Below are 72,089 nucleotides of genomic sequence, written 5' to 3' on the forward strand. Positions count from 1 at the left end.
TGCTATTGGGATATGTCATTATGAAAATATATTTGAATGGTCTATAAACATTTCACAAAGTCTTTGTAAGCTGTTAATCAGATGATTCAGAATTTATTCAGAAACCTAAGACTACACACACACATTATGTTGTAGATACAGACATTTGAAATATATGATGTGATCAAACTGTCAATACTAATACTTTAACAGATTGATTTTGACTAAATGTAATTGTAAATGTTAAAATAGTGATTTTATAAAGTCTAAATATGAATTATAGAACAATATGACAACATGACTATTTTAAACAGCAGGGGGCAGTAAAAAAACACTTATTGGCTTAATATGCCATTATATTCATATCATTTTCACCTTTTTAACTGTTATAGAGGCAAATTTTGTCAGATCTGTCTGAAAATTTTCATGCATGTTCAGAGTGATATTTCACATGTTCTGACTTGTTTTTAAGAAGGTTTGAACATTCATTAAAGAGATATAGGCTTTCGGGGACACTTGGTAAAGGCCACATTTTGAAGTGAACCTATTATAGCAATCCAAATGAAGTAGTTCAACTTTTTCTGACAATTATTGTTCTAGTGCAGCACTTCTCAAAGTCCGGACTCCGGTCCGGATCCGGACCCGGAGGGAATTCAATCCGGACCCGCCTCCATTTCATATTTCAACAGCAGTATTTAAACGCATGTCAAAATCATTTGTTTAGTGTTTTATGTCTTTTTAGAGATGGTCCGAAATTAAAGCGAAGGCGAGATATTTAAAGTTTTCCTCCGTGATTCAGTTGCCATGACATCCAGTGAGTGTACTTTTGACGTAATCGGCCGCGAGCCGCGCAACGCGACACTTCACCGCAGTAAGCGTTTGAATGGGTGTGGAGGATGTCATTATCCAGGAAAATAAAAGTTGACGAAGAAAATAGAGTTTTCAAAGATGATTGAACAGAGAGGTATGCGTTAATTTTGCCCCAATCCAGCACGAAGCCATTCTGTTTGATTTGTAATGAGACAGTTGGAGTTGTGAAGAGTGGAAATGTCAAACGGCATTATGAAACAAAACACGGTCATTTTGAACGGCAATATCCACAAAATACAGAGGTACGGACAGCAAAACTACAACAGCTAGTTTATTTATTTATTTTTATTTACTTTATTTTGTTCTATTCCTTAACCCAGTCCCAGTGGTTCTCAAACTCTTTAGAGATGTACCCCATGAGGCTTTTAACATCCTTCTGCGTACCCCCACTCTTCAGTCACACCTTTTTAAGTAAGGGACAATATTTGCCCCCTTAAATAAAATTTTCCAGTGCATTTTTACCTTTACAAATACCTTTATAAAATAAATAATGCTTTAAATTACCTTATTTTTTCATAAAATGAATGTTGATTTGTTATACATGTTTGTTAAAAACAAGTTTTGTAATTACCAATAGTTCCGGACCTTTGTCATTGATGAAAATTCAGATTTGGACCTTTGAATGTAGACTTTGAGAACCCCTGTTCTAGTGAGTCCAGAGAATTGTATTGCACTAGTTTTTAACATTATGATATGAAAATTATATGATCAGAGATGGAAAAGACCATTTACAGCCAATACAGGCAGTTTACCATAGGAAATATATAGTTTTAAAGCCTTTTAACAGTTATAGCGCCAACTATGGTCCGATCTCCCTGAAATTTTGCATGCTTGTTAATGATGTTATGTCACATAAATTCACCAATTTTTGTGAAGTTCTGGGTTTTTATTTAGGATTTATATGATTTTTAATGTATTTTGCCACGCCCATTTTATAAATTATCCTATTACAGCCATCCAAATGCCAAAGTTCAACTTTTTTTTGATAATTATTGATCTAGAGAGTCCAGAGAATTGTCCTAGACTGGTTTGGTTCCGATCGGGCGAAAAATCAGGGACTAGTTCGCAAAAGTAGGTTTTGGACAAAATTCGACATAGCAGAAAACTTTCCCTACCTACATCCAAATCGGAGATAGCCATTTTGTCCGGCTCGAGCAAAGGATTCCAACGATATAAGACACTTGATCCTGGGACAAACGGTCTAAGAGTTGTGAGCAATTTTGAACTTTTGGTTGCTGTAGCGCCACCTATGGGCCAATCGGGGTCATACTCTGATAGGTTGTCCCCAAATTGAGGCCTACCATCTGGCCAGGTTTCAAGTCTCTAGGCCTTACGGTTTGTCCTGCGCGATGCGTTTTACAAATCCTTACAATTACAATAGGGTTTCAGCATTTCATGCTTGAACCCCTAATAAGAATGAAGGCTTTTTGCCAGTTATTAGGGATGGGACGAAATATCGTTTGACGAAATATCGCGATACAAAACGTGACGAAACGCATCGAGGTCGAAAAAAAATGGATCGCGAAATAAAGATAGATGGCACTGCTGCATGATTTGCGTAGTATATAAATAATTTAGTGTATTATATGTGTGTGTATGTATATGGGGCAGACATACAGTCTATGGTGGCAGGCTGGCAGCACCATCTGCTGATCAAGCAGGGTAAAACTAAAGGCCATTGCACACTGAGTCCGAAATTTTCGTATGCGTTTTTTCGTGTTCGTCAGCCTTAAAATTCGTCACGCACAGAAACCTTGCACACTGAGTCCGATGCGTATTTATTAAACCTTTGCGGAAAAAACGCAAAAAATACAAAAAGATTCGTCAAGCAGTGAGGATGAATTTGTTGCACTCTTTCTTCTTAAAAAGAAAAAAAGAAAGGAAATATTGGGTCCATCCAATCCTGAGATTGCGCCGAGAGGAAGGAGAGTTTCACCTCCTTATCAAGGAGTTGCGAAATTATTCCGAGCGATTCAAAATTTACCTCAGAATGTCAGTGGAACAGTTTGATGCTTTGCTAGCGATACTGGAGCCACATATTAAAAAGAAGACCACCAACTTCCGTGAACCAGTCGATCCTGAACAGGCAGTCTATGGACGGACACGCACACACACACACACATACACACACGCGCGCGCGCGGCCGGCAGAAGCGCTGGGCAGACGTATACAGGTTATATTTTATTCAGTGTCTTTGTAATCCGCATTTTGTTTTTCATACAGTACTGCGAGACGAAGTGTATCAACTTGTCAGACGTCATTCTGGATTTTGTCGTTCGCTTGTACGGTGGCTCTGAATTTTCAAAAAACCTCTCAAAACACTGTCTGTGGATGCGAAAAACGCAGAAAACCGAACCCAATACGAATTATTTTTTTACGGACGAAAATTTCGTAGGTCAGTGTGCAAGCGTGATTGACATAACGTGAGGTCGAATTTTTTTTTAACGTGCGAAAATTTCAAATGCGAATTTCGGACTCAGTGTGCAATGGCCTTAAGACTGTGTGTAAGCTATGCCATGCTGTCATTCCGTACACCACATCCAACACATCAAACATGAACCACCACCTTCAACGTCACCATAATAAGTTGTTGTTATACAGTAATATTTTTTTCTTTTTTGATATCGTATCGTGACGTATCGTATCGTGACCCTGGCATATCGAGGTGCATCGTATCGTGAGTTTAAGTGTATCGTCCCATCCCTACCAGTTATAGCGCCACCTATAGTCCGATCTCCATGAAACTCTGCATGCTTCCTCACCATGTTCTGACACATATGCTCATCAATTTTTGTGAAGTTCTGAGTTTTCTTTGGGATTTATAGGCTTTTGAGTGTATTTTGCCACGCCCCTTTTCTAAATGACCCTGTTACAGCCACCCAAATGCCAAAGTTCAACTTTTTTTTGATAATTATTGATCTAGAGAGTCCAGAGAATTGTCCTAGACTGGTTTGGTTCCGATCGGGCGAAAAACCAGGGACTAGTTGGCAAAAGTAGGTTTTGGACAAAATTCGACATAGCAGAAAATTTTCCCTACCCACATCCAAATCGGAGATAGCCATTTTATCCGCCTTGAGCCAAGGATTCCAACGATATAAGACACTTGATCCTGGGACAAACGGTCTAAGAGTGATGAGCGATTTTGAACTTTTGGTTGCTGTAGCGCCACCTATGGGCCAATCGGGGTCATACTCTGATAGGTTGTCCCCAAATTGAGGCCTACCATCTGGCCAGGTTTCAAGTCTCTAGGCCTTACGGTTTGTCCTGTGCGATGCGTTTTACAAATCCTTACAATTACAATAGGGTTTCAGCATTTCATGCTTGAACCCGTAATAAGAATGAAGGCTTTTTGCCAGTTATAGCGCTACCTATGGTCCGATCTCCATGAAACTCTGCATGCTTCCTCACCATGTTCTGACACATATGCTCATCAATTTTTGTGAAGTTCTGAGTTTTCTTTGGGATTTATAGGCTTTTGAGTGTATTTTGCCATGCCCCTTTTCTAAATGACCCTGTTACAGCCACCCAAATGCCAAAGTTCAACTTTTTTTTGATAATTATTGATCTAGAGAGTCCAGAGAATTGTCCTAGACTGGTTTGGTTCCGATCGGGCGAAAAACCAGGGACTAGTTGGCAAAAGTAGGTTTTGGACAAAATTCGACATAGCAGAAAATTTTCCCTACCCACATCCAAATCGGAGATAGCCATTTTATCCGCCTTGAGCCAAGGATTCCAACGATATAAGACACTTGATCCTGGGACAAACGGTCTAAGAGTGATGAGCGATTTTGAACTTTTGGTTGCTGTAGCGCCACCTATGGGCCAATCGGGGTCATACTCTGATAGGTTGTCCCCAAATTGAGGCCTACCATCTGGCCAGGTTTCAAGTCTCTAGGCCTTACGGTTTGTCCTGCGCGATGCGTTTTACAAATCCTTACAATTACAATAGGGTTTCAGCATTTCATGCTTGAACCCGTAATAAGAATGAAGGCTTTTTGCCAGTTATAGCGCTACCTATGGTCCGATCTCCATGAAACTCTGCATGCTTCCTCACCATGTTCTGACACATATGCTCATCAATTTTTGTGAAGTTCTGAGTTTTCCTTTGGGATTTATAGGCTTTTGAGTGTATTTTGCCACGCCCCTTTTCTAAATGACCCTGTTCCAGCCACCCATTTCATGCTTGAACCCCTAAAAATCCTTACAATTACAATAGGGTTTCAGCACTTCGTGCTTGAACCCCTAAAAATCAGGACAATTACAATAGGGTTTCAGCACTTCGTGCTTGAACCCCTAAAAATCAGGACAATTACAATAGGGTTTCAGCACTTCGTGCTTGAACCCCTAATAATAATAAAAATCAGTACAATTACAATAGGGTTTCAGCACTTCGTGCTTGAACCCCTAATAATAATAATAAAAATCAGTACAATTACAATAGGGTTTCAGCACTTCGTGCTTGAACCCCTAATCAGTACAATTACAATAGGTGTTCAGCACTTCGTGCTTGAACCCCTAAAAATCCTTACAATTACAATAGGGTTTCAGCACTTCGTGCTTGAACCCCTAATAATAATTTTTAATGCGGTGGATAGGCCTATTATATAAACCAACGTCCGTTGCCGCGATTTTTGGAATGACTTATCGCGAGAGAAAAAAAGGACGTTTTAGTCGCATAACATCGGTTAATGGAAACGCCGTCATTTCGCAATAGTTTTTTATCGATATTTAGATAATAGCGCAAAACATTTGCGCAAATCTGTAATGGAAACGCGGCTACTGTGGCCTCAACCCTTCGCCTTCGCTTACTCTGAGCTCGATTGCTATGTCTGAGGTAAACCACGCCCTCCTCATTACCCTACGCAGGAAGAAATGTAGGAAGAAATAAATGAATAAATAAATAAATGTATAAATACATAAATGTATAAATAAATAAATGTAAAAATAAATAAATGTATAAATAAATAAATGTAGAAATGAATAAATAAAAGAATAAATAAATAAATAAATATGGAAAAAAATAAATATATACATAAATAAGGAAATAAATGTATAAATAATTATTTATTTTCGTTTTTTTGCTTTTCTATGTATATTTATTTATATATTTATTTATTTATTTAATTTTTTACATTTATTTGTATATTTATTTATGTATTTATTTATTTTTAATATTGGCAGCTTTGGAATTCCATAATTCCGTGGTGGAATAGTAAATGCAAAAGAAGGTGTTTTCCCTTACCTGGGAGGCGGTGACGAAATCGTCAGCGGGTAGAACGCTGTGCCTCTGCTGGAGCGGATGCGGGAGCGTAAACCGCTCTCCACAACTATGTCTTCAGTGCGGAGCGTGTAAAAGACCCCCAAGCGAGCTGTGTTAAGGACCGTCTGAATCCTGTGGCTGTTTCCCTTTACCATCCAACAGAGTTTCACCATTGCTAAAGGCTACGGCGTGGTTGTATTCGCGGCTGGTTTTTCCCAAACACTCACACAAATTCACCTCTGCACTTTCCACATCCGGGTTATGCGGTCCCAAACTAAGCAGTGAGTAATTTTTTTTTTTTTTTTTTTGCCACAAAACAAAATTGACATTTTTGACATATTTTTGTTATGTTGAGAATCTGATTCTGTACCTGGACGAACGAACTGTTGAATCTGTACGTGGTCTTTGTAAAGAAGATTTGACTGGGAATTTAAAGTGGTTGTATATTTTTTCCTTTTTGTTCTTTTTTTGTGTGAAATGGTATGAAATACAGTCATTTCTAAACTGATTCTGAACTGTCCTTGGTGATTTCTTTTTTTTCCCCCGTGTATGTAGCTGGTGGCATCTAAGCTAACTGGGTTATTGTCCTGAAAATATTGGCAGGGTTACACTAGGGCTGTCGCGGTGAAGGATTTTCCCTTGCGGTAATTATGAGTGGCTCAATAGCGCGATATGCGGTTTTACCGCATTTATTAATTTATTTTGATTTATTTGTTGCTATATAAATAAGTGTTACGATGTGGTCAGCATGCACAAAAACGAGTACATTTTCAGTAACCAATAAACCGAAACTAAACAGCGTATCTGTGCATTGAAAGCCTGTCACTCAGCGCGCAGTTGTTACGGCAACGGACTGTCTTTGAGTGAGTCATAACCATTCATTCAACAACACGTTCAAAAACGATTAATTAAAAGATAGTAATGAAACAAGGTTAATTATTTTTAACTTTGAGCTCCACTTTTCAAGGCTCAGCTGACCAGCAATGCGTTGCATAGGTAACGCTGAAGCTTCACTTAATAGAGACAAATGGCATTGATTCAATGCGTGACTCACTGAGTTTTGTTTCCCGCGACCGCGAGTTCCTCGCGCTGTGGATGCCGACCAGCGCTGTCGCTGACGCCTTTATTTTAAACGTTAAGAGGATGACAGGACAAATATTTAACTTTCCTTGGACACGGCAACCTTTTCGCGGATATGACTTGACCTTAAAGACAGACGCAGGTAATCGCACGCGCTCAGTCGATCTCTCTCATTCACTGTCTGTTTAGGCTTAAGTGCAAATCCACGAAGCCTCTGTACTACACCATGATAAAACCATGATCACCACGTCTTATTATCATTATTAACTTATTTAACATTCAATACACATGCACGAAGTTCAAAACAAGAAGGGTATAGCCTTATGAAAAAAGAAAACACGTGAATATCGCGGTTGCTGCGGTAACTTGAATTCCTCTACGGTTGGCTTGTCAGTAGCGCGGTACTGCGATATTGCGGTTATCGCGACAGCCCTAGGTTACACCTGCCTGGCGCCCGAACTTACTAACTTTTATTTGAACAATCATTGGTTGATTATTTGAATTTATTATCGGGTTACCACCGTTACAACTAACAGCTGAGATCATCAATCGGCAATCTACTGATATTCCTGCCGTTCCCGGATGTCAGATGTTGAATTTTCTGTCGAATTTGAACCACTGAATTTGTGGAAGCGAATTTGTAAAGCTAAAAAAATGGACCAAAAATTGCTGGTCAAATATTATAGGTTGTATTTTTAAACAGAATGAACATTTTGGAAGTGAAATCTGAAAGGTGAATATGGATTATTGAATTTTTAATAATGAGAACGTGTGTGAAATGTTTTGAATTGAAATATTCACAACCATGTTGAATTTCAGCCCATAAAAATGCAAGCCCTGAAAATACAATGCTTTAAAATGCAAGCAGGGTTAATGCAATGCAAATTTGTTCAACTAGTGCAATTCAACAAGCTTTTTTGTTTCAAAAACATTTTTCATTATTTTACTTCCATAGCGCTTTCTGATTGGACTTTCTGGATTGCGCTGTTCTTCAGGACTGCGGCTCATATAGATAAACCCGCTTTAGAACCTAATTCTATTCTCAGGATATTTTTATACCGTACAATTTATAATCATTTAAATATTGATTGCAAAGGATGGAAATCGACCCAAACAATCTATAAAATAATTTAAATGTGCCTTATCCATCACATTCCGTGGCCGTTATTGGTTCATCATTACCATCATCAGTAACAAAATTAATATTCTTTATTTATATGTATCCGTTCAGAAGGTGCTATATACATCATTATTATTATTAATCAAGTAAACAGAACAGATGTTATAAGCAAAAAGGGAAAAAAACACATTCTGTTAATTTATTCTACTTCTTTCAAAGTACTTCCAGATTTCTTTGATGGAGGCAACAGTTGGATAAAGATTGTAAGCGCATTGGCAAACTAAAAACAGAAACTCTTTGTGAGGCAACCAATGTCTTAAGTAAAAGTGCAAAATAAAACCATGGGTAATTTGTGGGTCTGTGCTGCAATTTCAGATTTCATCAGTCAGGCATGTAGATTATCGCTATTTCAACATGAGTCAGCTCACAAGTAATGCATTGCATTTCAAAAGGGTGCATATGACAACATCATAATAATAAATAAAATATATTTATTTTCTCAAATAGTTTCAGTATTTGGCACAAAAGACAGTGTTTGGCAATGATACAGTGTTACAGGCACTACAGTAAAATAAAGCACTTTGGAAATGATTCTGTAAACTAAACCAAAATGTTCACAGAAGATTAAAAACAAATTCTCTTAGAATTCTTTTGTTTTGCTTTTGTGAAATTGAGGGACTGAAGAGATGAGATTAGCAGAATATACTAGCACTTTGCAACCCCTTTTTGTGAAATAAAGTATGAACTTTAACCATAATTTACAGTATAGATGTGGATATTTGATCTAAACAACATTCCAAATCAAATCCCATGATTAAATTAAGTGGCAGTAAAGCTACACTAACCAGTCTAGAAATAATAATAATAATAATAACAATAATAAAAAAAAAAAACAACACCTGGTGAATGTCTAAACAAATATACAACATAAATCAACCACTAATCTAAATATGAATAAGATAACATCTAAATACTTATTCTATTTGTCTGACACATCTACAAGACTAGAGATAACATAGTAACACATTTAAAAGAGTTCTACAAATTTGAAGGACGTGCGATTCATCATCCGTCCACTAGAGGGGGATAACCAGTAGTGATGAGTCGTTCATTGCGTCTGTCACGTGAAAAATGAACGAAAGACTCGGAAGGTAAAGTAATTATTTATGTTCCCTGTAAATTATTTTTGACTGCATTATAATGATTTCTTAATTCAGAATATGATCAAGATTGCGTAGGTGGATGTGTTCGGGGAATTTGCCTGTTAAAAGTATAACATTTAAAGCCCCTTAAATGAACGAAATGACTCAAAAAAAGATTCGTTCATTTTGATGAACGAGATCGAACAAGAGAGTCAGTAAAATGATCCGAACTTCCCATCACTAATAACCAGCACAAGTTATTAAAGAAACAGTTCATCAATAAATGACAATTCTGTCACAATTAATTCACCCTCATCGTTTCAAGTTCATATCACGTTTTTCTTATTTCTCTTCTTGTTTTTTGTTTTTTTGTTTTGTTTTGTTTTTTTAAGTCAAATGGGTTTCAAATGACGGGGTGAGATAATGACAATAATTGTTTAAAGTATATTTTTTAAATGTATTTATATAATTTTGTGAGGTGAGGTTTTCATTTAGAAATCAACACGAACCTCATTTTCTAACAACTGTTTTTACAGTAAATGTGCACTAACAGTGAAACACACACAGTGAGAGAAATCAAGCCCTTGATACACATCTAGTCTGATGTATTAAGGGTTCTGAATGAAGGATTTGGTGTAAAGTGCTCTCAAAACGTGGAGACTGGTAACCAGCCGAAAGCTTGATGACAATATAGGTGGCTTTAGTCCATTCTGAGAAAAACTAAGTGAGGATGTGGTGACCCCTGGTTTAACACAGCGCAGGGACTCTGATCTTCTACATCCACTGAATTAAACTGAAATGTATACTACTAATGATGAAAAAGATCAGAGAGCCTTCGCTGCATCTGGAAGCAGAGGCCCACATGGAGGATCATTACATTAGCAGGCACACTTGCTCTGGTCTGTGTCCCGCGGCTCTGCCAGGTCGCTGGTGCTGTGACCGTTGGTGCGAACCGTTCCGTCGGGTATCCAGGATTTGTCCACACATCTCTCCATGCGCTTCATGATCAAATCCAGCAGAACCTCCACAGCATGGCTCACATTTTCACCGTTTGCAGCGCTTGTCTCAAAGTACGGGACACTGCATGTAGAAGAAGAAAAATTAAACCGATTCAAACGGAGTTTGGAACTAGGATGTTGCCAAGCTACTAATGTAGTTCTCAAAGCATACAAATAGATATTGGATAAAACAGTGATTTTTTCATTGATATAGTACATTCAATACACATATCACAATCTAAATGCCGTTCACACCAAGAACGATAACTATAAAAATAACTAACTATGACTATATTAGTATCCACAATAACTTAGTTTAGTATAAGTACACAATGTAGTTTTGTAGTTTGCCACTTTAAATGCTTAAGTTTTTAAGGCAGGGTGGATTCTGATTGGCTGTCAATGTTTTTATCGTTCATAAAGTGGAAAAAATTGTTCGGAAAGTGATTTCAACAATATTGTTTCTATGTGCCATCATCCACTCTGAGCTACTAGTTAAAAATAATATTAATAAAAATAATTATGATATACTACATTATATATATTTTTTTTAATATTATAATATAGTAGGCTATAACATAAGATTGTTTTTAAATGTTTTTGAAAGAAGTCTCTTATGCTTACCCGACTGCATTTATTTGATCAAAAATACAATGAAAACAGTAATATTGTGAAATGTTCTTATACTTTAAAATAACTTATTTTAGAAAACATTTTTTGTATGAATACGTTTTAAAATGAATTTAGCTTAATAGTCCCAGCTTAATGTGAACTGGAGGCTTAAAAGATATAATGTCTTTAAACGATAGGGTATATCGCAGCCACTGCACTTGGCAGGAGTTACGTCCTGCGTGGGTGGCTAGCATAGAAGTCGCTACCCTCAGACGTCTTCAACTGAGGGCAGAGCTGCATGGTTCAGACCTGTTGGCTTCACTGGGTTTTCAAGTGGGCACCCTACTTCACCGGTGTTTCATCAACTAGCCCACGACACCTCAATGTGGCTTGACAGCAGAACCAGCATCCTGGAACTGCTCCCTCGGTCATTCAAGACTTCACCACTCAGCTCTGACCCCCGCCCTCTCTGCCAGCCTGGTTTAGCCACCACTCGCTCCTCTTCAACCACAGCCATCTGGATGCTGTCTCTGCCTGCTTTGATATATTGTTCACCAGGTTCTTGCGGGTTGCCCCTCTAACCCCAAGAGTCCCCAATGCTCTGCAAAGTGACCATCCCTTTCCGGTCCTTTGCCCTTGCCTCCTTACAGCTTGCTCGGGTGATGACTCCCAGGCCCAGCCTCCCCTGGGTCACCGTGCCCATGATGTCTGCATGTTGTAAGCGCTCCTCCGCTTCCCTCAGAGCTCCGCTGGCCTTTCACTTCTGTCCCGTCTTCATTACGATGTTGGCCTATCGCACAGCCTGATCATCACTGTCGCGCAACATCATGACCAACTTTGGCTGTCTTAAATTCCTCCACGACTGATGTAATTGGCAATTGCAGTTTGCCCCCTGAGCTGTATAGCCCTATAGACCAAAAACTTTTGGGGACAGACAGCCACCTCCTGAGAAAGCTGTTAATTCTCCTTTCCGAAGCCTCCACTGTTGTCAATGGGACCTCATACACAAGCAGTGGCCACAGTAGCCTTGGAAGGATGCAGTGTTGGTAGCCCCATACCTTGTACTTGCCGGGCAGGCCACTCCTCTCCAGGGCTTTCAGCCATTCTTCTGCTTGGTTGAGCATCTCCTTCACGCTTGCTTTGTCAGTCAGGTCAGCTCTATACCACCTCCATAAGCTCTTTACTGGTCTCTCTGTGACTGTTGGGATGGTATCTTCACCAATCTTAAACCGGAAGCGGTCCTGCACACGGCCCCGCTTCAGGACCAAGCTTCTCGATTTTGAGGGTTTGAACTCCATCCTTGCTGCTGTGGTGAGCTCTACCAAATCTTCCAAGATCCATCTGCCCTCTGGGACTGACCTCGCTGTTATTGTCAAGTCGTCCATAAAGGCCCTGACTGGGACCTGTTGGACTCCACTTGACAGCACAGCTCCCCGTCTAGGCTTCTCCACTGACTTGACGAGGAGGTTCATCGCCGCTGTGAACAGAATCACAGAGATGGTACATCCGGTCACGATTCCGACCTCCAATCTCTGCCAGTTGGTAGTAGTGCCCGAAGTAGTTCCAGAGAAGCAGCTGTACCTTCTGGGGGACGTGATAGGCTCTGAGTGTGTGATTGACCAACTTGTGCGGCACTGTGCCATAAGCATTTGTTAGGCCAAGCCACAGGACTGCTAGATCTCCCTGGTTCCTCTTAGCGTCCTCGATGATCTTGAAGATGACGCTGTTGTGTTCAGTGCAACCGGGGACTCCTGGTACTCCGCCTTTCTATACAGAGGTGTCAATATACTGTACTTCTTGTTAACCAAAAACAGGGTCAGCCTCTTCACCAAGATTCCGAAGAACACCTTCCCCTCCACATTCAACAGCGAGATTGTGCAGAAGTCTTTCAAACTGGAAGAGTCCTCCTGCTTGGGGAAGAAGCACCCCTCGGCAATAAGAAAACTGTCTGGCAGATGGTTCTTCCTCCACACTACCTTAAGTAGCCTCCAAAGACGTCTCCTCAGCCTCTCACAGTTCTTGTTAACTCTGTACGGAATTCCATTCGGGCCTGGTGCAGATCTTCCCCTTGCCTTTCGGATGAAGTCGTTGACTTCCTGCTATCTGGGCTCTCCGTCATCAAAGGAGATGGTCAGCTCCTCTAGGCTGCACAGCTTTCCTTCCACGTCGAGCTCTTCCTCTCACCTTGGGTCACTGTGCACTTTACGGAGGTGCTCTTCTACCTCCTCCGGGGTCTTTAGCACTCCTGATCGTTTAACGCCAAGAATCCCTGACAGGTACTTGAAGGGTCTTTTGTGAACTTGACCCTCTCCTTTTCCCGCCTCCTTCTATCCCTTCGCTGGCTCTCCGCTCGGCGCAAGGTTTGTATGCGCTCCCTTAGGTTCTCTCGCATCTCTTTAATGGCAGGTTTTTCGTCTTCAGGAGCCTGCCGAAAAACCTTCTTCAGTCTTCTCAAATGGCCTCTGAGTTCTGCAATTTCTTGAGTGCCTGTTCTCTCCAGCACGCTGCAGCCTATGGTCTGTCTCTGCTCTTTTTCAAAGCGCTCTACTCCCATGTTCCAGATGATGGTGGACATTGCCTTTATCTTCCTGCCAATGTGACCCGCGAGACAGACTCCAGGACTTGGTCTATTTCCCTGTCGAAAGACTCCACAGACTTTCCTGGCTTCTGCTGTTAGCCACAGCACTAGCTTTTTCCTCTTTTCCTCTCCCTCAATGGCCCGAACTTGCTGACCTGTTTCCTGGCTGGCTTGCCTCTCTTGATGTTGCTGGTCATCTGATACACTGTAGGTATTTGAGGGAATGCTGACTCCTCCGTTGTGTGCATGGAGATTCTGGGTGCATGGAGATTCGTTGCACACAACTGTGTCATAAACAGCCATCCTACTCTGGTGTATCTTCAGACCCCTATCGCCTTTGCAGACCTTTCCACACCTACAGACTCTAGTTATTCCGTTGTTCTGAACCGTTGTCCTTTGATCGTCATCCATGGTCATATCAGTTGTCTGTCCTGTAGGTCGCTCATCCTCCCCCGCTCTCGCACGACCTTGGTGGTATCTTACAATAAACTTTTCCATAGCGTCTTGAGTTGGGTTCCTCCTCACGGAGGAAGTGCTTTGGCTTGCCAAGCCTTGGCACCCCGTTTCTGGTCTTCCCCAGATGCCAGCAGTCTCTCCCTGCTGTCACCACTCTTCCGTGGTAGCCAACTAGTTTTTCCTAGTGGTCACTGGGTCACCAGATGTGGAATGTCTTTAAAGGGTTACTTCAGGATTTAGCATTAAGCTTTGTATTAGTAGAAAACCTGTAGTATTTTCGAATTACCATGCTTTTCACCCTCATATCCCCCTGAGACAAGAGATTTATGTATTTTTTGTCTGGAAAAAATCCTCCGATGACGCAAAAATCGTCATTTTGCGTCATCGGAGGATTTTCTGGACAGAGGCTAAAGACTACAGCCAGTAGATGGCGTTGTTCCGCATGTTTTCAGCCCGCCCATACAGGGTGGGATCTCACTCACAGAATGTACACAGTGTCACTGTCAGCCTCTTTCTTTGGAAGCTAAGCTAGCAGGCTCTTGTTCTGTGGAGAAAGCTGAATAGTAGGAGAAAGCTGAGTAAGTAACCATCCTCCTTTTCCCGGACTTGTCCGGCGGGCGAGATCGTTCAAAATGTCCGGGATTCAGCTTTTGCTTTCTGCGGTCGCCATTCATTGTTTACATGCACACCTTTCAATCTAACTGAATTCATTCCGATTGGTGAATGTGAATGTAGTGTTTACATGAACGCTAAACAAGTGATCGGTTGATGTGCGTTTTACCATTGCTAAGAAAAATTCCCGCTCCTCCGTGAGAGATGCGAGACCCGGCGCGTCTCAGTAATGACGCCACCGCCCTCGCGCTGTTCTCCCGCGGCCGTCAGCCTCGTCCTGCTCGCCACAGTAAGCATGATGAATGAATGGCGACTGTAGAACGCAAAAGCCGAATCCCGGACATTTTGTACGATCTCTAAATCCCTCGCAAACTCATCACGTAGGCTAGCTTTGTTGTTTACAACTGCGCACTCTTACCGGTAGGCGTGGCCTCCTAAGGCAGCGAAGCAAGTGCATTCTGGGAGTTGTTGTCTTTCATCCACATAAGCCAAAAATACATTTTCTGGCTTTTCTCAGTCTAGAAAGCTCCAAATTCAAAAATGTCTTCACATTTCTTCTACTTAAATGACCTATTTTAAATACACATTCATCTTCCCAGAGGTGAAGTATCCCTTTAAATGATAGGGTATATCGCAGCCACCGCATTTGGCAGTTGGAAAGGATATAAAGTTCACTAGCTGAAGACATTACTGTAGCCATACCCATTAATAGACACAGTACTTCCTTGAAAATAAATTACAGCACAGCGCTACAACAACCATAACGAAATGACCCTGACAATAGATAATGCTTTAAAATGAACTCTGTTAGAGAGCTACATATGGCAATTTATCTGTTCAGTAAAATACCTTACTCGCCCGTACAACATTTCAGATCCCTCAGTTCTCGTCATACCTGAAAAGGCAAGCCAATGTTGATTTTTGTTTTATTACGTGCTTTGTCGCGTTCTCTTTTTGCCAGCAGACTCTCCCCTCTGTTCTGTTTTTTTTTTTTTTTTTTTTTAATGGGTTATTCCCAGGACGTTCAAGCTTTAGCATACTCCATGTCAACCATTCTCACCCGTTGGGACAACTATGTCACTCCCACAACATGCACACAAAGTAGCCGGAGCAACTTTTCTCTATTTATGGATATGACGGGACACGCACAGATATGACGCTAGTACGTAATTTCCTGTGAAAACCATCCCGTCTGGTCTAAAATATAAACACTAATAATAGGCTTACCACAGTGAATCAGGGTAAGACATAGTATGTTTTGGAAGAATAATTAATGATGTATTGACAATTTTTTTTCAAAGGGACACTCTGTTACTTTTTTTGTTCCAAAAAATAATAAGTCAAAAGCCCTATTTGGACGGTAATTGTTTCTCATGTAAGGTATTTTCAACATTTGCAGGGGTTAGTCAGTGATTTTATTGCCATCCGAATCCAGAATATCAGTGTTTATCTCCCACCACCCGCGTAAAAATCCCCGGCCAAATTACCTTATGTTTTTTGAAAAACACCAAGGTTGTGTGGGGTTTACAAGTACGATGTACACTTCTATTACTGAAATGCTGGAAAATTTTTACAAGAACAATACTTCATCACAGATCCACCTCAGTGAACACAAAGGAGAAAGAGAAAAAGCGTGAAACATTTGAAATGGGCAGTTATTGTGGCAGCAATATGATACAATTTTAAAATATGTAGGCTATAATACACAACATTAAAAATACAAATCAAGCAGCTTTATTTTTACCTCAAGTAAATAAGAGGCTGCATTAACTTGTTTCCGCTAATTTCCATATTTTTAAAATGACATCCTTTTGAGATAAAACTGATATAAGAACCATTTCGAATTTAGGGTACGCGCGTCTAGCTTCCCATTTTTTTTTTTTTTTTATAAATAGAACATTATTTTCCTATTATTAAATTAAATATAAATGTATTCGTATTATGCCAAGCATATGCAATTTTATTTACAGCAGATAATCATATGACTGACAACGTGAGCAGTGTAACGACTGAGACCAAATCAGACACAATTATTTGGTATATGTACCATAAAAATCTTCAAACTTCACTCTGGGATCTGTGGTCCCATCCCCCCAAACAGGGCAAGATGGTCCTAGTTGTCATGGCCACGATCAGATAAGGTTTTATGGGTGTTAAAAGAATGTGACCACATGCTCGAGAGAGAGACAATGGGAAGACAGAAACAATCTTTAATACAGACTTTTCTGCATTAATCATAGACGAACTGATCTATAAATAAACATGCATCCCAGAAACGTTGTGAATGATTTACTGTCTTGTGTTGTGTCTTTTAATACTATTATCTGTTGATACTGTTGGGAACTTTTTATTCCTTCATCGAAGCAAAAACCAGGAGACTTGAGATGGATCTTATAAGCAGAAGAGATTTATTCTTCCGAGTCTGTAGTTCATCAAGTCCGTAGTTCATCATCATCAAGTCTAACTCATAATACAGTATTCATTGTAATTATACTTTTCAAAGAGGGGAGGGATTACATAGAGGTGGAGACTCTGAATAAAGCATGTAAATGAGTATACAGGTTAAGGAACCCGCCCCAGACTCCAGCGTGTTACCAGTCTCAATCCAATAAGCATAACCATTCAAACGCATATGTGCTAATCCAATCAGCCTAACGATTCAACGTCTGGACTGTGGCTCTGGCTCCAAGAGCCATTAAAGTCAATAGGTTAGTGTCTCCGTGATCTGACTCATTTAACTTACAAAGGAAAAACAGGTCTGGCAGGAATTTCTTGCTGTAAACTCAATAATCACTTTCTCAGTTTATATACTTTTGTAGTGAATAAATTTGTAATACAACAATACTATTATCTCTTTGATACTATATATCTTATTACAGAACCCCACGCATACCATGTTTGGTCTCTATAAATTGGTACTTTGAAGATCGAAATGATTGTGTACATGATATGCCAATAGCTATGCTACATATTAGTATTACAAGAATCTTTCTTAGTTTTGTCATCAGAAACCAATCCAGTGTGCCATTGCAAATGAGCACGCTTAGGACAAAGACTCATAAATCTTGCCCACAGAGGAAACTCCCGCCAGAATGTCCACCCTTCTCATTGGTAAAGCAAACCCGGAGAGGTGGGACCTTTCTCAGGCTTTATTAGAGACAGTCCACAGTGACCTCCCCCTTCTTAGCTCTTCTCACCCGGCCGCAACACTGCTTCTGCTGATACTGGGGGAAACCACCCACTGGGGCCCCAGGGCCCAGCAGGCCGTGAGCACCGTCTGCCATGCTTTCATGCTCCTAAAGGGAGTCAGACTGCCTTTTCTTCAATCCAGAAAACTACAACCTTACCATCACTGAATGGGCAACGATCAACTCTTGGCCTTCTCGATACGGTCAGGATGCCATGCTGTCCAGCGTGGCCTCAACAGGCCCCCGGGCTGCAGGCTTCGACTCACAACAGCCATGTGCTCACTCAGGAGAGAGAAGACTCTCTCAACCACAACAGCGTCGAAACCACCATGCAAGTTCTTCATATCTTCTCCCTCCAGCAGAGAAGAAAACGATTGCAACTTATACAGTGACATTTGACACTCACGGACCCATCAACGAACTCAATTTTCAACCACTTCACGATTTGTAGACTGCACAGACCATGCAAGTATCAATTTAATGAGGGGCTCTAAAAATGATAAGCTGATGGTTCTTTTCATAGTTAAATAGATCTTTTCCATAGTTCTATTTCCTTCTTCCAGTTCCATATCACTCACCCTTTTACCTATGCATGTATGTATGTATGTATGTATGTATGAATGTATGTATGTTTGTTTAGTTTTAGTTATGTTTGTGAGTTAGTTAATAAAACTTGTGCACAATATGTATTTGGTTTCTGATTCTCTGCTTGCAACAAAGTCCATTTTACGATCTTGATCTTGTTACATGCTCTAAGCGCTGTACATGCTAAGAAATAATTATTTTTCGGTGGCCATGATACACTTTTCTTAGAATAAATGAATAATCAAAAGAGTTCATTGGAACTGATTAATTGATTGTAATATTAACTTAGCTACCTCAAGTTAATCTAATTAACAGACCCAAATATTAATAATTAATCATAATTGGTAATTATAAGTTATTATTAATATTTCCCCTTTGAGCTAATTTGTTACAGCAGCGTGTTTGCGGGTTAGTGGGATTACAAAACTCCCCCACTGTCAATAAATCCAAATGCATGAGTTTTATCACTAAGGTGCAATTTTTTTTTTTTTTTTACAGACGTCCACATGAGAAGCAATTACCGTCCGAATAGGGCTATAGAGCAAAAAAGATTGAGAACCCCTGCAGTCATAGATTCAAATGTCTCTATTGAGACCACAACATTCTTTTAAATAGACTAGAAAATGATGTTGGCATTAGTGGAATTGCATTAGCATGGTTTAAATCATACTTATCTGACCGTTATAAGTTTGTAGCAGTAAATGAAGAGATGTCTTATCGATCAAAAGTTCAGTATGGCATACCACAAGGCTCAATACTAGGACCGTTGCTGTTCACTCTGTACATGCTACCCTTAGGAGATATCATTAGGAAGCATGGCATTAGTTTTCACTGTTATGCTGATGATACGTAGCTCTATATTCCTTCACGCCCTGACGAAACTTACCAATTCACGAAATTAATGGAATGTATAGCTGATATAAAGTATATATAGTAATTTCCAACTACTTAATTCTGAAAAAACAGATTCTAATTTTTGGACAAAAAACGTCCACATGTAATAACCTAGAATACTGTCTAACACTGCTCTGTCAAGTCTTCGTCGTCGGTTAGGAACCTGGGTGTGCTCTTTGATACCAATCTTTCATTTGAAAGCCACGTTTCTAGTATCTGTAACACCGCATTTTTTTCATGACATCAAGGCTAGATTATTGTAATGCTATTATGGGTGGTTGCCCTGCACGCTTAATAAATAAACTACAGCTGGTCCAAAATGCAGAAGCTAGAGTTTTTACCAGAACCAAGAAGTATGTCCACATTAGCCCAGTTCTGTCAACACTGCATTGGCTCCCTATTAAACATTGTATACATTTTAAAATATTGCTGATTACTTACAAAGCACTAAATGGTTTAGCTCCCCAGTACTTGAGCGAGCTCTTAACGCATGATAGTCCTTTATGTCTATTGCGAACTCAAAATTCTGGCCAGTTGATAATACCTAGAATATCAAAATCGACTGCTGGCAGTAGATCCTTTTCCTATTTAGCACCAAAACTTTGGAACAGTCTTCCTAACATTGTCCGGGAAGCAGACACACTCTGTCAGTTTAAATCTAGATTAAAAACACATCTCTTAAACCTGGCATACACATAGAACAATATACATTCCTATGATTCAAATCAGTTAAATGATTATTAGGCTGCCCAGGAACACTTCCTATAACACCTGATGTACTCACTACATCATAAAAAGAACGGCATCTACGCTAATTTTAATCTTTCTGTTTATTCTGAGGTTAACTGTAATCAGCCGGACCCGGGCCGTATCCAGATCAGATGGTGGACCTGCGCCTAGGCACGACCACAGCGCATCCCTGAAGTGTCAGCAGAGGTGGTCAACTAGACTCCCCCTGTGAAGGCCTAATCGACACGACAGCCATCAGCACTGATCCTCAAACAAACTCGTCTCCATACGCGCATGATGACTCCGATCTTCAACCAGATGGAACTAGATAATATAATGCTCCAATCCAATCTGACTTCTGACCTGTAATGCTGCCTGAATCATAATCATACACTTCGTTCGTTCGTTGGCCAGAGGAGAACTGGACCCCTGACTGAGCCTGGTTTCTCCCAAGGTTTTTTTCTCCATTCTGCCACCCGATGGAGTTTTGGTTCCTTGCCACTGTCGCCTCTTTCGCCTTTCTTCGCCTTTGTCGCCATTGGCTTTTGGCTTGCTTAGTTGGGGACATTTAATTTTATATTCAACAATATTATTACAACATTATTTTCCTGTTATCTCTGTAAAGCTGCTTTGAAACAATCTGTATTGTAAAAAGCACTGTATAAATAAAGCTGACTTGACTTGACTATTGTTTGTACAAAGACAAGCCTGGGAGGAGTTTAGATGTGAGGATCAGTCAACACAATCGATGTACACTATGATAACATTTAACAGATGAGTCACTGCAAACTCACTGCACACTGCTGAGAACTAGGGATAAACACATTGTCAACATTATTGACAACGACAAATTTACACTCTTGAATAGTTGCTTGATCTCACGAGATCTAACATGATGTAACCACTATAGCCTGTCGCAATTAACACTGTGAGACATTATAACTAAAAGCAAGTGCTTTTCTAAACTGAAGACTCCTCACATTAACACAGTAAATATTAGCTTTTCGGTATACCGCCATCTTAAAGTGTCACATTTAACGAGAGATGCCCTCATCTTAGGCAAACACGGTACAGACACGGCCCTTAAAACAAACATCCTTGGAGTCGCCCGCACCCTGTGAACACGTATGAAGACCTACATTGAGATACGACTTGCACACACCAGCAAATCATTTCCCATGTCACGTTACTGCATGACTCAGACAAACCCGTACAACTTCCCTAGTATTTCATGTAATTTTATCACCACAATCAAATTAGTATGTGATGACCTCATAACTAACTAGCCAGCAGTCCCCTGCTTCATAACTTGATCCAGCACCACTGCATCCGAATACTACGAAACCTAAATACTTTCAATCAACAGATCATTCCACAGGCAAAGTAGTGAAGCATTCCGTCCTAAAGTCAACAATAAAAAAACTATTGCTTTTCAAAGCAGGCAAGGTCATGTGTGACAGATACAGGGCAAGTTTCTTCAGGTTTGATGGATCAGGTGAATGGGGCGTCTCACCCATATTTTTCTGCCAGTTCTCGTGCATTGTCTGCTTTCACTGCGCGCTGGTCCCCCAGGTCGGATTTATTTCCACACAAGACAATGTCGGGATTCTCGCAGTACGCATGTGTTTGCAGCTGACCTGCACAAGACAACACAGAAGTCCATTAGTAATTATTATTTGAAAAATGATTTATAATCATAATGATAATAACTAGCAGCTTACAGTGGTTACCCATCTAATAATAATAATAATTATTATTATTAGATGGCCAATCACTATTATATATATAGAAAGTATATATATATATATCACTAAAAATATTTTTTTACAAATATTTTATTTTTTTGTTATTTTATTATAAGAAAATGTGCAACCACTCTAAGCTGCTAGTTAATACAGTTCATCAAATTATATTAAATTCTTTTTTTAAATACCTTTTATTATTCTTACAATTAGATGGGCAACCACTCTAAGCTGCTAGATAAAAATAAAAATAATTTTTGGGAGGATAATTTGTAAATTTGTTGCAAATAATTTGTTGCAAAAATAAACCATTTATGAAGAAAATGTATGTAGCTACACTTTAAATGTGGTAAAAGAAAGTAAATGTATTAAAACAAAATAAGGTCTGCCGTGTGTATATGTATGTGTCTCATGTGTTCGTTTCAGTGAGTCTGGTCTCAGTAAGGTATGAAGGACTTACTCATCCAGTTCCGCACATTAAGGAAGCTCTGCTCACTCGTGAGGTCAAAGAGCAACAGGAAGCCCATAGCATCCCTGAAGAACGCTGTGGTCAAACTCCGAAATCTGCATAAGCGTTTAGAGGAGAAGACACGAGTCACACAACAGTGAAAAAACAGTCAGAACATTAAATAAAACCTCATAGACAATTTCTTTCATTGAGTGCATGTTAGGAAGTAAAGCACAAGTACTGATCTGCACTCACCTCTCCTGTCCAGCTGTATCCCACAGCTGAATGTGGATCCTCTGACCTCTCCCGGCTGTGCCATCAGGACAGTTGGATTTGTACACCTTATTTAGAGACCAGTAAGAGACTATATTAGTGCATAATAGTGCTTGAATATCCTTGTCACTTCGACAAAGTAACTATATTCTCTGCAGAAAATGTGAGGTTTGCCTAATGCAAGATGTACTACCACATTGCTACAGTTGTTGTGGTGGTTACCAGGGTGTTACTATGTGTTTTTTTAGTACATTGGTATGCAGTTCCAGGAAACTTGAATTTCCTTTTGACTTAGTTAAACACAACCACAAAATGCACACTTGATGATTCAGTGCTGGAAGTGTCTCATTAGTAGTATGACTCTTGATCGTGTGGCCCTGAACGATCAGCATTTTTTTTATGTCTTAAGTGCTGAAGTGTTTGTTCTTAAGGAGGGATCCCTGCTCTATTATGCCGAATGAAGGTGGGAGGATCCTGCCATTCATTATTCTCCTAAAACACACACACAATCTGCTCTACTGAATTCACATTTCCGTATCTATACCAGCCATCCCGATTCAGTTTTCTCAAAGCAAGTGTTCAGTCAGTTCTTTTTACCATTGCATGGTTTTGAGTGCAACAGTCTGGATGTAAACATCTCATTATTTTTTTCAAAGGGAATTGGAAAGATTTTTCACAATAACTTATAAACCATTAAAGACAGACCTACTGTAAGCTACGAAGTTGTTAAAGGGATAGTTCACCCACAATTTAAAACTTTGTCATCATGTTGTTCCAAACCTGTATGAGTTTCTTTCTTCTGTTGAAAACAAAAGAAAATATTTTGAAGAATGTTGGTAACCAGACAGTTGACGGTAGCCATTGACTTTCATAGCATTTTTTTTCCTACTATGGAAGTCAATGGCTACCGTCAACTGTCTGGTTACCAACATTCTTCAAAATATCTTTTGTGTTCAACAGAAGAAAAAAAGCTCATACAGGTTTGGAACAACTTGAGTAAGTAATGACAAAATGTTCCTTTTTTGATGAATTATCCCTTTAATCAATGGTATATGCTTTTGTGGAAGTTTTTCAAAATAGTATGTTGAATTAAAAACAAATATATATTTTATATAAATACCATTTTATATAATTACCATTGTCTGTCTGAATACTCGATTCTGATTGGCTGATTGGCTTAAACTACCGTTTAATGCACAGGTAGTTCTAAGTCAGTTCAATCACAGTTGAAGCACACACACGTCATTCGCAGACAAAGCGGAGATCGCGCTACGCACAGAAAAATTCAGGAGCACAGAAACTCATCAACGCTGCCCTGCGACTTTTATTAATAAAATAGTTTCACTACTGAATCGCTACATTATCTCAGCAACAAGGGATTACAACGCTATACTGAAGTAATTAAACTCACAGCATCCGCAAGTACGAATCTCTCATCTCATTCTCTCTCTCGATAATTAATTAAAATAAATGCTTTATTTATAAATTTATTTATAAATTTATTTATTCATTCAAATAAATGTAATCTTAAGCACAACTTTAAAATAATATTTTAAATATTATATAGATTTAAAATAATATGTTGAAAAATACAATTATTTATTCAATCATGTTTAACAGTGGAATTCCTGGTAAAAGTCATGACGTGATTGTCACACGCTTAAACTACAAAATATATATAAACTACAAAGGTAAATATTTGTATGAACAAAAAAAGATAAAACAACTGAGACATAAACTGAACAAATTTAACAGACATCTGATGAACAGATTTAAAATAATAATGAGTCCCTGATCAAAGTGGGGCCAATATCAAAAGTAGCATCAGTCAGTATGCGTTTTACTGTGTCCCTGTAGCACTGTCTCACATTACAAACATTGCAGTTTATAGCTCTGGCCACATCTGCAGTCCTCAAACCTCCTGCAGCAGGACTATCATGTTCACACAACCCTCAGAGACCCTGGGCACCTTTCTCCTGGTGTTGTTCAGAGTCAGTAGAAAGGGCTCTTTAAATCTAGTTAAGGCAATTTTGTAGAGGCAAGCAATACAAGCTAGCTTTGAAAGCATAACCCAGTTAACAAAGAACATTCCCCTAATGTTAGTTTTTGGTTCCCGTTTGGTTATTTTTTTGAAACCAAATACTAACATCAGGGGAACGTTCTTTTTAGGTTTTATTTTTATGTAACCATAAATTAATATTCCCAGAACGTTGCAGGGTGGTTACTTTTAAATAACCTAAAAATAACTTATAAAGAACGTTCCCTAATGATTATTTTTAAGTTATTTTTTGCAACCATAAAACAACATTTCCAGAACGTTGCTGGAAGGTTATTTTTTGAATAACCTAAAACCAACTTAAAAATAACCATTAGGGAACGTTCTCTATAAGTTATTTTTTTAGCCATCATAAAATAACGTTCCCAGAACGTTGCAGGGTGGTTACTTTTAAATAACCTAAAAATGAAAATACAATAATAAATTTATGTTTGTATTCTTTGAATGTACGCTCTCCAGCACACACTCTTCTCCAGCAGCACGCACTTCTCCTCACCTCACAAAATGTTTTTTACCCTCATGTCCAGAATTGACTGGAATCAATTGTAAGACTGTAGTACCACATACTGCCCTGTCACTGAACGGCACATCAGGGACCAAACGCTGCATATTAGGCTATATATCTGTATCATGTCTTATAAGGGTACAGAGAGTTATAAAATACTATGAAAATCCGGACAAAATAATACAAATAAAGAAACCATGTCATTAAGAGTGGAACACCATGTACTCAGCTCACTGAGGAAAAAAATGTTAGGCAATCAGGCACAGTTTTTCAAGGTTTACCCTTACATACACATTGTTGGGCCATAATCTTTTAGTCAAGAAAAAAACAAAACACTATAATTACACAACAGTTTTGAACAGTTTTATTAAAATAGGAACAAACAGAACAAACCAAAGTTTTCAGGATATTTTATTTGATTATCAAATAATACCTTATGTAAATGCTGCGCGACTTCGACGTGTTTTAATGGGCATGTGCACTGAACATTCGAGTTGCATTTGAACAGACTGCATTTGAACTGGAGTCTGGAGCTGCAGAGGGCGTTACCATGGAAACGGGGTGGCAGCTCAACTAACACAGAAAGCAACTCCGTCTCTCATTGTTGTTTTCACTACTTTCAGATAAGTTTAGTCCCCAAAATTACACAAATAATACATACAAATGTTTCTGACACATTCTTTCATGTAAATGACACGCTTCCGTTGAATATTTACTTTATAGAAATGATTTAGTGTCTTCGGGAAAAGTCTGTTAGCATCTCAACCGTAACTAACTAGAGGTAGGTAAACTATAGACTTGAGCTGTAAGTTTAGGCTTTTAATCACATCATATGTGTAGATGAGAGATTTTGATAGTTTTGTAAAGGTTTTGCTGGCAATTTTTCAATGTGTGAATGGAAGTAAACTAATTTATTTTAATATAAATATTCACTGGACGGTTAATTCATAGTTTTCACGTGACGTTACACGACTCACACCATTATAGGAACGCCCACCTGGAGGGCAAATGAAAGGGGTGTTATAATGCCTTATGCCTAGTATTAACATGAATGTCACACAACCGCTTAATGCACAGGTAGTTCCAAGTCAGTTGAATCACCGTTTTATATTGTCACGCCCGGCTTTGCCGTGCTGGGTGTGCTCACTCCAACATGGACAGAATATGTTTTGGCCGTCTCTCTCCCCCCAATCTGAAGGGGGAGCTGTCTGTTTTCGGTCCATCTGACAGCAGCTGATTGGCCGGACTGTTTAAAAACATCTGCCAGCACTAGCGGCGCCAGGATTTTTATTGTAGGTGGGCCTCCAGAAAACTGGATGGGCCAGTTAAAATATCACGGGGGCATGCGTCGAGCACTTCTACGAGTGTTTATTTTTTCTCGTTTGTGATCTTGTTGGCCTTTGCCTTTCTTTTAAGCTGCTGCACAAACACAGTGTGCTCCTCTTCCGCCACGGGAATGGAAAAGTGCGCGCAGGCGGGCCGGATGAGAGCCTTGTCACCAAAGGTGTCTGACCGTGGCAAGCAGGCAGCAGCGGCTCTCATAAAGCCATATGTGTCGGGCTTGAAACGAGTGTTCAGCTCCATCATCTGCTTGTCCAGTATGTCATTCCATAATTTCTGTAGGTCCGAGTTTTGCTGTACAGGTGATGATTTACCCAGAGTAGAATCAACGTGCGTATTGGCTAACCTGGCCGGCAACTTCCTCTTGCGTGATCCACTGATATCCCAGCGCACAATCTCATGTTTATTCATCAGCTCATCTGTCAGTGCCATTACTTTATCAAATGCATCATTTTCATTCCTGAATTGTGTGTAGCTGTCCTTGAGCCCTTCAATCAGATCAATAAAATCTGTAACTGATAGTGTGGAAGATTGCAAGCCCTTAGTGGCGTAGTCGCTGACTTCAAATAACTGGTTGAATGTGACAAGCAGAAACAAAAACTTTTTCGTTTGCATTTGGTGCAGTCAACTTCAATTTTTGTTTGGCCAGAACTTTCGGAGAATGTGGTGAGGGTCTCCAAAATAGGTCCCAGGAGCGTCAACACTTTACTGACTGCATTTGACCATGAGCTCCACCTCACATCACAGGATCTCTCCAGCTCCAGTGTTTTTTGCCCTGGTCGCATCTGCTTTTGAATTTCCAGAAATTTGGCATGTCTGTGCGCCCCAGTCATAAAGTTATGCAAGCTGTTTATAATATCGAAAAACATTGAAATGCCAGGAGACACTTTAGTTGCTGTGCACACAGGACAAGGTTAAGTCTATGTGAGTTACAATGCACATATAAAGCGTGGGGAAACGTCTTCTTCAGTATCACATGTACCCCTCCTCTGTTCCCCGACATGACTGATGCGCCGTCAAACCCAAATCCGACGCACAGCCCCGGGTCCAGCTGCAATGGCTCCAGCACTTCCAAAATCTTAGCTGATATAGCATCTGCTGTCATGTTGTCCGTTTCCACAAATCCCACAGCCCGTTCTTTCAATGTGCCGTTGTGCAGGTATCTGACACATACTGCCACTAGCTCTCGTTTTGACACGTCTTTGCACTCATCTGCTAAAATCGCATAATATGTGTCCGGCTCATCATGCAAATCTGCCTTTATTTTTCTTGTTTTGCACAGAACAGGACGAGATCTATAACCATCATGATGTGCTGTCTATGTCTATCAATTAAGGACTTGTCGCTGGCATCGTTGTTCAGCTGGTTAATAATATTTCCCCGTCCTGGCTGGTGACTTTGCTTGAAACCATCCATTTTCCCCAGCGCTGCAGCATGTGCCCTGCTGGCTTCATGTTTGCCACAACCCTCAGAAAAATGTTTCCAGTCTTTGAAGCCCGTATTAATGAATCTATCCTCATAAGCTGCTTCAGGGAAATGACAACAAGACTTACAAAAAACAGCATCTCTTGAGATGCTGTATTCCAGCCACGGAAATTTTGAGTACCACCTGTCAGAAAAACTCCTATCTTTCCCCGATATGTGTGTGGCTGGGAATGTACGGAGTTTGGGCTGGCTTGCAGCCTCATCTATTGATGACAGGTCTAGCGGAGGTTGTGACAGGTCTTCTTGGGGAACGGCGTTTGTGCTAGGCTGCTGAACCCTGTCTCCTCCTATAACACATAAAACGCTATCATAAGTTACCTATGCTCTGCCTACTGCCAATATTATTTTCCCTCCAGAAAATGTGCATATAGACAGCCAGACACTAACGTTAACGTTAGCCTAACTTTTAGCAGCCTACTTGCCTTGCTGGTGTGAGGGTGTGGCTACTACGGGAGGACTTGATGGGGAGAGGGCGGCCGAGCAGGATGGCAAGTCGCAACTTAAAATTGCAGGAGTTTCCTCCTGCTGTTCCTCGGAGCATTTCTTGCTGAATTTAAAATAAAATAAGCTGCTTTGTTTTGTTTTACCTTTCATATTAGCAAAACTGTCTGTGTCTGTCTTGAATGAATGACATCTGCCAACGTCATTCATTTCATTGGATCACTTGCTGGTGACGATGCAGTGTCCACACGTGGGGTAGAAGCCGCTGATTGGCTGAGAAGCTTTCACTCAAAGCTTTCCTCGGGCTGCTTATTGGATGAACCGCTAGAATGAAAATCACTCACTACTCACAGGCCTGGGCCAAAATGGGTGGGCCCAGGCCCACCCGGGCCCAATGGTAGCGCCGCGGCTGCCTGCCAGTTGTTTTGGCTGCTCTGTGCTGCTTTGCTCTGGCCTCCAGGCTGGTGGCAGCACCATCCTACTCCTTTTTGGCTTTTTTGCATTACACATAGTCTACACTTTACTGATCTACACTACACTTTTGATAAGCTTTCTTTTGCTTCTCATTTACTGACTTGATACCCTTATTGATTTAAATTATGATTTCATCGTATAATTTAATGTTTTAATAAATTATTTTGGATTTAACTTAACAAACGGTGTGGTCTCCCCTATGTCATTGCTACTGTGAGCCAGGTAGTCGTGACATATGGGGGCTCGTCCGACCATTTGGATACCGAATTGTAAGTAGACTACTATAATTTGCAATATTGTGTAGGCCTAGTTGCGTGGGTAGTGCTACGTCATTGGTTCACATTTTGTGAATGAAACGTGATCAGCTGATGGTAGTAGTCTAATCAGCTGGCCCGCGTTGTGTTTGTTTGTTGGGGAGTTCCGCATCGAGTGTTCAGTTAATGAATTGAATGTTACTTTACAGGGTTCTTGCAGGTTTCAGCAAGTCAAATTTAAGACCTTTTTAAGACATTTTAAGACCATAAAGCTTGAAATTTAAGACCTACACGACGCATTACCAAATAAATATTCAAATCAAAGAATTAATTTTATTTCAATGAATTCAGTAATTGAAAAAGCATTAATTTGATTTACAGATAAATCACATTAGTAACCTTCCACACCCAACAACGCGTGTCAGAGAAAAGAACAGAATCAGATATAAATTTTTTATAGAAAATTGCATATTATACTGTAAAAAACACATAATTAGTTGATTTTAGTTGATCATAGTTGATCATAACTAGAGATGAAATGGCATGAACATATAATTTCATTATTATAGTGACAAAAATGATCACGGCTATCACAGAATCATGTTCAAAAAGTATTAATACTATACAATGAAATCAATTCACCAAGTTTTATGTCGAAAACCAGCAAATAACAAATACATTTAGCAGTAATATGCACTTTTTGTTTACATAAACATTAAAATAATACCATTAAAAATGAACATTTTTTAAGTGTCTTGCATGTTATATACTAACATGTACAAGTTAAAATAAAGGTTTGACAAAAAAGGTTTTAGAAAAAGATAAACCTCACATATTTCAGACTTTAAATAATTTTTTATAAAAAGAATGAGTCAAAAAAGATAAATTACTGACATTTACAATGCACTTTAGCTTATCTTTTATTATTAATAGTAAAATTCGGTCCTATTTTCCCGTCTGGCGTCTGTCGTTGCTATGCAACCATGCCCTGCGTCTCCACAATGACAAATAAGTTGTAGTAGCTAATGGATTTTCCACCACCAAAAAACGCTTGCTGTAGCTCTGCCACAAGATTTATTTACGGAGAAGAGAAAAACACCCGTTGTGTTTGGGTGCACCCCCATCCTTCCTGTTGACTGAGCTTTCAGACAGCGCCTGGAAAAAACGAGCGCGTCGCTTCAATTATGAGCACGCTTACCGCGCGCCTACATTTGAACGAACTTGAGCACGCAAAAGACGCGATATGTGAACGGCCTCTTGGCGAGCGACCTCCAATCAGGCCGCGAGCGACGTGTTGGAGACCCCAGCACTAGAGCTCCACTTTGTAGGCTACGACTCAATACTTTTTTGCTACTTTGTAATAACTTTCTGCTGCCAGCGTTTCTGGAAATAAACGAGGGTAAACCCTTTTTAAGACCTGACTAAATGAAATTTTAGACCGCGGATGAAAATCTGTCCGTTTTTAAGACGTTTTAAGGCCTTAAATTTAAAGTTAAGAATTTTAGACTTTTTAAGACCCCGCGGGAACCCTGCTTTAGTACTTTGATCACTAAAGTTAGTCATTTGGTTGTGGCAAAAATTGGGAGTATTTGCGCAGATTAGAGAAATTTAGCCAACCATATTTTGTTTGCTTAGTTGAGTGGCGAAGTGTGTTTGTAGGCCTACTTATGTTGCAGGATGGCATTTTACGGAGCCTGTTTTATCCCCAATTAGTGCGCTTCGGCGTTGTGGGTTTAGGCTGCTGGTCACTGAAGTCCGAACGAGGGCACCGCCGTGGAGCACCGGATGAATTGACTTTTGTCGGGACAGTACGATTCCATCGGTATTGGTGAGTAAATTAGCCTTGTTCTTGGGCTTAGTGTGAAGATAGGTCAGAATAGTAGGGGGGTAAATGTTTAGGGGGAAACTCTGTTGTTGTCCTGTAACGTGAGCTGCATTCCGCTTTGCCCGATTTAATTTGTGTGGTTGGAATTGTTTAGTAATCCGAAAGACGTTGAGGTATAGGCCTAGTTTTCGTTGGTTTGGCTAGATGTATTGCTATTGGGTGTTTGTAGACCATAGCCTGGTTTGATTGTTGATTGGTGACTTGTAATTTAAGTTGTAATAATGAGTACACTTGAGGCGTTTTTGGCTGCTCCTTCAGTGGTCTTCCTTGCGACGCTGAATATTAAACAATTGCATAGTGTGGCCAAGCACTATAAAATTGATGTAACATTGCCGAGGGGAGCTAAGAAGCATGAGCTGCTTGACTTCATTCGTGCGTGTTTGGTTGACAAGAACGTGTTACCTGACGAGAAATTGCCGGAGCGTTGTAGTCAGGGAGCGTCGGGTTCAGATAGTGAGCCCACTCTAGATAGTGAGCCCACTCCGAGTTTGATTGTAGGCCCACAGCCAAAATCCAGTGTATTAACATTTGAACAGCAAGTCGGAATGTTAAAACTGCAACATGATTTGCAAGTGAAACAAAAGATATTGGAATTGGAACAAGAATTAACAAGGAAAAAATTAGATGACGAATTGGCTCAAAGAAGGCTTGATAACAAATTGGACCGAAAAAGGTTAGAAGCTGCACAGAAAGACAAAGATCGTGAGTTGGAATGGGAAAGGCTTAAAGATTTAGAGCAGGAACGTGAGATTGAGCGTACTAGGCTGCAATTAGTAGCTGAAGGCAAACTTGGCAAATCGCAGCAGTCTGGCCTGGCCGGTAAGATCAAGTTCCTGCCTAAGTTTAATGAGCATGATCCAGATGTGTTTTTTTCGTTATTTGAGAATATTGCTACTGAGCAAAATTGGAGTGATGAGGATAAAATTGTATTGTTACAAACTACATTAATTGGCCGTGCTCAGAAGGCATTTCTGAAAAGAAGGTCTATCGATGCATCAAGGCAGCGGTGTTAAAGTGTTATGAGTTAATCCCCGAGGCTTATAGACAGTGTTTTCGATCATGGAAAAAATCGGACAAGTAAACTTACGCTGAATGGGCTAGGGAATTAACCAGCTTCTTTCATCGTTGGCTTACAGCTGAAGAGGTTGATTCTTTTGATGAGTTTTGTGATCTTATGATATTAGAACAACTTAAGAACACTTTGCCTGATCGCATAGCCACTTATATTAGCGAACATCACGTTAACCCTCTGAGGTCTAGGGTGTTTTTGGGGTCCTTGAGATGTTCTGACATGCCCTGACATTTGTGCTTTTTTCAGTTGCTTATAAACATATCAATGGCAAAAAAAAATTACACTCAAGTCAAGTCAAGTCATCTTCATTTATATAGCGCTTTTAACAACGTAGATTGTTTCAAAGCAGCTTCACAGAGAAGCGTATAATTTAAGGTAACAGAGATTGTTTTGGCTTTATAGCAGAGTTAAGTTATTTTCCATCTAAAGTTAGTTTTGATTGATTTGCTTCCGTCGCAACGATCATTTGTTATTAAATTAGGGGCCGCTAAGACGACACCATTCCCTCTACACAGACTTTAAACGCGAACCTGTGAGAAACGCTGATGGCGTTCACATGCGCATTTAGAATGGGTTCTATAGTTATGTGCGTTTGAAAATACGCAGGTTTGGAATTCCCTACAAGCCAAGCCTAAACAAAGTACTTGTCTTTCCTTATAAATTTTGATAAAGAATTTTATTTTATTTTGTTGCTTTGGGGTAGGAACGCGAAACGAATTTCCCGACAACGCCTTATCTGTAGAGTGGTAGAGGGATCCTCCATAGGGAGAGACTAGTTGGCACTTCAGCACTGCGTTGTCATCGGTCCAGGCGAAGGTCCTTCGTCAGATCTGGATACGGCCTGTTATAAGAGTATTTAATTTGTACCCATAGGGCTACTCCGTGTAGCTGGCCCGCCATTATAATTAATTATAATTAATAATTAATAGTTATAACTATTAATTATTAATTATTATACTCTTAACGTCTACATTGCATATCAATGAAATCATTTTAAACAGATCAAGTACTATTGTGTTAACATATTACAGCTATTTTAATAAAGGTGTGAATAGCAATGCCTAATTTGCTTACAGTCCGACTTTTGAACTTTATTCCTTTTTTATTATTATTATTTATTCGGGACACACACATACACACCTATGGTTTAAGGAGGTCTGCGCGGGACTGTTTTTCTTCTCTTCTTTTCGTCCCGCTCCCACAAGGTTCAATTCAGCAATTAAAATACACTCTGTGTTCACCCGCATTATTTCCCGACCTGACGAGTCCGCAAAATTTAGATCTAGTTTCCAGAATCTCACATTCAAATGTCTCTAACGGAAATTTGAGAGATTAAGTAGCAGCCTATAACAATTATAAATGCTTTGTGTTCGTGTCAACATAAAATATTATTTTAACATTGTAGGCTACTGTCAGCAGAGAAAAAAATGTCACAGAAAAAAATAATGAAATATAAATAGGCTAACATAAATTAAATAGGACAAAGCCTATCACTCAAATTGTTAAGCAACATAAACGAAAACCATATTGCCCTACTGACAAATGAAGCATGCTATTTTCTGCCAAATATTTCAAACATTCTTGCAAAAAAATAATGTTGTTTATTATTTATTAACAATGGTTTCAGTACCAAACAGCCTGGTGGTCAGAATGAAGAGCGGATACGCTGTCAAAAGATGTCGGAGTGGGCTATTGTCAGTCAGACCGCCCACTCCGTCCAAAGTAGCCTATAGGTAGGCTACAGAGTTCCGACCGCTACCGTCTTTATATTTTAAAATAGAATCCCGCGCCGCATGATTCATGCGCGTTTTACACAGTATGCGGCGGTGAAATCGCCGCGCGGCTACGGCTTTTCTCAAGTAGCCTAGTGGAAGAGTTTTGTGCAGCATTTAGTGCAAATATTTTTTATCAGGTAGGCTAATACATATTATTTATCAGTGTGTTATAGGCTACCCGAGTAAATAATAAGTAACGAATGATACACGGGGCCTATTTGTAAACCGTTATTGCAAAATAAAAATAAGCTGAAAAAAAAAAAAAAAAAAAAACGGACTTCCAAAATAATCCGGCGGGCCAGAAAATATTGCTGGCGGGCCAGTTTTGGCCCGCGGGCCGCCTATTGCCGACCCCTGCTCTATGTGATAGTATTTATCTGACCTGGGTGACGCGAGGCCGCTAGCAGACGGTCGGTTTAGCCAGTCTGTCTGCTTCCTGACCTGAGCCCCAGATTGTCATGTTTGAGCTCTAAGACTATGAGCCATATTACTAGAGAGAAGAGCAGCACTATCCCAGGAGGGATGAATACCATCTCTTTTCAACAGGTCAGGTTTGCCCCAAAAACTTTTCCAATTGTCTATGAATTCTATATTATGTTGCGGACACCACCGAGACAGCCAACCGTTAAGCGAACACAATCTACTAACTATCTCATCACTCCTGCGAACAGGAAGAGGGCCAGAGCAAATTACAGTCCTTGACATCGTACTTGCAAGTTCACACACCTCTTTAATATTAATTTTGGTGATCTCCGACTGGCGGAGTCGAACATCATTAGTGCCGACATGAATAATGATCTTAGAGAATTTACGATTAGCATTAGCCAGCACTTTTAAATTTGCTTTGATGTCAGGCGCTCTGGCTCCCGGCAAACATGTGACTATGGTGGTTGGTGTCTCTATTTTCACGTTCCGTGTAATAGAATCGCCAATAACTAGGGCACAATCATTCTCAGTGGGTGTTTCACTGAGCGGGGCAAATCGATTTGTTATGGTAATCGGAACGGAAGAGTGGTTTTTAGATCCGCGACTAGAGCGATCCCTCACTGTCACCCATTTGCCCGGCTGCAAAGGCTCTACTTCAGCCGGAACCACGCCATGTAAAGTGTTCACTATTCTATGCGCATCCAAAACATCTAAAGCACTAGCACTCTTACTATCCTCAATTAAAGTTTGGATGCGTGTTTCTAATTCTGAAATCTTCTCTGTCAACCTAACTGTCTCCTTACATTTATCACATATAAATCCTATATTGTCGACAGAGAAGGCTATACTAAACATGTGACATGAAGTGCAAGTGACAATAACAGGACAAGACATTACTCACCGTGTTTGTTGACTGATTCTTACTCACCTGAGCTTTTTATGAACTCAAAGGCGCGGACGCGCGAGAGAAAAATAAATAAATAAAATAGCTGAGCGCACGGGTGGCGCGTTAACAGGCTCGTCGAAATGCAGGGAACAAACAAAGTCCTGTGACTGCAGCAAGCACAGCGCTTTGATGGGCGTACTGCTGTCGCTCTCTCGCTCTGGTCTACGGGTGCGCGCGCGCCCTTCCGGGAGAAGTGCCCTTAGGACCCGTATAAGGAAATTCCGCTGCATCTGACGTCACACATGCCCATACTCGAAAAAAACTTTCCGAAACTTGTGACAAACTGGAAGGAGTATTTTTGGCACAGAAATACTCCATCAAATGTACAACTTAATTTTTGAAACTTTGTCCATGTTTAGCATGGGAATCCAACTCTTTAACAGTGTAAAAAACTCAGTATGCATAAAATAGCATTTCACCCCCCTTTAATCTTTGAATTTCCTTGTCTGTTTTCAGATACTCCGACCTGCACAACTTTAATCGAGCATGACATAGAAGTCGGTGATGCAAAGCCAATCCGTCAGAGGTTTTACCGCACTGGTCCTGATAAGCGTAAAAGTCTGGATGATAGTGTCCAATATCTTCTGGACAGTGGTCTTGCCGTACAGTCTTACTCTAGCTGGGCTTCGCCCTGTTTGTTAGTCAAAAAACCTGATCATACGTACAGATTTTGTACGGATTACAGAAAAGTAAATAGTGTAACAAAACCAGACTCGTATCCACTGCCTAGGATAGAAGATTGTGTTGATCAAGTCGGTGTGGCTCGTTATGTGAGCAAATTTGACTTGCTTAAAGGTTATTACCAGGTTCCTCTTACTCCCAGGGCACAAGAGATCTCTGCCTTTATTACGCCGTCGGGACTCTACTCTTATACGAGAATGGCTTTTGGGTTGCACAACGCCCCCTCCAGTTTCCAGCGGCTCATGAATCGAGTCGTTGTGGGACTGGAGGGGTGCACTGTGTATATTGATAATGTGGTCTGCTATTCAGACACTTGGACAATCCACCTTGCCCGCATACGTTCATTATTTGAGCGGTAAACGGTAAGCGGTAAACCTCACTGTAAACTTAGCAAAGTGTGAGTTTGCTCAGGCTACAGTGGTGTATCTGGGAAAGGTGGTCGGACAGGGGAACGTTCGGCCAGTGAGAGCGAAAGTCCTGGCCATTGACAAATTCCCACGTCCTGTCACTAAGAAAGAATTGATGCGCTTCTTCGGTATGATAGGGTATTACAGGAACTTTTGCTGTAACTTTTCATCTGTTGTTGCCCCACTAACTAACCTGTTGAAGGGTTCAGTTAAATTCAATTGGACTGCTGATTGCCAACATGCATTCGAAAACGCCAAGTCTCTCCTGAGTTCTGCACCTGTCCTGGCTGCTCCTAGGCTGGAGGAGCCCTTCCAACTGCAAGTAGATGCCAGCCAGGTAGGGGCAGGTGCCGTTCTCCTTCAAAAGGATGAGAATGGAATAGATAGACCAGTTTCCTATTTTTCTCGGAAATTTAATCGTCACCAATTTAACTATTCAACCATTGAAAAGGAGGCCCTGGCCCTTATTTGGGCACTCCAACATTTTGATGTTTATGTTGGTGGTGGGTTACACCCTGTGGTGGTCTTCTCTGACCACAATCCTTTTACTTTCCTCTCTTCTCTTCAAAATACTAACCAGTGCTTATGCGCTGGGCTCTTTTTCTACAGCCTTATAACCTGTCTATTAGACACATCAAGGGGTCCGAGAACGTCATGGCCGATGCCTTGTCGCGGGCTCTTGATGACTGTTAAGGGGTGTCTATCTCTTCTCCAGTCTCTGGTTCTTTTCTCTTGTCTCCTGTCTTTCCATTCTTAAATTGCTATCCAGGCGCCAGGAACAGCTGGGTGGGAAGGAGGGGGTGGGGGGAATTAGGTGGGCTGGGGGGGTGAGTTTGGTCATTTCTTGTGGTGGCTGTTGTATTGAGGGTGTGGGTGAAGGGTGATGAGAGTTTGGTTTAGTCTAACATTAGTCTTTCGGGGTAACTGGTTAAAAAGGGTAATGGGTTTAGTCATTTATTGTTTTTTGGGTGTAGTTTGTTATTGGGTTTGTTTCTGTTTTTAGTATTGATTATGGGAAATGGTGTAATGAGTAGAATGTAGTTTTACAGAGTCCCACATGGGTCTTTGTCTTGTGGGGGGAGTGATGTCACGCCCGGCTTTGCCGTGCTGGGTGTGCTCACTCCACCATGGACAGAATATGTTTGGGCCGTCTCTCTCCCCCCAATCTGAAGGGAAAGCTGTCTGTTTTCGGTCCATCTGACAGCAGCTGATTGGCGGGACTGTTTAAAAACATCTCCTGCCAGTTGTTTTGGCTGCTCTGTGCTGCTCTGCTTTGCTCTGGCCTCCAGGCTGGTGGCAGCACCATCCTACTCCTTTTTGCCTTTTTTGCATTACACATAGTCTACACTTTACTGATCTGCACTACACTTTTGATTAGCTTTCTTTTACTTCTCATTTACTGACTTGATACACTTATTGATTTAAATTATGATTTCATCGTATAATTTAATGTTTTAATAAATTATTTTGGATTTAACTTAAACGGTGTGGTCTCCCCTATGTCATTGCTACTGTGAGCCAGGTATTCGTGACAATATTAATGTGCTCTTTTAATTTAAGCGCACAGCTGCGCACACGTTACACACAGAGGCCTAACGTTACTTCAAAAAACTGATTTATTCCTGGACAATTAACTTTTTTTGACAAGTGAATGAAGTTATTTAAGTGAAGTACAAGACCAGGGTAAATGCCAAGCCCTGGTTTATACATTTTTATTAGGGATGCACCAATATGAAAATTTTGGCCGATACCGATATATTGGCCGATAAATCTAAATTCAAATTTTGATATACTTTGATAGCCTGAATAAATAATAATAATAATAAAAAAAGGCTCACCATTATAATCCATGTCCCAAACACTTCAACATAAATCAAACATATACAGTAGCCTTGTTTGAACCAGTGAGTGTAAAAGTAAGATTCCTTAACTTTTAAAATTAATTTTATACTCCAACTCTCTCTTTATTAAAAAATGGTAACACTTTATAATAAGGTTTAATTTTGTTAGCATTAGTTAACATGAACCAACAATTACTGAACAATTACTTCTACAGCATTTATTAATCTTAATGTCTCAACATTTCTAAGACATTTTTAAGATCCAAAGTTGCATCTGTTAACATTAGTTAATGCAAATAATATGAGAACAAAAATGTGCTAGTTATTAATATTAACTAACATTTATAAAACATAATAAAATCTAACATTTTTAATATAACACTAATAGTACAAATCTTAAAATTAGGCATACTGTTTCAAATTACATCATTGCTGTTTGAGCTGCGCGATCTGAACATAATAATAATAATAATAATTTGAGTACAGTACAATTGAAGACTTCAGATGCAAAAAAAAAAAAAAAACCTAAGTTGGTCTGACATTTTAGCAATTAGCATTTTTTATCAGGCTCCTATTTAGGCTCAGTCATTTCACTTTAATGGCAATGACCGATTGCCATTTAAGTGACATTACAGAACCTAAACATATATGTTCCTATAGGAGCCTGATAAAAATGCTTTTTTATTGCTTTTCTCATTTCCTTTTTTGCTTTTCAAGGCCGATAAACAAGAATATAAATTTTTACTTTTCTTTGTTATAATATTACTTTTCTTTGTTACAGATGACTGGTGAAGATGGAAGAGGCTTTCAAGTGCAGAATCTACAATTAGAATCTACATTAGCCTACTCATAAAAGTGTTTGAAAGTAGAGTGTTAAAATAAATTTAAAAGTAGCTATTTTTATTTTATTTTGTTAATTTGTAATATTCTTACACTTTGTGAATGTATTTAATGTTTTGAATGTGCAAAATCTACAACTAATAGTTAGTGTTAAAAAATTGTGTTTAATGAAATGAAATTAGCTTTTAAGTAGTTAGTTTGTTTATTAATAAAACAATTGTTATAATGTTCTTGCACCTTTTGCGCATGTTTTGAATGTGATGCATACCCCATGATTGTGTTTTTTTTTGTTTTTTTTATCAACAATTAAACAATGAATCAACAAAAACATGGACTGTAGGCTGATTATTTATATAGATTTACTGTTGTATTTTATTAAAGTAAAAAAAGATGAATTGAGGTTATTTGAACGTAAGAATAATGTTCTGGGAACGATAAGAAAACTTTACTGGCTAACTAAAAACGAACCATAAAAAAATAACGTTCTGGGAACCAAAAACTAACGTTCTGGGAACAAAAAATTGTTAGCTGGGAAGATCCCACCTTCCCTTCAGAGCATCTCCAAAGCAACACTTCCTTCAAAACACGTCGTTAAAATTACCTCAGGTCTCAAAGCACATAACATTACAAATATAATAAACAAAAAATAGTACAAGCACTGACTTGTACCACCTGACAGCTGCAGATTCATTTTGGCATTTACTGTGTGCCATAGAAACGCATAATTCCAAGGATGTAAACAGCTCCGAGTAGAACGTTACAGTATGCCAACTGTGTGATACTTTTTTTTGCTGATTTTATGTCTTTAAACCAGTAGTTTTATATTTCTACATTGTTTTGAATTTGGTTATATCATTCACAATGGCCTGGAATTGTAGTTCTTTCCCTCACTAAAGCTGTAATACACACTGTCTTGTACCTTTTTTTTTTTTTTGTTGAGCTCCTAAATCAAGGTCTAACTCATGGCTTATAACTTTAAAAATCCCTATGGGAAAAATGAATAGGAAAAATCCAAGGTCATTAAAAACATTGGGCGGCCACTTATGCTTTACAACTGCTAGATTCAAGTCTTGCATATCACGTCACACTCTTTCTTCCCATCTTTTTATCCAATAAAATAGCTTCTTCTTAAATCAATATTTATGCCCATGTATTTGATTTGATAAGAAGTCATGTAATAGGTGGGATAATGTAGTTTAGTCATTATCATAAAATAAAGCCCTTTAAAGGAACACTTCGACTTTTTGGGACTTCAGCTTATTCACCGTATCCCCCAGCGTTAGATAAGTCCATACATACCTTTTTCATCTCCGTGCGTGCTGTATGTCTGTTTGACGCACTCACCGCTAGCCTAGCTTAGCACAAAGACTGGATCTAAATGGCTACAGCTAGCATACTAATCCCAGTAAGTGACAAAATAACGCCAACATTTTTCTATTTACATGTTGTGATTTGTATAGTCACAGTGTGTACAAATAACAGGTTCATATGAGACACAGCCATTTTTTAAACGTTTAAATACTGGGAACTATTTTCTCAGAAGGCGAAGCACTGCTACTTGGGCGGAGTGATTAGCGCAGCACCCGAGAAGCGCTGTGGTGAGGAGCAGAGAGTTCGCTCAGAGTTGGAGTAATAGTGTCAGCAATTACTAGATAGTAAATGCAAAGTTTACAATCATGGGTGTTCGCTGTATTGTAAAGAGCTGCGACAGTAAACAGGGGAGACCAGGTAATACCATGATGTTTCATAGAATTCCAACCAAAAACGCTGACCTGATGAATCAATGGCTACTTGCTCTGGAAATAGATCCAAACACACCTGTAAACATAATCAAGGACTATCGCGTTTGCTCAGAACATTTCCCTGAGGACGACTATTTTGAAAAAATGGAATTTGCCACACGGACCATGAAACGTGTGCTGAAGGATACGGCCATCCCATCGATACTAAAGACAGGACAAAGTGGATCACCTGCGGCCGCGGTAAGTGTTCCGTTATGTTTTTAGATGACTAGCCTACTGTTACAGTGCCATTAGCTAGATGTAATGTAACCTTAGTGACACTATTACATGAATAGGGTGCTCACTACTATTACAGTTGTTCCCGGGCTCCATGTATCCCCTGTAATGTTAGTATTGTGTTGTCATAAACGCGCTCTATCGCCCTAGTAACAAATAAGCGGCGCTAAAGGTAATTTTCAGCACTGTAGCCTTCAACTTGCTAATGATGTGGAGCCCTTTTATTTTTGAGAAACAGTTAACAGCTACCTTGTTTGTGAAATAGTAGGGTACTCCCGTTCTGATTCTCCCCTCGACCTCAGTCTGTGCGGCATCTTGTCTATCAGCTTCCAAAGTTTTTAACTCCTCGTCTGTGTATTCTGGCTCAAAACGATATGGTTCTGGATATTGGTTTGATACCAAATAAAAATCCTCTGACAATTCCTCAAAGTCATCCATGATCACGAATCACGTTCGCTACTAGCTAGTTAGTCACGTTGGTTTTGTTGACGGAACGGCGCTTCTCGGGTGCTGCGCTAATCACTCCGCCCAAGTAGCAGTGCTTCGCCTTCTGAGAAAATAGTTCCCAGCATTTAAACGTTTAAAAAATGGCTGTGTCTCATATGACCTTGTTATTTGTACACACTGTGACTATACAAATCACAACATGTAAATAGGAAAATGTTGGCGTTATTTTGTCACTTATTGGGATTAGTATGCTAGCTGTAGCCATTTACATCCAGTCTTTGTGCTAAGCTAGGCTAGCGGTGGGTGCGTCAAACAGACTTACAGCACGCACAGAGATGAAAAAGGTATGTATGGACTTATCTAACTCTGGAGGATACGGTGAATAAGCTAAAGTCCCAAAAAGTCGCAGTGTTCCTTTAAGAGAATAAACCACTTGTAGTGGAGTTAATTTTACTACAACAATTAGTTGATTACACATATTATATTACATAATAAATATTATTAATGTGCATATTATTGTATCCTGTATATACTGTGTATCTATCCATCCATCCACCCATCCATCCATCTATCTATCTGACATATTTTAAGGTGTTTAGCATGTGAATTATGTGGACTGACTCTTGTCGTAGCATGTTCCCAACAAATTAAGCAGCCTTAGGCATCGTATTGCATTCAGGAAAAAGCATAATTACTCAGAGAACGTCTGTTTGCGCTCGCAGGCGTGCAGCGTTTTGCATGTGTTTTTTCTGCATCTAGTATTCATGACCATGTTCAGACGAACCTGTATATATCTCCCTGCACCTGAGGCTGCAATTTACACATGAATTGCTGTTTGTAACCTCTGGGCAAGATTCCATGTGCAGAGCTGAACAGGACGATGGGATTTCACAGTTCAGTTAACCCCGGGACTCCAAAACACTAAACCTCCATTACAAATCGAGCAGGAAACAGGAAATTTGCATAGAACTATAAATAGGCTAAAACACAAAGCCGAATACTCAAGCTAAATAAGTTAAAATTTCAATATATAAATAGTAATGCATGCATATACAGATCAAAGGGAGTATAAGAAACATCAATACAACTATGAAAATGTCAATGTCATTTTAGTTCAAGTAATAAAAATACTCACCACACGTTTTTCTCTGAAGTCTATTCCCACTGTGGTGATGAATTTGGAGTTGAATTTGCTGTCTGTGTACTGATATAAGAAGCTGGTCTTTCCCACCCCAGAGTCCCCCAGTGCGAGGAACTTGATGAGGTAATCATAGTCCCCATCGGACATACTGAAAGCTGAGTGAGGACCTGCGATGGACAAACACAGAGCAGTGTTATTGTAGTATCATTGATAGACAATGCCATTCAAAGGTTTGGGGTCAGTAAGATTTGTTTTGAAAGAAATTAATACTTTTATTCAGCAAAGAGTATTAAATTGATTAAAAGTGACAGTAAGACATTTATAATGTTACAAAAGTTTATATTTAAAAAAAATGCTGTTCTTTTGAACTTCCCATTCATCAAAGAATCACAGTTGCATCACAGTTTCCCCAAAAATATGAAGCAACAACTTTTTTCCACATTGATAATAATCAGAAATGTTTCTTGAGCAGCAAATCAGCATATTAGAATGATTTCCGAAAGATCATGTGACACTAAAGACTGGCGTAATGATGCTGAAAATTCAGCTTTGCGTCACAGGAATAAGTTACATTTCAAAATATATTACAGTAGACAACGGTTATTTTAAATTGCAAATAATATTTCACAACATTACTGTTTTTACTGTATTTTTGATCAGATAAATGCAGCCTTGGTTATGGTTAGGGGTCATTCCATGTCAAATCAACCAAATTTCGTAAACTTCCCCAGCTCAAATTTTTGATTTTGTAAATATTTTTTCTGTACAAAGATAAACAGAAATCGTGATAAAAGCCAAAATATTAAATGTCACAGATGTATTTAATGAGTTTTGTAGAGGGGGGTCAAAATTACAATTTTCACCTGAGATTTGGAGCCAAATTAGAGGGGTGTAAAAATGACTATAGAAAGATGGCAGCATCATTATTTTATTTTTTACACAGAGATTGGTAGGTCTATTAGTAAAATCGGTTGACTTTAGTAATCTTTGTTGCATTATATGCCAATTATATGCTATTGTTCAAAAATGACAAAAAGCATTTTTGCCTCAAGTTTGCATGCCTGTAACTCAAAAAAAAAAAAAAGATATCTTAATATCCTTCTAGATTCTGGTTCTTTTCCTTTTGGTATCTTCATTTTAAAGGCCCTCGATGGTTCAATCCCAGAGATTTGGTCATCTCAATGTGGCTCCACAAGTAAATTGGTAAATTGTACACATTTTCAGTGGTCGAAAACCAAATGTGGGTCAATTTGTATACATCTTTTTTTTCTTTTAAAGAGAAATATCTGAAGAGGTGTTTTTCTATCAACACAATTGCATAGAACATACCTGATGAGTGCCATAAATAGGCCTATTCTTTTTCCAAAGTTTGCATGCTTGTAAGTATTCAAGATATCTTAATATCCTTCTAGATTCTCATTCTTAATAAACTTTCCTTTTGAAGTCTTCATTTTTAAGGCCATAGATAGTTCAGTCCCATAGATATGGGGATCTCAATGGAGCTCCATGTCCAAATATTTGAATTTTACCCATTTTCTGTGATGGGTTATGTGGGATGGCAAATGTGAGTTACTTTGCACACAGCTGATACTTATTGCATTACTGCCAAATTATTGTCATCAACATTCATGCTGACTTTTGCGAACCCCAAAAGAAACCATTAATCAACAAAGAACATCAAGAGACTATACTTTTTCAAGCATTTCGTTAAGAGGCGAGCGTTTTCATTGATGCAACAGTGCTGATTTAGTAACAGGAAACTAAAAAAAGAATTTGAGACAAGTGCTGCATATCTGTTTTAGAACAGCAAATATGCTTCTTAAACCCATTTTATTTGTTATTGGTCATGAGAGTCCATTAATGCTGAAATCCTGGAGATTAAATGAGGAAACAGACTTTGAAATAGCACCTTCACACACTTGAATGCATCTACACAACAGTTTTTATTTCCACTCACATTTGTCAACTCAAGTTTCTTTTCACTGTTAATCGAGTGCCTTAGGACTACAATACAGAGACATAATTTTGTTAAAAGTTGTGTTTCATAACCTATGGTGGTATTTAACACTAGAGACAATCATTATCCGTCACTTTAGTCTTTAAAATTGTCATGCTCTATTTTCAAAAAATATCAAAAAATATTTCAGTGCTTGGTAATGTAGGTTTAATGTGACATTGGAATCACAAGACCTTCTGTGATGAGAGCTTGTTAAGTCTCTTCATATGCTCTCATAATATGAACAAGTCGACATAAACTGCAGAATTGTGATCTGGTCACTCACTTCATTTACTTTAAGTTTCACATAACCTCAACATTTTGCCCAAAAAGAAAAGCCCTGAAAATGACAGTAAGCTTTTACAGCACATCAATATATTTTCTCACAAAGTATAAATGAACATTCTTCCTTTGTGAGATGATGTCATGTGTGAGCTTAAATAAAAAAAATGAAGCTGTGTCTCATTTTGAAGAATGCATCCTCAGGAGGCTGCTTCATTTCAGTGAACTAACCACTACATTACAAAAAAAATTTACAACAATTTATGCTTCACTAGGAATAATGGCCAATTTTATAAGTTACTGCTTTGTTCTTTATGATGTATGGAGCCGACAAATGCGACCTCAGGAGGACGCAGCCTTCAAAATGAGACACATCTTGAGTGCGTAAAACCTGTTCCTGTTTCAACAGCCCAATGATTTCATAATGTCTTGATGCACATCTTGTCTTGTCATGTCCGCAAACACAACTGAGGAAAGAAAAGCATCCGGAGAATGGCTCAGCTGTAGCTGTGAGAATGTTCAGTGGGGGTTCTTCAGACTGCATTAAAGCGGATCATATGACTCCAGAAAGAACATAAAAAACTCGAACAAATTACCACATTATTTCACGAGGCAGGGCTAAAGACCATCCTGATCATAAGCTGCTTAACGTCTGGGGCTGACCCAAACAATCGGATCCATCCAGCAAGACCACAGAAGACTTTTCTTGGGTTCATCTTTCTGGCTGATCAGAGAACTGCGCAGGTGTTTCTTTGACTTGCTAACTTTTTGGACCATTCTTTTGAAAGAATTGCTAACATGCAGTCAAACGTGACACTCAACAAACCTAGCCAGGGGTGCGTTTCTCATACAACGACGTAACTTGCTACTTTACTACCATAGTACGATGCATTGTTGAAGAAATCAACTAGCTAGTCACGACTGTTTCCCGAAACCGTATTGTTGCAAATTGGTCGTTCAACCATGATGGTTAATGATGTCACGCAAGTGGTGGAGTAATAACTACTTTTAATTAATCTGTTTGAGATCGAATTAAATGGCAGATGTTTTGCTATAAATTATGGACATGGCATCTGAGGACTATTTAAAATTTTCTTAGTTATTTTGCTTTGTTTCCAGATTCAATTATAGGCTCGTTCTTGCGTACTAAAGCACGTTCGCTAGAGCTTAGATTCTCTGCCTGCGCCCGAGCCCGAACTTGACCCGACCTGCGGGCCGATATTTTCTGCCACCTATCCTCGGCCCGGGCCGGGCCCTTAATCAAGCATTTGTGTCTTTTTAGTCATTACTTTATTAGCCTAATTGGGTGGACAAAGGAACACGTCACGTGTCATGTGCAGCGTCTCCTCCACTCGCACACATCACACCGGGCCTGCTGTGCTGTATTGTGTAGCTTAAGTGCAACATGGAGCTTGAAGATGTAAAGAAAAAAAAAGAAAAACAGGTGAATTTACTTTGAGCAAGTTGAGGAAAGTCGGAGGTATGGAACAATTTCAAGTCATGGGCAGTGACAACATATGTGTTGGCTTTGTCGAGTGTTCTGTTCACATTTTTTTTTTTACGTTTCTTCATTCGGATACATTTGCGATCCATTCCATTCTGAATAAACAAACAACGCAGTTTACATGCTTCGTCCTTGTTGCATTATTCATTGAGATAATTCTAAACAGATTTCTGTACAGAGTTCAAACAACTCGGAATTGTAGTTGAGAATGTCAGTTTTAACGGCCCACATATTAAAAAATGGTCGGGTATAAATCGGGCTCGGGCTCATGATTGCAGTTAATGTGTCGGGCCGGGCCGGGCTGGGCTCGGACACAACGTGCACGTGCTCGGGTAGGGTCGGGCTTGATTTTTTGGGCCCGATCTAAGCTCTAACACGCACATGCGCACTCTTCAAAAAAGATGCTTTAAATCTCTTAACAAACTAAAAGACGTAAATTACATTTGTATGTATTCTAAATGTCAGCTTGCTTATTTGGCTCAAGATAAGGATTAATTGAGACCACATGTCATGCAAACAAGAAACTACTGTATGCTTCTAAGTTACCACAAGTTGAGATCTTTCGTTCCAACCACAACTTTGCGATGCTGTTTGCGAATGTTCGTTAGAATTATGATTTTGGGAAACACAGACTCGCTGAACTATGCTGATAACGACGGAACTTTAGTTGGCTAACGATGCTTTTGGGAAAAGCACCCCTGTTCAGGTATTTCATGTGTTCTAGCTCAAGCACACCTGGAGCAACTAATGAAGCCCTTGATTAGTTACATCAGGTGTGCTTGAGACCACACCTGTTTTGCAGATTTGTGCTGTTGGGAGGGATTCTATTCAGGGGATTGAATGAGACTGCAGAAGTCATTAAAACTTCCATCTTCAGTTGAATTTGGAGAAATCACTTGAAACATCTGTTGTGTTGAGCTATTTCAATTACTTTTGTTTGATTTGTTCATTGCAAACAGCTTAAAGTCTGTAAATTTGCCAATAAACCTGATTTGGAATGGAGGTTGAATAATTTCGATTATAACTGTATATTATAGGTGTAAAAGTACACAAACATGACGGTTCGGTACGTACCTCGGTTTTGAAGTCACATTTCACTACAGCAGGGGGGAGAAAACTAAACATAAAATTGCTTTTTTATTAAACTAGATTTTTTTGAACAAATGTGTCTCTGTGTTTAAAAACATTCAATTATAATTACAAATTTCTTAAGGGTAAAAAAAAAAAACTATCTTAGCTAGTGCTGTAAACTATATAGGGAGCCCATTCTTGCACATTACTATAATATTAAAGGTTACAATTAACAACAGAGCCCGAATTATTACATTTAGTTGCTATTTACTTTTAGATATAATAATCAACACTCAAATAAAAAATACATGTAAATTGCACATAAGGCAGGTTTTGCATTGACTTCTAAATCTAGGCTAATTAGAAAGTTAATTTCCTACTCCAATTAATTTTTAAAATATAATCATTTACAAAGTGGCTGTCATAACTTGTTTTCATGACAAATTTATTTAATCAAGACATTACTAACAGGTTAAGTATAATGAATAGGCTAATATAGTGCATATACGAAATGGTTCTCTCTAAAGTTAATTTCTCTAGTGAACTAACCAGCTGTCAACACTAAATGCCTGAGATAAATGTAATGTTACGTGAGATATTATTCTCAAGCTTTTTTGGCTTTTTTACTGGCTGAGAGATGTAAACATCAATCGATCGTCTCATCTTCTTCTTCTGCGCTTTTTACTGGTAGCAAAGTAAGCAAACAGTGTTGCATTACCGCACATGCACCCTTCTGGATTGGAGTTCCATCTGGATCACCTGTGACTCACTGTATTCATAGTGTGACTGCATGCACCGAACCATGACATCCGTACCATACAGTTCTGGATGACTACATGTACATTACAGCCCCAATCATTGCCTGAATTTCATTTCGATAAATGCTGGGGAATTCCCCCCTTACATGATTTAACAAATAAATTACAACTTTAAATTACAAAAAAACAACTTTAGTGACGATGCAACATGGCCCCACAGGGCAAGTGACAATTCCGTCAACTGTCCTGAAACGACAGTTTTATTTTGCAGCGTGCAATGTGGTATACCCTACTGCTGAATCACTCACACCATTTGAGAAATTATGTGTCACAGAAAGGTTTTTAACTGATTTGCTCTGATAATCTTTGTGTATTAATTTAAGCATTTCATACATGCTATAGTGCACATTTTCAGGAATACCCCCTTATAGTCATGAAATCTGCACAAATGTGCAAAATATGCGCAACACCCGCGATCCAGTGGCTAAAATCAGGCCCTACAGACCTTATTCACAGCAGCACCATCTTTGATTTTTGACAGCCAGGCTGTGAGACATGTATCTCTTCAGTGGGTTTTTGGATTGCTCTGCTAACGAAACACTACAAAAATATATTTCCAGGAAATTTCAGTAGACAAAAAAAAAAAAAAACGACAATATGAGCTATGAAAAGTGATAAGTGATCTAGGATGTTTTTATACAGCTTTTTACAGAGGATGCTATTGAAAACACGGTAAATCTATCTCTCATAGCCTCACTTTCATACCTGTCATGACGCTGCACTGAATAAGGTCTATAGCCCATATAGAACATGCCATGTCACAAACTCAAATCATCTCAAACTGGTTTCTTGAACATGACAATGAGTTTACTATACTCAATTAGCCCCCACAGTCACCAGATCTCAATCCAAGCACCTTTGGGATGTGGTGGAAAGGGAGATCCGCATCATGGATGTGCAGCCGACTAATCTGCAGCAACTGTGTAATGTTATCAGGTCAGTATGGACCAAAACCTCACGGGAATGTTTCCAGCACCTTGTTGAATCTATGCCACGAAGAATTAAGGCTATTCTGAATGCAAAAGAGGGTCCAACCCAGTACTAGCAAGGTGTACAGTACCTAATAAACTGGCAAGTGTGTGTGTGTGTGTGTGTGTATATATATATATATAATATATAATATATATATATATATGAGCAAGTCATATATATATAAACATTAATAATAATAATAATAATAATAATAATAATAATAATAATAATAATAATAATAATAAATGTTTCAATTTAATCATTCATGAAATCATTCAGGAATCATGAAATAATTCTAATATGCTGATTTAGCATTGTGTGACACTAAAGAAGACTGGAGTAATGATGCTGAAAATTCAGCTTTGCATCACAGGAATAAATTACATTTTAGACTATATTATTATTGAAAAGAGTTACTTTAATATTTCATCATATTACTGCTTTTACCATTTTTTATCAAATAAATGCAGCCCTGGTGAGTAATAGAAACTTCTTTTCAAAAACTTTAGAAGACTTGTAACAACCCTAAACTTTTGTAAACTCTCAGTCTCAGCGACCAAAAGAAAAAAACTTATCCAAACTTATCTAACAAGCACTAGTAGCCTATTTCCTGGGAGTTCATCAGAGTTTGAGTTGAAACCGCTTCCTAAAGCACCTCCGTTTAACCTATGTGGGCTTATGAGTTTAAGATTACTAAGGCAAACAATTTTGCAGTGATAAAAATGCAGTGAAATCATTTTGCCTAAAAGAACAAAGCGTTCAGATGTTTTATGCACCATTTACGCATGGCAAGGAGAAGGTGTAAAAAAATGTTTGTACCAACCAACATTTAAAAAAAATAAATAAACAATTTAAGACCGGCTTTACAAATTATTTACACAAAAATGAGAACATGTTTCAATGAGACCAAATGTATTAGTTTATCACAACTGTTAACATTGGAATCTGATGGATAAAAACACAGTCACTTAGCTCCACAGAATCACTATTATGAGGACAAATCTGTTCAACTTTAAGACTCTTACTTAGAAGGATCATACTAAAATCTGCAACTGTTTTTACATACTGTAGGTTACAGAAAAACAGACAAATTAGATGGTTAGAGAAAGTTTTCACTGTCTGGAAAGTGCACCGATTTGCAAAAACAACCTTATCTTTATGTGCTATAAGCATGAACACACAAACCCTGTAGAATCAGTTCTAGATACAAATGGTGAGTGTTTGGCTGCATCTTTTGGCTGACACGTTTGTGATGTTCACTTGACACTACCGTAACTTCTGAAGACCGACAGACACTTTAATTTCAGTTAGACATAGACACATCTACACAACACAAGTGCTTAAACAATCACTGGCCTTGTGCAACAGCTCAGCTAAATGCCTGAGTTTGAGTTGTGTTTCCCGTCCAACCAAAACAGCCCTGATGAAAGCCTGGATAAAGAACAGGAGAAACAGAGACGGAGGCTTTTATCAAACATTTCCAGCAGAGTACCACCCTGGGCGGCATGCGCTGGAGAGAGCGTCTCTCGATCCAGGAACAGAAAACTCTTCTGCATTTCACACCAGAGTTTCTTCACCGACAGTCAAGCTCTGACAAGTTGCCTTTTTTTTTATTGTCCACTTCCCTGTTTTCAAGCTGTAGCCTATACGTGTGAAAGACAAAATAACTATGCAGACCTACAGAAGCTCATAACGTTTGACCTGCTACAAGAAATATAACAAGAAGCCTTTTTTTTTTTGGCCTGGTAGCCATTCCAAAACAACTACAATCACATTTTAACTATAACCTTTCAGATTTAGAAGATGAATCTTGTGAACTAGCCTACTTGAAGTTAAATCTATAGGATGTTCTAGATGGTTTCTTTCTGTCTGGCAAGAAAAAGGTATTTGTGACCTTCTGGTCTGCGTTGAAGTCATGTCAGAAATATCGTATTTACAAGTCTAAAGCACATGAACAACACCACAAAGTCGGAATTACGAGGAAACTCTTCTGAAGTTTCCAAGTTGAAGGCATGTCAGTGAGGGTGCAGCGTCTATTAACAGTTAATTTGATGATTTTTTTTTTTTTTTTTAAATTTACAATAAAATGAGTTGCATGTACAAAATATGGGTAACACTTTACAATAAGGGTAAATTTGTTAACATTAGTTAACATGAACTAACAATGAAAAGTACTCCTAAAGCATTTATTAATCTTTAAATATTAATTTAAGCATTTGATTTATTAAATAACCTACAATATTAAAATCAAAAGGCGTATCTGTTAATATTATTTAATGGGCCTTGTATGGTTGACTTACTAATAATGAGTATGTATTATCTTTAAAGTTAATGTTAGTTAATGCATTAACTAATGTTAACTAATGGAACCTTGGAGTAAAGCGTTATCAAAATACGATAGTATTGTACAATTACAGTAGAATATAACTTTTCATAATTTGAATAAAAACATAAAAAGCAAAGTTAAAAAGAGAAGAGAGTTTTAAAAAAATCATGCTTTTTTTGTAGAAAAGGTACACCGCCACCAACTTGCTCCGACCACAGTTATTTGAACACTCATGTCATAATTACTATACTTTCCAATTTGTAAACACAACCTTCCTAGGAGGACTTAAATGCACCATATGGTTCGGGTCCTTCCTTCAATGTGTGTCTGTGGGATTTTTTTCACCAGTTTTATGGTCCAGCAGGTGAAAATGGTGAATCAGATCAGATCACTTAGTTAAGTAAAAGCAGTAGTACACTCTCCTCAACAACACACATGATTTGAGAAATCATTCATGTCTGAAACACAAGTGCTGCAGGACGACACACAAGCTCAACTCTAATACTTTGACAAGCAATAGTGATGCAAATTGTTCTAATACCAATAGAGATATCTGAAATTACATTACAGGCTTAAATATGTGTCCAATTTGCTGAAAACATCTTCATTAACTAAATAAAGAAATATATCAATTTTGCTATTGGATAGAAGTGTCCCAAGTGATTTTTGCCATGCCTTATATAAAGGCTCTGTTTGGTGTTTTGTGAACTGTAAGTTTTAACATTAGGCTTATCTAATAACCATCAGCTGGTGCTCATGTGCTCTTGGCATCCTGTCATGTGACCCTCGATTCCCAGCCCTGCCAAGACCCCGCTTAAAAACACACGCATACACACAAGCCAATGTTCATTTCATTTGCTTTCTCTAGAAAAGTGAAAAGGAGGAAAAAACAGAGGGAAAAACGATAAGCCAGTTTAAATGATTTGAGCTTTGTGGGAAGTTATTCTGAGGATAGATTACTCTTTTGAGATGCTTAAAAGAATAATTCAACCAAAAATCTCACTTTCATGTTCTACATTACAAATGTTTTTCCATGTTACACAAAACAAAATGTTTAGCAGAATATTCTGACAACATGCAATAAAACTGAACAGGCTGTCAAGCTCTAAAAATACAGTAGTCCATACGACTTGTGTACTATATTCCAAGTCTTTGTAAGTTACATGAGAGATTTGTGCGTGGAACTGACTGATATTTAAGACTATATTAAATATTTATTGAAAAGTGTCCCTTCTGCTGTAGTTCTCAAATTTGCGAACATTCAAATATGGTGCATTAAGATGTCTCATGTCTGATGTAAGTGACATCAATGAAATTGGTTCTTGAATATCTCAGGTGGTGACTAAACATTATTGAAAAAAAGGAAAAAAGAAAATAGCAGATTTGGAATGACATCAGGTTGAGAAATGTTAATTTTGGAGGGTGAAATATTCCTTGAAGTCTCAAACTTCAACTTTTACTCTGTGTTACAAATAAAGGGTGTCAAATTCAGAATACCACTATGATCATGGTAAATCAATACACACAGAATAGATCAATTCTGAGTCACAGGCATGATGTCTTACAGTTACTTAAAGTATTTCCAAAGTTAAGCAAGGAAGAAAGGAAAATCAATCATTCAGAACAAAAATTATCCCTAAACCAAACTTTTCTGACAGGTAACCTGATATGGGAGCGAAGCAGTGTATTTCCCCAAGTGAGGCAGGTAAATTCCCAGGACAATTCTTCCTCTCTGAACAGATCATAATTTAAGGTCATGTGTGTTTGAGATGACTACATCTGATCCGTGATAGAGCCACATGTGTGTACAGATAACTCAAACCCATGAACGGCAGCTGTTTATCACTAAACACTCATCATTATTATGACTAAAGTAACTAGTTCTAGGACACAACATATGTAAGATATTTATAAGGTATAAACCTCATCATTAGATATTGCGTGTTTGTTGAGTCTATAAAAAAAAATCATTATCAAAAGAACAAATTGTAAGACTTTAAAATAAACGTGTTAACAAGACATTATCAAACTGTTATTACCACCCTTTGAAGAGTTAAAAACGAATATATGTACTTACCAGGACAGTGACCCGAACGTCTGTTGATCTCGTTGGTTTTTAAAAGCTCTTTCGAAAATATTTAACCAACGGAGAACAAGTACAAAATGTGTTATACTTTTGCAGCGATGGACACTTTGTTTCCTAAAGTTGCTCCCACACCTACATGAAGCACCAGTGCGTGTGTACGCAGCAGTTCAGTGACGCAATACTTCCCGTGCAGCAGCGCCAATCCGTTTAGCTCATAATTATTAATTAGGTAAGGGCTGACGTTAGAGACCTTCCTAGAGCGTTGAGCGACCACCCCATCAAATAAAGTAATTAATATTATGAGCCCAGCCTCTACCATAAAATCAGCCAATCATGAAGTACTGTCGGACGAACGTTGCGTTCTAAATATTCATAAGCCAAGCCTTCGACATAGTAGGATGCGTTCGTTTGCGCCACTTCTTCTGTTAAGAACACGAAAAAAATAAAAAAAATATAAAAATAAAAAACCTTTCTAAACCTTAAATTGATTTAACTAGTGCCAGGCTTTGGTTGTTGCATTTAGAATAATGTTTTAAATACGCACAAATAGTGCAACAGGAGAGTAATCTTTCAGAGCCGTAAATCTGTGTGTAGCGACATCTGGTGGTATGACGTCAAAGGTACCTTCTATCAGTGAATGTTTACACATTTTGTAATAGATGATTCCTCTTTATATGTTTATTTTATTATCATTATTTTATAAATAAAAAATAAAAAAATCTTTATTTTTTAAATGAACATTTAGAAAATTCTGCCAGGATGCAAGCTTATTCTTTCAACTGTACAACAGATGGAAACTTGAGTCTGAGACTCGCACTGAAGTTGCATTTAAAGGGATAGTTCACCCAAAAATGAAAATTGTCATCATTTACTCCACCTCAAGTTGTTCCATAATTGTATGAATTTCTTTCTTCTGCCGAGCACAAAGGAAGACATTTTGAAGAATGTCGGCAACCAAACAGTTGTTGTGGGGCACCACTGACTCCCATAGTATGAAAAAGAAAAAAACTTATGTAAGTCAGTGGTCACAACATTCTCCAAAATCTCTTTGACATTCCACATAACAAAGAAATTCATACATGTTTGGAACAAATTGTGGGTGAGTAAATTTTTCTTACTTCTTATGTAGCACATTATATGTTTAGACAAAAAAATATCTGTATTTTAGCATGATTTCTGTGTGAAATCATGCACTTGTATTTTTTTTTTTTTTTTGATAATGTGAATTTTTTTTTTTTTCTTTTCTTTTTCTTGTGTGTGTATTAATATAAGATGCTTTGTTTTTAGGGTGACTTTTTTAACATTTTGTCAAGAGTCTACAGATGAAAAATAGCCTTTTTGGCTAATTTGGACACATTTACATCTACGTATGTTTATTAATGTGCACTGCCCCTGTAAACAAATGTAAAAGTAAATCATGACAGAATTTTAATTTTGGGTAAACTATCACTTTAAGCCTAATTATATATTATATTCTAGCTTTACTATTGCATATAAAATACTATTGTATACATGCAACTTCGCTAGTTTTATTGCAAATGGAAAAAAGCCATTTATCTAAACAAATTTACTGCCAAAACAGTATACAGACAGTGCATCCATAAATGAACAGAATGGTGTAGAATTGTTTTTGCTTATTTGCAGTGACAATAAGGCATTTTATTTAGAACCTTTTAGTGGCCATTTACAAAGTATATCAAAATAACAAGCATTTTAAATTAAAACTCGCACACAAAAATGTTGTTCATCAACATTCTTTGGTTGCAGATGCATTTGCTTGTACTTCTTGTTGGGTGGCTTCCGCTCTCTGCTCCTCTGAGTCTGGTTTGAGGTCTTGATCTGGTGCAATTGTTGGAGGTTTTCTGGGTGCCTCAAATATAGGCCTGTATATATACACACCTCCCACCACTCCAACCAGAGTAGCAACTGCTATCTGATTAAAGGGAATCCGTCTTCCAAACATGATCTTAGGAACACAGCCCATCAGAGACACAAAACATCCCACTCCTGAAAAGAAAAAAAAGAAAATTCAGTAGTTACTACATATTGTTTATCAGATCTTCTGTTAATAGTATTTTGCATATGCATTAATGATGTACAAATTCTGTACATTACAGTACATCAGCGTGTATTGTAGATGACAATATTAAACATTGAAGCTTACGCAGGAACACTACGATAACAACATTATACCACGTCTAATTTTCTACCGTCTAACGTCTAATTACTGTTTTTCTTACTCACCCTGATGTTTTCAGTATTTTCCAAAATTTAACTAAGTTTTGACATACGTAAACAGTCAAAACCATAGACTAAAAAAAAGGTTAAAACACATGTAAGACAAGGACGAACGACCGACTACGGCAACTCACGCAGGCCAAATGCGACGGGTACATTTCCGCCTTTTTTTTTTTACCTTTTTTTTTTAAATACATTCATAATAATGTTTCAGAGCCTATTTAATGAGCCACGAAACATATGTAAATTAACCTAAAACTATTATAAACATTACATATTAAGCGTTACAAAACCTGCATTTATGTCTTTATTACATGAGGTACTGTGGGACTGTCGCCATCATAGACATATATACGTAGAATAGACATATATACGTAGAATCCACATTGCACCGCTTCAGACTCGTAGGTGCGCCCGCCATCTTGCAACGGTCAGCGTGCCGTCACTCACAGAATCAATGATTGTGAAACCCGAAACCGTCGAGATTTAAATTCCCGAAGAAATGCGATAACCTTTCACATGTGAGAATGTCTTGGTTTGTGTTTTTATAAGTATTAAAACAATAGTTTTTTGCTGAGGTACTTTTAATATTTTTACTTTAACTATGGTTACTTTTTAATGTTGTGTCAGCTGATGTCTTCGTCTTCTTGTATTTGTGTTAGTTCAGCAAAATCATCTGCTGGAGTCTATTTCATGTATAGATATTAATGCATGCGTCTAACTAAGTTACGGTTGCAGACGCTCAGTCGATTGTTCACGGACCGCTCCAATATGGCTTACGAGTATTGATGAAACGGCCGCTAATGAGGAATCTATGTTTATACATCTACGAGACACCATGACCCAAACACGGAAATGAATCCCATAGACAGTATGACGAATCCAGGTTCCACATTTAAGGCAGAAAACACTCAGTAAAAGCGCTAGAAAATGAACATTTACAGTCGGAGTTAAAATGCTGAACATTGAACCCCATTTGAGGTTAATGTGGAGACATGGAAAAGATTCGAGAGCGCTTCAAACAGAACAAATCCTCATGTGAATCAGTGAGACTGAGGAAGAGGAGCTCCATTCTGTACAGCACAGATGACAGGAGACCTCAAACACTTGGTGAGAGTCCTGAACCTGGGGTTTAGACTCACTTTACAGCCAAAAGTGTTTTAATGGGAAGAAAATCAAATAATAGATAATAACCATTTCATTAAATTAACATAAATTGGCTGGATTCTGGGAACTGTAACATGGATATTGCATTATATAAATAGACAGTTTTGCGCACATAGATCGTTCATTTAATACAGGGCCTGAAATTAACACCCGACCACACGCCAAATGCGGGTGAATTCTGCAATTGGCGGGTAACAGCCAATGAGAATCGACCCTTCACGGGGAGTTTGATTGACAGGCGATCTGGCCAATCATAATCCGCGGAAATTTTTTTTTGTCCGACAAAGCAGTCAGGAGAGTTCAACGTTGGAGGATTTGAACTTGAAAAAACGGAGTGTACTGAGTAAGCCTACTGACATCTTTCCGCAGTTAAAACTACATTCCTTCTGATGTTCATTCATGTTTATTTGATGCTATAAATTAACTAGAAGGAAGAGATGATCGGTTCACGAGCAGCTTTAACTGAGGCACCACATCGATCTGTCAAGACACATTACAGAGCCACAAAACGGTATTGTCTAAATTTCTTTAAAAATGACCAAATTTTAACGTTGAGACTTTGTTTAATATCAAAAGTAACCTGACTGTCTTGTCTGTCAGCGTGTTGTCAGTGTGTCTGCTGTGCGATGTGTTTTTCATTGCGTGAGATCATGGTTTGGCGTGAGCGCGGTGTAGCTTGTCGGACATAGCAACAGAAACTAAAGGGGCCGGGTCTTTGCGAAGGTTTTTTTTTTAGTTTTTTTTTTTTTTTTTTGCAACTGTTGTTCTTTGACATTTAAACGAAGTCAGCCATTTCGTTGGATTTTAGCTAAAAATGTGGCGGCACATTACTGGAGCATCTGTGAAAGCAGCGCAGTTTGAGTGTTTCGGAACGTATGTGATCGGAGAGAAAGATGAGGCCCTTCTCTGACTAACGTTACGTTTGAATGTGTGAGTAAAGTATTAAACTGTTGGTGAGATGAGATAATGCAACGCTGACATAGGCTACAGTACAATGACAGTTGCACAGATGTTGGGAGTTGGGAACCGGTGAGAAAATGTCCGGTAGCCTAACTGTTACCCGGTAACTTTACCAGTAATAACAATATTAATTTAGTTCTGCTTAACGGTTCCTGAACGCTGTAACTAACAGCTGCCCAGCCATCAACACAGCCGCGTGTGATTTGTTTACATACGAGCTGCACTAGGTCTATATCTGTATTCTAAGAGTTATTATTACTTGTATGGATCTCGTTAATAACTTAACAGCACTTAAAGGGATAGTTCACCCAAAAATGAAAATTCTATCATTGTTTACTCACCCTCAAGTTGTTCCAAACCTGTATGAGTTTCTTTGTTCTGCTGAACACAAAGGAAGATATTTGGAAGAATGTTTGTAACCAAACAGATCTTGGTCCCCATTGACTACCATAGTATATTTTTTTCCTACTATGGAAGTCAATGGGGACCGAGATCTGTTGATTACAAACAATCTTCCAAATATCTTCCTTTGTGTTCAGCAGAACAAAGAAACTCATACAGGTTTGGAACAACTTGAGGGTGAGTAAATGATGACAGAATTTTCATTTTTGGGTGAACTATCCCTTTAAATGTGTATTCTTACAAGTTAAAGAACAAATGTTTGTGCAGTTTGTGCAAATGTTTGTGCAATATATATATATATATATATATATATATATATATATATATATATATATATATATAACATGAATATTGTTTAAATACCGTAAAACATTACATTTTGACATAATAATCCTAAAGATATTGAAGTATATTATTAAGACAATTAAATATATTTCCCTATCCCCTCCCAAAATTACTGCCTGCAATAAATAATAATATTAATAATAATAATAATAATAAATATGTAGGCTATTTAAATTGTATTTATCATATATTTATTTAATTGCATTTAAATGGTAAAGTATTTATAATGATAGTATTTCTTGCACTGAATTTAGAACGCTATATTTTTTTTAAACTGCAATGAATGTCCAATGAAACTCACATTGAGAATGAACTAGAAATTCAAGACTAGCCTACAATTTCATTTTTTTAATATAATTTCATTATTAAATATATCTGTATATCAATATTTAAGTATCAATATTATGTATTCTTTATTAGTATTCATAATCACTTGTATTATCTTATGAAGTTTAAAATGTATGAGTTAGACTATAGATTGCATGGACATGCAATGCAACGTTCACTGAGCAGAGATATGATACATCAAATGTGTACAGTTGGTCTGTTCTTTACAAGGAAATGAATGTTTTTCAACTGATACAAATGTACTACGAATGTATACACCGAGGTATAGTTTCTTAATGTGGAAAGTGGATTGTACCATGTGTAAGCATGAGGTATACGTCCCATTTTTAAACATAAGCAACATGTTTTTCTACCTTACAAGGAAGTTGAAAGTTGCTCAGTGGTGTATATAAGCTCAATCCTTACTGTACTGACTCAGAGAAACATAAAGGCATGAGGGGGTGAGAGGGAGGAGAAACATAGAGGCATGAGGGGGTGAGAGGGAGGAGAAACACAGAGAAACCATTTACAGCTGGCATGATGGGGTGAGGGGATAGAGAAATCGGGAATAGAGAAATCTGGAATGAAGACCACCTCCCATGTAGCCTTATTCTTCTATGCTTGTTTCTCTCCTATGTCTGATACATGTATAAAATAATAAATAGAGATCTCTTGGCAAAATATCTGGTGTAGCTTCCGTGATTCAACAATAATAGGGAAAAGCATGATCTTCAAATCTACAGAATTAGTGCTACAACTAAACTAAAGTAAAGTAAAACATCCATTATATTAATCAGCATTATATTGGTCATCAGTGACCCTGCTTCTACTATCTGCACCTGCTAACTGTCATTTCTGCAGAATTCTTTGGCATCAGTGTCTCAGTTTTCACTATCATATTCCGCCTGCTCAACTGCCTCCTTGTTCAGACCAGCTTCGTCCCAGATGAGTACTGGCAGTCCCTTGAGATTTCCCATCGAATGGTCTTCAGATATCCTTGCTTATGGCCTGAACTGCAAAAAAGTAGTTTAGTTTTAATATAATACTTTACTTTAGAAACATTCACTGTAAATTAAATCCTTAACCTGTTTCTCACTTATGGCTACGAGACCTGGGAATGGAAGGAAGGCATCCGAGGATACTCTTATCCTCTCCTGTTCGCTCTGATGTACAAACTCCTGGATCTGTTGAATTATGACACAGTGTATCTATTGGTAAGACTTCAATGTATTATATTGACAGCAAGTGTAATGTTTTCTTAACATGTTTACCTGTTTTTGCAGGTGTTTTTGCCACGTGTTTTCCAGGCACTGCTGGCGGCATATGCCGACGTGAAGCTGTACCACCTCATCCTGCAGTGGGAAACCCCAGATGTAGCCAAATGGACAGTAAGATGATGTTCCCTTGATAATCATCAAGCAGATACACAAACAATGCATTAAGCTTGAATGCTCTGTGTTCGTTCCACTCAGTTCTGCTGTGTTTTCTTAGTGTTTCTGTCAGCTGTGTTCATGGTTCACCTGGTACTGCTGCAGTCGGACTCTGACCAACACCATGGAAACGGTTCTGACCACCCTGGCACTTTGCTTTTACCCGTTACCCGGCTCCAAAATGCACAAAAGGTGCATAATTTAGTGTCCTATCTACACACTAGAGCTGCACGATTCTGGATAAATTTAGAATCATGATTTATTTGTTTTATATAGAAATCACGATTCTCCCAAAACAAAATAACATGTAATTTTCTAGAGGTTTCGATAAAATGTTAATTGCTAGTCTATTCAAAAAAAGATTTATTTAAAGGAACCGTATGTAAGATTGTGGCCAAAACTGGTACTGCAATCACTTTCAAATTACTGTAGAGCGGTGTATCCCCTTCCCCTCCCCCTGACTCGAGGTTGCCAGTTAGGCTGCAGGATCCAGCAGGAACGTAGGCTGCTAGAAGGAGCTTCCAATGGCAAGTGACGAGTCCTACACAGTAAGTTTTTTTTTCTGTTAATTATGTGTATGCTTCATGAGAGATGTTTTGCGTATTTCGGATTCATAACGAGGTCTTTTAGGTTTCGTAACGTTAGACATTTTTTATCCGACACGTTTGTAGCTGCAGCTGTGGTAACTAGAGCAGAGCTGGCAACCCGGATGCCGAAACACTACTGACTTCGTGATTAGTAGATAGGTGGAGGGTGGAGCATCAGGCCAAAACACAACATGACAACATCAACATCAGTTGAGGGCTGCAACTTCACTTTTAAATGACAATATCCTGGCCGGACTACTGTTGTCAGTGATATAAGTATTTGAAATGAACATGATTTCTTAATGTCTAGTGACATATCAGGGCCATTTTATGATTAATTGAAATACATTTCTTACATACGGTTCCTTTAATTTGAATGATAAAAAAAAAAAAAAAAAAAAAACTTTTTTAATGAATTATTCAATGAGTCACTCATAGAGACTAGATGAATCAGCGTTTTTGAACGAATCTCTTGAATGGATGATTTTATGACAAATACATTAAGTCACTTGCCGTCACCTACTGGTGTAACGATGTAATGGATACAATCTTTATTTGAAGCTCTATTTTGATCGCTATCGTAGACATCAGTGTTTATATCTGAACTATAAACCTATATCCCAGTACTTCTGTGGTCATTTGAATGTTTGTAACACAGAAATGTTGATACTGTGTGGTTGAAAAGACTATTTGTGAGGCTGTTTCATACCTATATATGACAACTGCTCTCCCTGTCTCAGCAGCAGCACCAGCGCAAATTTGAAATTGTACCTGTCAAAGGTTTAAACGTAGGGTAGGCAATTTTGCAAAATCTCCAAAGCCATGCCTCCTCCAAAACACATGAACACGCACAGCACAAAGCGCTACGAGACACAGAGTTAAATCACCTCATGTCCCAAAGAATGTAAACAACTTGAAGAGTGCTGACTTGTACCACCTGACTGCTGCAGATTCATTTCAGCGTTTACAAAAATGCATAAATCCGAGTCTGAGGATGGGAAGAGCTCCGGCTAGAACGTCACGGGTTGCCATCTCCTAATTACAGTAGTTTTGGCATGAACTTGTTGTTTTGGTTCAGGAGGAACTGTAAAAGGTGGCTGCTGTTTGTTTGCAGCGCTCAGTGACTGTCCACAACTCTGCATAGCCTCATGGAACGCACTGATGACGTGTGTTCTCTGTGTGAGCATTTGGAGATATGCAAATACATACGTTGACAGGCAGGTAGGGCATCATATCTTTGCATTCGGACCAAATGCAATGATTGGGCGAACATTGTTTGGTCCTGAGACTTCCACAGAAGATATACTGTATGTACATTTTATAATATTTAGATCACTTCTATTATTGTTTGCTATCTGAATGTGAAGAGTTTCAACCAGTATAACAAAAAAGTGTTTATGAAAAACATTGCCTGCCCTACCTTTAACAGACAGCAAATCGTCATTTAGGAATAAGATTAAGATCTTTTAACGATTAATCGTGCAGCTCTACTACACACTAGTGATTGCACAAACCTTTCAGACTCATAGATTAAACTTTTTCGTTTTCTCTCCTTTTTAGCTGGAAGTATTTATGTCTGGTGTCCTTGGCCGTAGTCATCCGTCCCACAGCTCTGATCGTCTGGCTTCCTCTGCTGTTCTATCATTTCTGTGGGGAACAGAACAAGCTGAAGCTCATCACACAGCGATGCATTCCCATTGTGTACATGTTGCATTTGTTTTCACTTGTAATTTGGATACCAGCAATAGTCTTTGTTAGGTCATGAATGTTTCCATCATTTGTGCAGGGCTCTTGCACTGGCCGTCTCGACACTGATAGACTCTGTGTTCTATGGAAAGGTATTTTTTTACTGCTTTTACAGACTTTCTGATTGAAAAAATAATGTGTATTTCTCTACTGAACAAAAAGCCCAAGACACCAAACGTATTGATTTTTATTTCAAACACTACTGGTTTTGGAGGAATAGATAGTGTTGCTCACAAAGTCCATAAAGATCATGCTGTCATATTTCAAACCCAAATCAAAAGATGTGAATCAGTATAATTTTAATATTATAATATAAATAACAAATACTATTATAGTATTTATTAATATTTTTGATTTTCATTTTCAATTTACTTTTAGCTATTTTGCTATTTGCTTTTGTCGTTTTTTTATTACTTTCTATTTAACTTTTTTTTCATTTCAGTTTTAGTAATTTTAGCACTTCAACTAAAACTTAGTTGCATTTAAGTTTGTCATCTAATATTTTGTATTTGATCTTATTTCAGCTACATTTTTAATTAACAAAAATGTTTTTAAAATAGTTTAAGAATAACAATGATATGAATAAAGAACTGCATTTTGCATAAAAAAAAAGTCAGATATTAGGATATATATACAAATATAAAATAAATACCGAAACTGAAAACATGAAGCTTTGATCGAAGTATGAATTGCATGTATCATCAGAATGACCATCATGTGTTTGTATTTCTGAAGTGGATCTTTGTCCAGTGGAACTTCCTTAAGTTTAATGTGCTGCACAATGTGGCGGAGTTTTATGGAGCTCATCCGTGGCACTGGTACTTCACTCAGGGTCTGCTGGTCGTGATCGGACCTCACTTACCGTTCTTCATGCACGGATGTTCACTGGCCACCAAAAAGCACAGAATCCTGCTAATAACCATCTTATGGACTACAGCCATTTACAGGTGCACTGAGAAAATCTGTAACGCTTATCTAGAGACAACATATCATATAGAGTCAGGCCAAGATGCCATAGCATTGTGTCAGCAACTTCTGCATGAACAACCATTTACGTTTGTATTTATCTCATGAAATATGCTTTTTGCAGTTTGCTCGCACACAAGGAGTTCCGGTTTATTTATCCAGTGTTGCCATTCTGTATGATATTTTGCGGTGAGTATTTCTTGGCAAGTATTTTAGCAGTTTGTGAAGATTTGAAACTGTTCTGAAAGTCTTTGTGTGCTCTAACTGACAGGTATATCTTTAGCGAAGCTACAAGCGTGGAGGAAAACTGCTGCTGGTGCACTGCTGGTGCTCAATCTGTTTCCTGCCTTGTATACTGGTTTAATTCACCAGCGTGGAACTCTGGATGTCATGCATGACCTGCAACGACTCTGTGACATCAGCGACTCGCAGAACTCAACTGAGCTGCTGTTCCTCATGCCCTGTCACTCCACACCACTGTACAGGTGAGCATCTGCATATTCAGAATACAAACATGTTAGAAACAATGTTTCAAGCTTTTATGGCTCATATAGTATGATGTAGTATGAAAATGGAGGAAAAAACATTTGCAATTTGGTGCAGTTGCTGATATTTATATGACCAAAAAGTAAGATGAACAACTTTGCAACAACTTGCATAAAATGCATTTAAATATCAGTTGTCGCTCAGTATCTGCCGATAATACGTATTACATAATTATATTTAAATGCTTAGTTTTATGATCAAATCTGTAGTTTTAAAACAAAATGCAAAGTAATACAATGATGTTTAAGGGGTGAACAAATAAACATTAATCAGAGCCCTGATGTATCATATTTGATACTAACTTTTCAACATGATTTTTTTTTAAAAATAAGAAAAAAAAAAGTGTATGGATAATCAAGTAAATCTAAGTTGTCTAAGTCCAGTAAGTGTTCGTCTTGAAATATTACTAGCAATATAAAAGTTCTTATCTTTAGTTTATGAGAATCAGAAAAGATTTCACAGCAAAAAAAAAAAAAAAAGAAACAAAACAACAACACGTGAACCACGACCTGAATGTATATGGTTTTGCAATTATACTAAAAGGCCTTTTACTTGCTAAAAAAGTAATCAATCACATGATAGAAGGCATGTGGTAGATTTTGTACAAAACAGTTTTTTCAGCAAAGTTTTGATCATGTTGATCATTTAGACGCCTTAGAAATTACATATCAAATATGATACTGTAGGCTTTATAGGGTTAAAGCAATATGATGATGTGACATCATGGTTCCCCTTGTGTTTTCTAGTCACCTGCATTGTCCCCTCAAACTGCGTTTCCTGGAGTGTCCACCTGATCTTACAGGAAATGAGGAGTATGTGGATGAAGCAGCCGTGTTCTTTTCCAACCCTCTTCACTGGCTCAAAACATCCTTTCCATCTCAGTCGACGTTACCATCACATATAGTGCTGTTTGACTTCCTGGAGAAGGTAAAAGATCGAAAGCAGTTAAATGTAGTCAAATTAAATCACTTGATGTTTACACTTTCTGAAGAAACCTGAGGTGGTACTTCCCTGCAAGTCGTAAATCCAATTGCTCGTGATTTGAGGAATCATTTTTGTTTGGACCGCAAATGCTGCAGGACCTACAGTTTAATACTTCATTTTAGAGGTTTGATTAAATACTTCTTATTTTCTTGAGACTAATTTTGTTTCTTTCTCTTTTAGGAGATTGCAGCATTCCTGGAGGAAAACAGATTTACCAAACAAGCTGAACTATTCCACACTCACTTTCCTGAAGGTCGGGTGGGAAAAAACATACTAATATACACCAGAGGATCTGGACTGAAGATTGATTCATTTTTATAGTTTGAAGATGTACAACCGATTGCAAATACAACCCATTTATATATTGCTTATATAAAGATTTGCTTTTGTTTTGTTACATTGTCTCTAATTTCACACCAGAATCACAAACACTTTTCCAGTGTAAAATCCAGATCTGTTTTTAGTTTAATATGTCAAAGCAGGAAAACAATTACCAATGAAGCATAGAAAGACTTTTATTCTACAGTTTAAGTGCAACATTAAGCAGTTAAGTGCATTTGTGTTCAATTACATTAGAGCAGATGACTAGTGCATCTTACAGCTGTTTCAAAACAAGGAATGTTACTTAGCCGATAACCACACACACAAAAAAAGAGGGGGGAAATAGTGAACTAACAACTGATTAGCATGCTCAAATAAAACAGCCAAGTGACAACCAGTCAAACCAGACCACTTCAAAGTTACCTTTATAATGATGCGTAATCTTTTAATTATTATTTTTAATCTGAACATCTGAGCTTTTTTTCAATATCATTTATTTTGATTGGTTATTTGGTCCTAATCAAACTGGAACATAAGTTTTTTTGTTTAGAAAACCATAGTAATGAATTATTTAAAATGACACAATACAAAGTGGTACTTTTTGGTTACTAGCCCGAATCAAAATAATTTACCCACTTGTTATGCGTTCAAAACGATTTTCGATCACTGTAGTGCAGAAAGAGAAACACACTAGAATCATTCAACCAGCATTAGAACAGTATTTTACATGTGCAAAAATCCAAAGCATTCTTTAATCTCCTCCAAGATAAAACAAATGCAAAAAAAAAGGAGCAATATTACAAAGAACTAAAATGTTTCTTTTAATATTTGGGATCGAAGGGCATGGGACCCAGCTCTATTTTGACATCTGTGAACTGCCGATTGGGGTCGCGTTCTGATTGGCTCCATTTCTTCGTTCTCTGAGGCCGAGGTCGTGGCTGCTGGTGCTTCCTCTGTTGCCGCTGACAATATACTTTACCCTTCGACCCTGGCGCTTTGAAGGGACGACTGTAAATTTACAAACAGGAAATTGTTTAGGGTTTGCCACAAAGCCTCATGCGTGTCAACATGCAGACTCTACTGTTTCTCAGACCTACAGACAGAGAAGCAACAGAGATGAACATGGTTATGAACATGCTAAATGTAGTACAACATGCTAGTATGTACTAAAAATGATCACAGACAAGAAATCACCCATCACTGGCTCTATTCTGGGTTCAAATGTTCACTTTTCACAATCCAACCCCAACCGACCCTTTGCTAAACTCCTCCTCATAGACATTACTGGCCAGTGGCCAATTCTCTTCAACAATTGTTGCTATCCACCATGTTATCAGACAGACTTTTGCATTTCTCTAATACAAGTGTACATGGACAATCTGTGTTTTGATAGTTTAAAACAGAATTTTACAGATATTATCTCAAAAATACAATAAATGTTGCTCTTTTATAGTAGTGACACAATGTATCCAGAGAGGACACAGTGGTTTTTTTGTTTTTGTTTTTTAAATTAAAATGAAAATATAAAATAAAAGCTAACTCAAAATATAAAAAAAATACAATTTTATATACGAAGTACATAAAAAGGTCATAAAAATAAATAACACTGGCCTGTGGATTTAACTCCGTTGCCATCATTCCCAAATAAACAATTATAACATCAGTATAAGAACACCTACATTTGCCAAACTATAGTACTTTTACTACCTTTACATAATTTTATGTACTTATCAATTTAGATAATTTTTAAGTGTTGATATTTACTAAAAAGTTACCTAGTTGCGTTGTAAAAACATTAGAAACAGAGCATAATGAAGAATCCATTCCTGATGGATAAAATGTCATGTGCTAAGTAATATGCAAATTATGGAAGTAAAGCAGGCTCATGTTTATAACTCCACTAGCTATATCTCCAAAGTTTAGTAACAAAGAAGATTATTTCAACACCACAAAATGGCTTACCTTGGCCCAAAGTATTTTAAGTACGTATCTCCAAATATGTGCCGGTATATGTAGTCGTCCAGATCCTCAAACACATCATCGCTGAGACTGTGATATTCATCCATTTCCTCAAGGTAATCCTCAACGCCACTAACAAAGTCCGTAAACAGCATCTGGTCGTGGATGAAGATGCCGTTATGGAAGAAATTATTGATGAAGCTCTCCAGCTCTCTCCAGTGGTGAAAATGGCTGACTTCTTTATGCAAATAACTGCGCAGAAGTTCGTTAAACTCATCTGCACGAATGGGGTCCATGGCCTTATTGAACAGACTCATCGACTCCTGATACGCACAGTCAAAAACACCCGAACAGCCTTTGAGTGGCATTTTCTGACCCATAGTGGTGTAGGCTTTCTGATTACCAGGTTTGCGTGTGTTGCGATCGGCGGGAAAGAAAGAGTCAATGGTTGATTTGCGAGGATGTCGGTGTAAAGGTTTCTGAGGCTGCCAATCTTCGGCATGTTTGTTTCCTTGCTCTTGCTGAAACGTTTGATGCTCGGGTTTCCTGGCTTGAAACCTCTTTTCATGGTTGAAAACGTTCGAGGCAGAGTCTTTAAAATGCCTGAACGTGGATTTAACGGAGTCGGAAAATTTCCGGAGATTTTCCTTAACCGCCTCTTTGGCCTTCTTGATCTGCTCCTTTTGATGGTGCACAAACTCTTTGGTGGAATTCTTCACAGCATCAAACGTTTCTTTCACCTTTCCTAGCATCCCATCCTTGGGAATCTTGGTCTTTACATCCCTGTCACCCTTGGCTCTCTCCTCCTTCGACTCCACGTACAGTCTCTCCCAAAGATCAGAGCGCTGCTGCTCAAACTTCAACTTGTTTTCGAGCTCCTGAAGTTGAGCCTGCAGTTCTTCAGTCTCGGGATCCGTCTTGCCCTCAACATCCTGCTCTTTCTGACTCATTTCCTCCAGTTCTTCCTTCAGCTTGTCCGTTGCCTTCCGCTCTTTATCGAGCTCTTTCCGCAACACCTGAGCCTCGGCCATCAGTGCTTCCCTTTGGCTCATGAAGTTGCGTAATTTCTGTTTCTCCTCCTGCAAGTAGCCCTTCAGTCGCTGGTTCTCAGACAGGATTGAGTCGGTCCCGGCTCCTCTCTCCTCCAGCTCTTTGATCTGTCCCCGCAGGTACCTCAGTTCCTCCTGCAGGGCCGAGAGAGATGCCTCTTCTCGCTCCAGAGTGATTTTAAGGTCCTGGTTCTCCATGGTCAGATCTTTTTGCCGAGACTCCATCTCACTCTTAGTTTGCGTCAGTTGCTCATATAAATCTTGTCTTTGGGCCTGTGTTTTCAAAAAGGAAGCCAAACTGTTAATGTGTCAAGTCCATTATACAACCAAGTTAAGTAAAACTAAAACCATAAGTAACATTTTTGTTACTTTAAATTAAATGAAATATACAAAAAAAAAATTTTTTCAGCAACATTTCTCATCTGAATTAAGTTTACATTGATGTACTAAAATAACTAAAACTAAAACTGAAATAAAGTTAATAAAAACTATAGACATTTAAAAAAACAATAATTATAGTATCTCAATCATACTAAAATAATACTAACAACAACCAGTAAAAATTGGTGAAATTTGTTGCAGCTATACTTTGTTTTTAGTTAAAGCAACCGTTAATGGAGACATGTTACCTGTAGCTCTTCCTGTTTGACTCTGAGATGCTGGTTTTCTTTAGTTATCTTATCCATGATGCTTGTGAGGGACAGCACCATGTCTTGCTTTTCTTCTAGATTTTCTCTTAGATTTTCAACCACTTCCTAAATGCATAGAGACAGGGCCGTGAGAATGGACATCTATTAAATTCTACTCTTCTGTTCAAAAGTTTGAGGTCGGTAAGACTGAACATGTTTTAAGGTCTCTTATTCACACCAAAGCTGCATTTATTTGATCAAAAATACAGTTAAAAACAGGAATATTGTGAAATATTATTGACATTTAAAATAACATGTTTTCAATTGTAATATATTTTCAAATGTAATTTATTACTGTGATGCAAAGTTTTCAGCATCATTACAGCAGTCTTCAGTGTCACATGATCCTTCAGAAATCATTCTAATGCTAATTTCTGCTCAAGAAATATTAATTATTATTATCAATGTTAAAAACAGCTGTGCTGCTTCATATTATTTTTGTGGAAACTGATATATTTTGTTTTTCAGGATTATTTGATCAATAGAAAGTTAAATATAACAGCATTTATTTGAAATATATATCTTTGTAACTTTACAAATGTCTTTACTTTCATCCTTGCTGATATGTTAATATCTTATGTACTGCTTGTCAAGAGAAAAAAAAACTAGGTCTGATTTAGAAAAGATCCTTGATAATTAGGAAAAAAAATTAAATACATTAAAAAACAGAGCCAGGGAATTTAAAGAGTGTGTCTTTGGGATTTTGCATGCAAGGTATAAACCTCTTTAGTTGAGGGGAAAATATTAAAGACCAATAACTACAATACAGTCAAACATAAATGTAGAAGTGGAAGAATAAAGGAGAACAAAATTAAGATAAAGGACACTAAATCTCAGCATACAAAGCTGAATCTGAGAAGAAATTATCAGCAGAAAAGCTACAGGATGATGAAAGCTGAAACAAAGTTCACCAATGTGACAAATAGGAGAAAACAGAAAACATAGAGAGGTGTAATCGATCAGAAAATTGAATCCAAACTAGTAAATAAGTTTTGCCCATCACTATGCAGAAGCCATGAATGTCAGCTTAAGTCGGCGATGTGTGATGTTATTTTCTTACTTTTACTCTCTGATGGAAGTAAAATTACAACAAACTGCTTGCCTGTGTATAGTATGCTTCATCAATAAGGTGTACACTGACTGAGTTTGGTCTTTTTATATCACTGGTAGTCCAGTCAGCCAGTGTTTAAACATTATGTTTTTAAAATGTCCTGCAACAGGGGGAATCCTGGAGTGTATGATATGAGGGCAACCCCAGTACTGCAGCACAACGCCACACAAGCATGTTATAACTTAAGGAAACAATGCAAAGGAGAGCAATATATGTCTTTTTCAGATGTAATGTATGTTCTGCACATCGGGGGGAATAACATTATATCTCCTTTGTGGTGTAGATTGCAGCTTAAATGTACAAAGGGAAAAGAGTAAACATGAAGACTTTGAGTTAAGCATACATGCAACTTTCGTGTCTTAATCAGCTTTTCTGCATATATACTGGCCCTGATAATCATAACTTATTTCTAAAGCTCCATTTCTAAATGAGTTTTGGTGAATGAATGAATGGCTCAACCTGTTGCTTTGGTTCTCGTCATCACCCACTTGCACCACCTGCTGGTTAGGTGACTAACGGCAGATGGAGATTAAGCATCGGTACTCTACTGCTATTCTTGCCGTTCCCAAATGTGCAAAGTGGAATATTCAGCCGAATTTGAACCACTAAATTTGTAGAAATTAATTTGTAAAGTAAAATAAATGGAGTGTTGTTTTTAAACAGACTGAATATTTTGGAAATGAAGCTGATGAAACCATGTTGAATTTCAGCCCCCAAAAATGCAAGCCCTGAAAATACAATGCATTGAATTGCAAGCACTGTTAAAGCAATGCATTTTTTTTAATTAGTGCAGTTCAACATGTTTTCTTTCAAAGACATTTGTCATTATTTTACTTCCATGATCTCTAGGATAAAACAATTCTTTGAATCTAAGTAACAGCTTTTAAATCTGCAGTCTTTCTCAGGCTCAGTGAGCGGACTGTGACAGACAGGACTTACTTACAATGGCCAGTTCTCTCTTGGACGGCACTTCCAGCTCATTCACGCGGCTCTTTTCCACAATCCTCTGCCTCTCCTGAACCTGCATTGTGCCTGGAACACACACACACACACACACACACACACATTCTGATATTAATACTGTCTATAGTGAACGTATATCAGCAACATTTAACTGGTCACAACCTTTTTCCCACAACCAGGGTTCAGGTTCAGTAGGAAAAATTACAATCTGGACATGCTGTTTTGTATGATATAATCTGTATAATACAAATCTCTTGCAAACTTCATTGCTATATGTTGATTTATAGAACACTGTTAGGACTAACACCAGTTCATCTTCAAAATATTTAGCTAAACCAACCTTGTAATGTTTCACACTAGAAACCTTAAAAGTATTATTCGCAATGTTCCTAGAAGAAAAAGCTATTATGGTAGTTATGATTTTAATTTTGCTGCCCCTACAGACTGGAATAATTTACAAAAATTACTGAAAATCAACACATATTCTGTTTCAACTATTACGAAATTGGTAATAATGAGTGCTTTGAACAACTTTAACGGTTTTGGATAGCTATATTTACATTTTTATTTATGTATTTTGTGTATCTGTTAATGTAATGTATATACATAAAGGGCCCTATTTTAATGATCTAAGCGCATGGTC

General features: G+C 38.3%; 4 protein-coding genes across 4 annotated transcripts; 1 reads left to right on the plus strand and 3 right to left on the minus strand.

Moving 5' to 3' along the window:
- Positions 1-8,780: 8,780 nt before the first annotated feature.
- Positions 8,781-53,941, minus strand: rab27a (RAB27A, member RAS oncogene family). Its single transcript, XM_079873764.1, has 6 exons — positions 53,648-53,941; positions 42,596-42,768; positions 22,549-22,634; positions 22,306-22,409; positions 21,617-21,740; positions 8,781-10,531 (listed from the first exon to the last, which is right to left on the minus strand). Exons 2-6 carry the CDS (start codon positions 42,746-42,748, stop codon positions 10,330-10,332), a joined length of 669 nt encoding a protein of 222 aa, XP_079729890.1. The 5' UTR covers positions 42,749-42,768; positions 53,648-53,941; the 3' UTR covers positions 8,781-10,329.
- Positions 53,942-55,285: 1,344 nt separating this feature from the next.
- Positions 55,286-56,039, minus strand: pigbos1 (PIGB opposite strand 1). The gene is made up of 2 exons (XM_079874164.1): positions 55,901-56,039; positions 55,286-55,663 (listed from the first exon to the last, which is right to left on the minus strand). The coding sequence occupies exon 2, from the start codon at positions 55,638-55,640 to the stop codon at positions 55,404-55,406; it is 237 nt and encodes a 78-aa protein (XP_079730290.1). The 5' UTR covers positions 55,641-55,663; positions 55,901-56,039; the 3' UTR covers positions 55,286-55,403.
- A 685-nt stretch (positions 56,040-56,724) lies between these two features.
- On the plus strand, positions 56,725-65,750 carry pigb (phosphatidylinositol glycan anchor biosynthesis, class B). Its single transcript, XM_079874162.1, has 12 exons — positions 56,725-57,004; positions 59,957-60,086; positions 60,192-60,309; positions 60,379-60,483; positions 60,587-60,717; positions 62,673-62,813; positions 62,899-62,950; positions 63,594-63,805; positions 63,949-64,013; positions 64,096-64,309; positions 65,117-65,297; positions 65,535-65,750. Exons 1-12 carry the CDS (start codon positions 56,890-56,892, stop codon positions 65,673-65,675), a joined length of 1,605 nt encoding a protein of 534 aa, XP_079730288.1. The 5' UTR covers positions 56,725-56,889; the 3' UTR covers positions 65,676-65,750.
- Positions 65,647-71,549, minus strand: ccpg1 (cell cycle progression 1). Its single transcript, XM_079874163.1, has 4 exons — positions 71,427-71,549; positions 69,313-69,438; positions 67,638-68,956; positions 65,647-66,768 (listed from the first exon to the last, which is right to left on the minus strand). The coding sequence occupies exons 1-4, from the start codon at positions 71,508-71,510 to the stop codon at positions 66,753-66,755; spliced, it is 1,545 nt and encodes a 514-aa protein (XP_079730289.1). The 5' UTR covers positions 71,511-71,549; the 3' UTR covers positions 65,647-66,752.
- Positions 71,550-72,089: the final 540 nt, after the last annotated feature.

Source organism: Squalius cephalus (assembly GCF_949319135.1).
Source record: "Squalius cephalus genome assembly, chromosome: 6".
Classification (NCBI taxonomy): domain Eukaryota; kingdom Metazoa; phylum Chordata; class Actinopteri; order Cypriniformes; family Leuciscidae; genus Squalius; species Squalius cephalus.

Excerpts from the sequence above, each read along its gene's own strand:
- rab27a (XM_079873764.1), bottom strand. The coding sequence starts at position 42,748 with ATGTCCGATGGGGACTATGATTACCTCATCAAGTTCCTCGCACTGGGG. Across the intron at positions 22,410-22,548 it reads GATACAGCTGGACAGGAGAG|ATTTCGGAGTTTGACCACAG; the intron begins GTGAGTGCAGAT and ends ACGCTTATGCAG. Across the intron at positions 21,741-22,305 it reads TAATGTGCGGAACTGGATGA|GTCAGCTGCAAACACATGCG; the intron begins GTAAGTCCTTCA and ends TGTCTTGTGCAG.
- pigbos1 (XM_079874164.1), bottom strand. The coding sequence starts at position 55,640 with ATGGGCTGTGTTCCTAAGATCATGTTTGGAAGACGGATTCCCTTTAAT.
- pigb (XM_079874162.1), top strand. The coding sequence starts at position 56,890 with ATGGAAAAGATTCGAGAGCGCTTCAAACAGAACAAATCCTCATGTGAA. Across the intron at positions 60,718-62,672 it reads GGCTCCAAAATGCACAAAAG|CTGGAAGTATTTATGTCTGG; the intron begins GTGCATAATTTA and ends TCTCCTTTTTAG. Across the intron at positions 62,814-62,898 it reads CAGCGATGCATTCCCATTGT|GGCTCTTGCACTGGCCGTCT; the intron begins GTACATGTTGCA and ends TCATTTGTGCAG.
- ccpg1 (XM_079874163.1), bottom strand. The coding sequence starts at position 71,510 with ATGCAGGTTCAGGAGAGGCAGAGGATTGTGGAAAAGAGCCGCGTGAAT. Across the intron at positions 69,439-71,426 it reads CCAAGAGAGAACTGGCCATT|GAAGTGGTTGAAAATCTAAG; the intron begins GTAAGTAAGTCC and ends CTATGCATTTAG. Across the intron at positions 68,957-69,312 it reads TCAAACAGGAAGAGCTACAG|GCCCAAAGACAAGATTTATA; the intron begins GTAACATGTCTC and ends TTGAAAACACAG.